Source organism: Pinus tabuliformis, chromosome X (genome assembly GCF_031772625.1).
Source record: "Pinus tabuliformis cultivar Carrire ecotype Pingquan chromosome X, CPIR1, whole genome shotgun sequence".
Taxonomy (NCBI): Eukaryota; Viridiplantae; Streptophyta; class Pinopsida; order Pinales; family Pinaceae; genus Pinus; species Pinus tabuliformis.
The window spans coordinates 1674633800-1674705888 of NC_142308.1; the positions used below are offsets into that span (position 1 = coordinate 1674633800).

The 72089-nt window shown below is 40.5% G+C and overlaps 1 protein-coding gene across 1 annotated transcript; it reads left to right on the forward strand.

Annotated features, from left to right (window-relative positions):
• Nucleotides 1–17766: 17766 nt before the first annotated feature.
• Nucleotides 17767–18213, forward strand: LOC149146441 (uncharacterized). The gene has a single exon (XM_089450129.1). The coding sequence runs from the start codon at nucleotides 17767–17769 to the stop codon at nucleotides 18211–18213; it is 447 nt and encodes a 148-aa protein (XP_089306255.1).
• The last annotated feature ends 53876 nt before the right edge of the window (nucleotides 18214–72089 follow it).

Here is a 72089-nt window from a genome sequence, read left to right on the forward strand (position 1 = left end):
TGTTTGACGTGTATTGAGTGCCTCTAGATGGTTCATGTATCCCTATGAAAGAGGAACTTATCCCATCAAGAGGGGAGCTATCCCATCCAAAGAGGGGCTTATCCCATTGATGGTGGACCTGATTAACTTCCTCTAGAGTACTATAAATACAGGCATTGGGCCAGAAGGAGGAGAGGTTGAAAGCTGAACATTCCTAAGGGTAGATGCTGCTAGAATTAGGACTCCCTTGTAAAGCTTGAGAGGAGAGATTCCCATCCTTTCCTAGCCTTATTTGAGAGTGGGTGAGCTGATCAAAGTAAAGGAAAACTCTTGCTGGACCCTAGGAGGGACTTGCACAACACCAAGGCTCAGGTTGTAATGGTTCCTTTTGTTTCCACTTAATGCAAATGAACTCATTTTTCTCAACAGATTGTTATTCATGATTTGTTTCATATACTCCTTGGTCTGTATGATGGATATGTATTGTTTTATGAGTTTATCAGGTGCTATTTAATCTTTTGGCTTGTTAGTGAATGCAGGTTTCGAAGAGAAGGAGGAGCTCATCCGGATCGGCGAAGCTGGACTACTACAAAGCGTTGGACTAAAGGTATGTTAAAATCACCTGATTACTTGTATTCTCAATGCATGTTTAGAGAAAGGTAGTGTTTATTTGTCTTGTTTGTCACTAGAAATCTTTTGCTTCTAGGGAGGTCGGTTGTGTCCGCACTATTGACTCTTTCCGCATGACACAAAGCATCCAAGGCTGAAAGCATATAGAGATGAGGTGTGGATGCTTAAGGACTCTTTTAATATTTTCAGCATTTCTTACATCCTGAGAATGAAGAACTAGCTTGTTGATTCCCTTGTTGTGTTTGTTAGCATGTTTATTCCTTCTTTGCCTCCTAAATTGACTTATGAAGTTCAGGTGAAATATAGGCCATCTATACCAGACAATGTCAAATACTAGAAAGTTTTTGAAGATGATGATGAAATTAATAGATTTTTACAATTCGTTGAGGAATTTTGTGAAACGCACATCGACAAAGAAAATGAAACCATGGAAGAAATCAACCAGTCCAAGCTAAAGGACAAGATTAATTAGGACAACATTGTCCAGCTGCCTAGTAACCATATACCAAAGTATTGGTGCCCTTAGAGAAGCTATTTGATCAAAACGATGTACCTTATAAGGCTGCCAAAAAATAAAATGAGTCTGATGTTCATAAACATAATATAGGGAGTCTAGCCCATCCAAAGTACATAAATATGTCCACTCACTTGTCTTCTGCCAAGAGTTCTGAGTATTTCACCTTGATGAAGCAATTCGCTGATATTTTTGCTTGGGAATACAGTGATATTAAAACCTATGACACAAACATCATGCAGCATAAGATTTCACTGGAAAACAACACCATCCCTTTTAAGTAGAAATTAAGACCTATCAGCCCTCTCTTATTGCCTTTGATTGAGAAAGGAATCAAGAAGTTGTTGGATGCCAAGATCATAGTTCCCCTAAGGTATTCAAAGTGGATAGCTAACCTTGTGGTAGTAAGAAATAAGAATGGAGAAATCAGACTTTGTGTTGACTTCAGGAATCTGAACAAATGCTCTAAAAAAGACAACTACCCCTTACCTAAGATGGAGCACTTACTGCAAAAAGTTTCAGGGGATAAAGTCATGTCTTTATTAAACGGATTTTCATGTTACAATTAGATTATTTTACATCCAGAAGATCAGGAAAATACTACCTTCACTACTCCTTGGGGCACTTTCATGTACTCCAAGATGCCTTTTGGACTGATGAATGTTGGGGCTACTTTTCAGAGGGCTATGGACATAGCCTTTGTGGGAGAGAAGGAAAAGTTTGTCCTTATCTAACTTGATGACATAACAGTATTTTCCAGCACTCACAAGGACCATTTGTAGCATTTGATTAAGGTGTTTCTAAAGTGCAAATAGTTAGGAATTTCTGTGAACCCAAAGAAGTCACAGTTTGCTCTAGAAGAAGGAAAACTTTTGGGACATATTGTTTCTGCTGAAGGTGTGAAGATTAATCCAGCAAGATGGTGAGCACCATTATTGCAACAATAATGTTGCAACTCCTGGGCTACCTACTTTTATCAACCCCATAGTTCATAACAAACTTGGAAGCATCAATGCTGTATGCACAAGTACTAGTTCTTACTGCAAGTTGTCACTTGGTCAGCCGGTGCAAGATCACTAGGAGCTCAAGATAACTTCTAGGGATTCTAGAAGAAGCTCTATATGTGATGAAAGGAGAGAAAGATTACTCTACAGATGCTACTCTGACTGCAAAAAGGAGAAAGACTGAAATGTAAGGAAAATCTAGTAAACACTACTTAACCAACTAATCCTACTTTTGTAGAAAGCACTATGAACCAAGAAAGGAATGCCATTACCTACTCAAGGAATTAAAAAACATCTAACTGAGCTCTTTCTGGAAGTAAATAATCAAAAAACATCTTTTTGGATTCTTATGTATTTTTATGTGAATTTGACATGCATGTAATTTATTGTGTGTGAATGTGGCAGCAAATAGGTGGCGTTGGAGGGTGGTTTTGGGACTCGAGAGGATGTAGGATGGTGTGTATGGGTCCTAGAAGGTCTCAGGTGGCCTTCTAGAGGCTTTTCCCAGACTCGGCCTTCAAAAGAAATCCTACAGGAAAATCTATAGGAGGACACAAGAAATCTACAGGAGAAAAACAGGGAACTACAGGAGGCCTACAGGAGGAGGTCGAGAGCAGTTTTCACTGTTTTGAGGGTGTGAGAGAGGGTGGAAAAGGTGGATTAAGGTTGGAATGAGGTGTTAGGGTACCTAGGGTCTACCAAGAATCACCAGGGGAGAGAAAGATTATTGGATTTGCTCAAGGAGAGAGGAAGAAGTTCTATGGAAAATGTAGGAAACTAAGGTAGAATTAAGGTGAGACTTGGGTGACCTGTAGGGCATGGATCAGGTGGAGGATGGTATGGCTAATAAGCTGGCCTACTGCAAGAAGAAATATGTTGCAAAGGAACTGACAATCAACTAACAAGATCAAGCAAGTAATGAAATAAGTGCATCTAGAAAAATAGAGTTTTGCATCAAAGTAGTCCAAACTATGATCTATGAAAGGAAATACTGGGAAGTGCTACAATAAAGGAAAGCATGAAAGAATACTACTACAAATAAAGAAGTGAGCATGATGAAGAAGATCTGCAAAATAGAACTAGACAATTAACCTACTAAAAAGCTGCAAACACTAGAAGTCCTATGAATGAGGAAAATCTGTGTTTTTGGGGCAGCAAGAGGGCCTTTGCCTCAAATCATGGTCCCAAAGGGAGGAAGAGAGGCTAAGGAATTGTTGCTAACTTTTGAATCTTCTTTTTATCACTTCTTAACCTGCTATAGAGAGCACAAATTGAAGCAAACTACTGAATGATCAAAAGCAACCTATTCTTAACCATAAAAGAAATACATCTAACAACAACCTAATCTACAAACTGAAATAAACATACAAATACAAGTAAAGAGGAGATTGGCTGCTTGGGTTGGGATTTAACCCAAGAGCTTCAACCCTCTGAGGTAACTCAATGATAACTCAAAAAGGATTCCATCTTTATTTCCAAAACAATAGCAAGATTACATGAAGCTATCACAAAATAATAAACACGAAGTTGATCAGAGTTTACCGACCCTAGTGAGGCCCTAGGCCTCTCTACTTATACAAATGAAGCTACCAATAGCTTCCTTAAAATCAGGGAGGCTTGGCTCCCAAAACTCAAGATAATCATCAATCATCCTCCACTTGCTAGGCTACCTTCTAGTGCATGATTTGGCTGCTTTTACTCTGAACTGAATGAAGGGCAATTCGAAGTGAGGAGTAATAAATGAGGGGGATTCCCTCCTATAAGTCCTCTCCTTTGTCCACTTCAAGTTATTGCTACCATTTGTGCATTGGATCCTTGAATTTGACCTCAAAATTCATCAATAATCTGCATTAAACACATGTTAGACCACATGGCATCATAACTAACTCAACTCACTCCATAAGCATAAATATAATAAAAAAATCATACAATAAGCTAAGAGAATGGCTGATTTGACTAGGTTAGGAGGTAAATGAGCCCATATAATTATCCATTTATGAGGCTCATCATCACACCCCTACTGAAGGTGTTTCTCATCCTCTGAGAAACTTAGTCCATCTCCTCATCTTTTATGGCCCTGGTGGCCTCCCTAGCATCCCAAGATTCTGATGTGGTCTCCTCTTCCTTTTCATAGAATCTTGCCTTCCTTTCTATCTCTTCCCACTACTCCTCCTCTTCTTCTTCTCTTCTACCTTCTAGGATTCCTAATAGTAGTGGGGGACTCAGTTTGAGGCCAATCCAGTTGACCTTCAGCCTTTGCATGGAGCATTGTACATTGGCACCCTTCTTAATACCTCATTCATCCTCATGGGGGAATGATATTCCCTAAACTGCAGACTGTGTGGTAAGGTGTTCCATCTCCTCATGCATGCATGGACACAGTCATCCCCAAGTAGCCTTTGCATATCCTCAAAGTGCGCAATGGCTTGTGCCTGATCACTCATATCTCTAGGGGCAATCTGAGGATTATTGGCAAGCAGGTTGTGTGTGCTGATGAGTGCCATGGGATCTGATGGCTCAACTCTTATCATTAATGGCTCATTCTGCTCTTTTATCATCAATCTTCTTATTTCTGCTACCCTCAACTCTTCATGGTTCATCCATGAGGCCATGGCCATTAGTTGCAGGTCCCCTAGCCTAGCATTGGGGTCCCACACATTCATGTCTATGAGGGCCATGTTATGTAGGTATAATTCTGCCATCTTTGCCTTATCCTCTAATGTGCTTTGGTCACATAGATATATAAAGTGCCTGTAATCTTGGAAAGGAATTGTGCCTCTTTGTGCCAAAGTCTTTATCTAAAATTATAACCATTGGTCCTTGAGGTATAGGCCATAGGATTTTACTGGTGTTCTACATCGCAATGCCTCCATGGATAAGCTAGTCATGCATGCCAGCTGGGAATCTTTCTCTTGCAGCTGCTTCCTTAGCAGTTCATTTTCAGTTTCAAGGTGGCTTCTTGTAATTTCTTCCCTGTGTCTGATAGCACTCAACTCTCTACTTGTTTCCCTGAGTTTGTTTTCCATATGGCCAACATCCTCAACTCCTTTGGATTTGGCTATTTACATCCACATAGGTGTTCTTATTCTCTCTTTATCTAATTGAAAGAATAGTGGAATTGTAAATTTTTGTGGAATTATCCTTCCTCCCTCAGGTAGATTGTAGTAGGAGGCAAGACTAGGCTGGGGATCAGGTTCTTGTAGCTCTGTTTCTTCCTCCTTTACTTGTGGCTGTCCTTCCATCCTTTCTTCAAGCTTTTAGGTCTCTTGTAGTTTTGACAGTGTCTCCTGTAGAACTATCTGAGCCTCCTGTAGGACTGGTTTTGGGTCCTGTAGTTCTATCTTTTCTTTCCATGTGGGAGATCTAGGAGTCCCCCTTTCATATGTGATAGGTGCCTTGGAAGGGAATTCTTTTCCTTGGGCAAAGGGTGAATCTTCAATTGTAATTGGCACTTTTGAAGAGGGCTGAGGTTTTCCTGTTTTGATTCTTGTGCTCTTCCTAGCCCTAAAATACACGGAGTCCTACCTTTTCCTCTTTTAATTTTGCTTGATTGGTGTACTGAGGGAAATGATGGCAGCTATTGCCTCCCTTTCTAGAGTCTCAGGGGACCCTTCTCCTTGTTTTGCCTTTTTTTCCTCTTTTTCTCCTCCTTCTGTCTCTTTTTCTGTCTCTGTTTGCTCTGTTTCTTCCTGCTCTGTTTCTTCAACTTTCTCCTCCTCTATCTTAGTTTCTTCCTCCTTCCTTCCTTGTTCTGCTAAGTCACCAGTGGCTTCACCTTCTCCCCCTTGCTTCTCTTCCTCCTCACTACTAGTAGGACTGATATCATAGGTTATGGCCTTTATGTCATCCTTAACTGTCTGTTTCGGAAGACTTCCCATGCTATAGGGAGTGTAAATGTATGGAGGGCTTCTTACCCTAGGATTTTGATTAACCCATGGTGAGATAGCTGCTCTGAATTCCCTACTTGAACTTTAGTGTTGGAGTCAATGAGGGATTGTAGGAGGAAGTAGGGGATGCTGAGCTTTTGAGGGGCTGGAGTGTCCATGCCATACCTTAATTCATGAAGGATTCTAAAGTGATAACCATAGACAATGTTGTACCTCCCCTCTCAAGAAATGTATTTGATTATTTGGTAGCTAACCTCATCCCAAGGATATGGTATGCTAGCCCTTCTAATGCCAATTTTATCCTCTACAGGGGTTTCATTGTTTTGGAAAATGTTTTTCTTGGTAGCCTAGAGATGGAGACAACAATTTTTGAGAAAAACAGAGAAACAGAGGAGACTGTGATTTTTTTTTTTTTTTAAAGTATAATTTTTTTTTATGTATTTCCTCCTCCTAAAGGCTTTATTTCCTCGTCAAATTGAAACCACTGCATGCATATATTAATATTCAATGGGGGCATGCATGGAACCTACCTCCTCAGACCGAAAATCATGCTAAAACCCATGTTTTCTCCCTTCAAAACGGCTCACTGCACCTCTTGTAGAACCTTGCCGTCCCTCCTGTGGAATTCCTGTAGGTGCTCTTGTAGAACCTGTAAGTGCTCCTCTAGAAAATGCTGAGAGTAGGAATATGTGAGAGATTGATGGAGGATGATGGTTACGAGGCTATGGGGGCACAAGGAGACTGTTGTAGCTGAGTTACGAGGAGAGAATGAAGGAAAAGGTGGTGAGAGTGCTCGTGGAGGAGTACTTATTACCCTTTATGGATATTTCTGGTGATGGAGGTGAGCTGGAAAAGTATACATTAACCATATTCGGATTGTTGGTCCCCACCTGACTTGTCATCATGGCCCATCCTCGTAATCATCCCTCATGATTGCATTGGAGTTCACACTTCCTCCACTACCTGTCCTTGACATCTTTCTTGAGTTGACTGTGCACACGTGTGGGTGACATCTCAGATGAGTGGAGTCAACTAGATGAAGGTGGCCAAGTTATCTGGCCACCTTTCACTCATTCAACCTCAACCATCTCATTTCTTTTGCATGACCTCTAATTACACAAATGCAAACAGAGGAGCGGGTTAGTTACTTACCTGTGATCCGAATGTATTTGCTGTGAGGTGTTGTGGCTCTCTCTCTGCTGCATGCCTTGATTTCTTTTGATGCATGTTGTCTGCTTGCTGATGTGTGGTTGTGTCTTGTGTAGGTTCTTCTCTGGCTGGGTCTGAGCTTCAGGTGCCTTCTCAACCTTCATGTGTGTATTCTCCTGCTGCTGGTGCTGGGTTTTGATGGGATCAACTGCTATAGGAATTCCTACAGGAGCTCTTGTAGCTATTTCTCCCCTTAAAACTTCAACTTCTTTCTGTGCTTGGAGCTTCGAGGAGGATGTCAGAGATGTGGATAGAGATGGAGAGGTAATGGGTAGGCTTCAGGTGAGGTGGATGGTGTTGCTTCCTCTCTTATTTTTTGTTTTCTTTCTTTTCCTAAAAAACTGTTTTTTCTGTGTTTTTCTTGGATAGGAAGAAAAATGATGCTTGGGGTGTGATGCAAGCTTGGAAATGATGGCAAGGAGGTTTGAAGACTGTAGGAGGGTTTGTAAGTTCTTTATGAAGTTTCCCTATCCCTCAAACTACCTTTTATATCCATTTCTAGCTCTCTGTAATTCCTACATGAGCCTCTTGTAGAAAACATAGAGCCTCCTGTAGAAAACACAGTTTTTTGAAAAAGAAGCATAGTGGGGTGAAAGAAATGCCAAAAATGATGGAGAAAAGTGTGGGAAGGTAGGATAGGTGCTAGTGTGGATGTCAAGGTTCCCTTGGCACCTTCTTCTGCTTCCTGTAGTCCTCCTGCAACCTGCAATGCAAATGAAAATTCACTTTTCTTTTTCTCTCTCTCTTTTTTTTTTGAAAACAACTAGGGCACCTCAGGGAGGTTTTCACCCTAATTTCCTACCCTGGGTGCCTCCAAGGGAGGTTTTCACCTAAGGATCTTATTTTTTTCCCTTATTATTTTTTTTTTTGACATCACTGGGCCACCTCAGAAGAGGTTTTCAACCCAATGATGGGACTCAAGCACCTCATGGAGGTTTTCACTTGAGTCCTTATTTTTTTCTATTTCTTTTTTCTTCAGTGAGTGGGTGAAGTGGAGGCTAAGACATGCTCAACTACCATCACTGTGTTATTCAAATATTCAATGAACTCTCACTTGGAGAGGGGTTTCTTGTAGAATTTCAACTGGTTTCCATTAACAAGCATGGGGATGGCTTCATCATCAATGGTTCTGATCAGAACTGAACCATTGTCATTGCATTTCTCCACAGTGTAGGGTCCCAGCCATCTTGTCCTTATCTTGCCCTTGAGATCTTTTTATCTTGAATCATAGATAGTGCCCAATCTCCCTCTTGGAATTGCTTCTCCTTGATATTTTTGTCATGTCATATCTTTCTCTGAAGCTGAACTAGCTCTGTATGGAGAAGGGCCTGCAATCTATGTTCATCCAATCCATTGAGCTAAAGTAATCTTTCTTTCTGTACGTGGCTAAGGTCTAGGTCCAGCTGAGTTGCCATCCTTAGGGTATTGAATTCAAATTCTATTGACAACAAAGCTTTCTTCCCATAGACCAGCTTAGAGGGTGTGAACCCTATGGTGGTCTTCCATGTTGTGTTGTAGGCCCAAGTGGCCTCAACTAATTTTTCCACCCAGTATTTTCTGTTGTTTCTTACTACCTTTGTTAGGATCCCTTCTAATGCTCCCATTGGCTTGTGGATGGTAAGGGGTCAAAGTCCTATGCTTGATTCTATGATGTGTGAGTAGGTTTTCAATCAAATTGGAAGTGAACTAGCTACCTTGATTTATGACCAACTCTCTTGGATACCCAAACTTGTAGAATATGTTCTCTCTCAAAAACGCAGCTACTTTTTCCTCTGTCGTTGCTTTGATTGCTTTTGTATCTACGCACTTTGTTAGGTAATCAGTGCACACAATGATATATTGTTTCTGCTTTGAAGGAGGGCTGATAAGACCCAGAAAGTCCATGCCTCACTTCTCAAATGGCTCAAAGGTCACTTGAGGTTGCATAGGCATCTCATCCTTTGGAGTAGGTTTCCCCATCCTCTGACACCGATCACACTGGCTAGTATATCTCCTCACATCCTAATGAAGAGTGGGCCAGTAGTAGCTTGCTTGCAATATCTTGAAGGTAGATATTTTTACTGCAAAATGACCTCCACAAGGCCCGCCATGACAGGTCAGGAGGATTTCAAAGACTTCCTCCTCCCTGAAACATCTTCTCAAGATTTGATCTGGGCCAATTTTGAAGAGATTGCCCCCAATCTAGGTGAAAGGGGCACTTTTTCTTACTATCTTGCTCTTATCTTTTGAGAACAGATGTGGTGGGAACTGTGCTGAAACCAAGTAATTTTCTATATTAGCAAACAATGGGGAGAGTAATGAGATAGAAAATAAGTGTTCATCTAGCATTAGGTCATCCACCATTCCTTCTTCACCTGCAGGCAAATTTACTCTAGATAAAAAGTTAGCAACAACATTTTCTTTACCAAGCTTATCAATAATGGTCAAATCAAACTACTGTAGTAAAGACAACCATCTAATAATGTGCGCATTTACATCTAGTTTGTTCATTAAATATCTAATTGGAGCATGGTCAGTGTGCAAAAAAGTTTGATAGCCTATGATATAATGTCTGGATTTGTTTAGGGAATGCACGACAGCTAGGAGTTCTTTCTCTATCATTGTATAGTTTAACTATGCCTTTGACAAGTTTTTTCTTATGAAGTATATGGCATAAGGTAAATTTTCATCAATTTGTCCTAAGGCTACTCATATTGCTTTGTTTAAGGCATCTTTGTGAATGTGGAAAGGTAGGGCCCAGTTTGAGCCTCTTAGAATTGGGGCAGTGACGAGTTTGCTCTTCAAGGTATCTAGGGTTTCTTGACATTTTTTTGACCATATGAACTCGACATATTTGCCTAAGAGGCCAAACAAAGGAGTGGCTAGCTTGCTGAAATATTTAATGAATCTCCTGTAATACCTAGCGACTAGGAAACTTCTGACATCTCTCACCTTTTGAAGAGGTGGGACCATTTGGATGATGGCAATTTTGTTGGGGTCCACCTGCAGTCCTTGTTGAGATATTGCATGACCTAGCACGGTCCCTTCAGTCATAAAGAATTCGCATTTTTCTGGACTGAGGGACAGGTTCATCTCAATACACTTATCCAGAACTTTTCCTAAGTTAGACAAAGCTTCATTAAAGTTAGAGCCATATAGAGCAAAATCATCCATGTATATTTCTATTGCATCATGAACCAGTTAAGAAAATATACTCAATACCGCTCTTTGGAAAGTGGTTGGAGCATTGCAAAAACCAAAAGGAAGGACCTGATATGCAAAGGTACCCCAAGGACAAGTGAAAGTGGTATTATCTTCGTCTTCTGGGTTGATTTGAATCTGATTGTACCCGCTAAACCCTTCTAGGAGAGATAAATTTTTTTTCCTTGCCAGACCATCTAACACTTGATCTATGAAAGGTAAAGGAAAATGGTTCTTTTTAGTGGCTTTGTTCAATTCTCGATAGTCGACACAGATTCTCCACTTACCATTTTTCTTTGGCACTAGCACCAAAGTACAGACCCATTCACTGTCAGAGATGGGAGAGATGAATCCCGCATCAAGCAATTTCTGTAGTTCTTCCTTAACAATATTTTTAAGTGCTGGATTCATCCTCCTTTGAGGCTACCTGACTAGCTTGCAATCCTTCTTGATGTATATATGATGAGTACATACTAAAGGGTGCACTCCCTTCATCTCCTTATAACTCCAAGTGAAGGCATCTAGGTGTTTTCTCAACAGGGTATACAGTTCCTTCACCTGGGAAGTGGATAGGGATGGATTGATTAACAAGGTTCTTTCTGGGCCGAACTCTATATTCTTAACACGGAGAGGAGTGGAGTCAGCCACACAGAGATTAGTTGAGGGTTTGTTTTGGGTTTCTCTTACTATTTCCTCTAATGGTGATACACTAGGAGGTGGATTCTAAATCAGATTTTCAATCATATAATACTCATCTTATAGTTTCCCCCCATGGCGATTTGTAACGCACAAAGTGGTGCAGAATAGACTTCATCCTCATCTTCCTCCTCCAACCAGAGAGGTAGATCATGTTCTAGCAAGGGTTGGGCAGGAGGATATAGGATTAACTGTTTGGATATGTGCTCGTTCTTTATGTTCATGTTCCCAGCTCGACAGGTAATGTAGGCGTTAGCGGTAGCCAACCAGGGTCTTCTTAGAATGAGAGGATACCCAGTGAGCTTTGCCTTTGGCTAGAGAACTAAGAAATCAACAGGGTACTCCCAAGAATCAATGGAGACCATCACATCTTCCACAATCCCATCAGGGGTCATGGTGGAGCGGTCTGCTAGCTATAGCACGGTCATGGTCTTCCTCAAGGAGCCCTGGAGGTTGAGTTTTAGCATTGTGTCCTTTGTCATCACATTAATGGCAGCTCACAGATCAATGAAGGTGTGTGGGATCATGGTGCCATTGATGTGGACATCAACTACTGGGCTTCCAAGGTCTAAATATTTTGGACAGATTACCTACCTTAACATTAGGTCGGACAGTTGCCCTATGACATTAATGGTTGGGGAATCTCTCTTGTGCCTTCCTCGATGCCTAAAACACTTCTCTTTGATCAACCTATTGTAGATAGGCACATATTTTATGGCTTGGAGAAGTGGTATCTTCACACGCAAATGTTTCAATTCTCCCAGGAGTTTAGTTTCTTCTGGGGTAGGTTGGACTGTCACGGATAGTCTCTCAGGAAAGGGTGGAATTGCTATAGGTCCACTTTCCCCTTTATCTTCCTCAACCTCCCTGGGTTGAGGCTGGCTATCTGGGAGAACTTTCCCAGATTGGAAGTTAATTTCCTGAATCTCCATAGCATAAGTTGGGCATGATGGTTCCCCACTATACACTTGTTGAGCCTGTCTGTTGTTCAGGTTTGGATTTTGCTGGGTAGTCATTTGGGGTTGCTTTGGTGGAATAGGAGATAACGGTTGTGGTTGGGTAGGTCATGGAGGCAAAAGAGTGGGAAGAGAGTTGTATTGGGGCCTCCACCCCTGATGAGGTGCATTCCACTAAGGTTGTGGCTGAGCATAGGATTGAAATGAATGGGTGGCTAGTTGGGCTTAATATTGAGATGTGAAGGACCAAGGAGGAGGCGTGGACCAGGAAGGATGAGAAAGGGGGCCACAAGAAGGTATGGTAGTGACTTGGTTGGGGTTATAGTATGCCTGAGATGTCCCTTGCATCCCCTACTGGTATGGTCTAGGTGCATGCGGCCTCCTTTGGTTTATGTAATAGAGCTGTTCAGTGACTTCCTTAGCCCCTTGATATACAACTTTAAGTTCAAGTAAGGAAGGGCACTTATCTGTAGAATGATTTTCTTCATAGACTGAACAAACCTCTATAGAGTTCAATGGGCATAAATTCCTAGGATGCCTCTTGGTGCATTTAGGGGAAAAAATGGCCAAAGCCCTCTCTACTTCCTCTTGTTTCCTTTTGATATGTAAGGTATCCATTTGCATGGCAAGAGTCTATAGCATCTCGCTCTTGAAGTCTTACATCATGTTTCCAATTTCTCCTTTAATGGATGAGTTAGAGGAAGAGGTACTAACTATGGGTTGACTCCCCCTACCTTTCTTTCTGGATGCTCTAGAATGGTTTCTAAAAACAATCTTTATTTCCTCATAGGACAGTTGGTAGATGTCTCCCCTGGCCAGTAGATGGAGGGTGTCTAAAAGATCTTTCTGAATTCCCCTGAGCAGGACCAGCTTTAGAGACTCAGGCTTAAGTGTGCACCTGACCCTTTTGTAACTGAGCTGGAACCTCTCTTCATAGTCTTCCAGGGACTCATCACTTCCTATAGTCATTCAGAAAATCTCTTATTTAGTATCTTTTGACCTACAATCGTCTCGATACTTGTTGTTAAAGGCTTGCTGCATCTGAGCCCAAGTTGTGATGCTATTGCCAGGTAATCGCATGAACTAGCATAGTGTTGCATCCTTGAGAGTAGAAGGGAACAGTTTCAATGTTTGCTCATCTTCTGCATAGTCATAGGTTCAATAGATAACAATAAACTCGAACAAAAAGGTGTCAGGATCTTCTATTATCAGACCATGGAAATGAGGTAGGGCGAAAGGGCTTATATTTTTCACTTTGGTGTCCCCATTGGTCTCCCGAATGGGAAAGGTACCCTCTATTCTCTCTCCATTCCCCCTAGCATTTCCGTGTTCAGCCATTAGCTCCAAAGGAATATTTTCTTCTCCTTCTTCCCCTATAGGTTCTTCAAATATGTCTTGCTATTCACCTAAGGGTTCTTCTTGATCATAGCTGCTGAAGAAGAGAGAAGGCTGGCTGTGTGAAGCAGTGGGGTTGTTGGGCAAAAATTTTCCTAACTTATCTCTATTCCTACAAGGCATGAAAGGAAATCTTTTTTGGTTGGTTTTTGTTTCTTTTCCCCACACTGATAGTACCTGTAGAAACTGAAATTGATTGAACGAAACAAATTGCAACTAGTTGAAATTAACTTTCTGAAATGAAATTTGTAGAATTGAAGAGGAAAGCAAGGAAATGCAGAACTTGAAAGAAGAGAAATGACTTGTCTACTTTTGCTGAAATAAACTATTAGCAGAATATTGCAATAGAAAATAGAAGAAAGCAGTAATCACCGAATACTTTGACGCTTCCTCGGCAATGGTGCCAAAAAGTGGTGAGCACCAGTATTGTAGCAATAATGTTGCAACTCCTGGGCTGCCTACTTTACTCTTATCAACTCGGTAGTTCGTAACAAATTTGGAAGCATCGGTGTTGTATGCACAAGTACTAGTTCTTACTCCAGGTTGTCACTTGGTCAGCCAGCGCAAGATCAATAGGAGCTTAAGCCAACTTCTATGGATTCCAGAAGAAGCTCTATATGTGATGAAAGGAGAGAAATATTACTCTACATATGCTACTCTAATTGCAAAAAGGAGAAAGACTGAAATGTAAAGAAAACCCAGTAAACCCTATGTTGGGCTCCAAAAATGGCACTCATTACCATACATTTTCCACCTATGCTTCCATTATTTCACTCACTATTCATCACCTTGTCACTCCATTTTTCCTACTATTCACCATTAATGGGTCTCATTCATATTTTCCAAATATTTTTTATTTTTAAGCATTTTTGAGAGAAATTCTTGATTAAATATTAGAAAATAATATATTTTACTTTATATATGGAAAGTGGGTTGTTTTGGTGACATGTGTAGGTTGCAAGGAAGCTTCCATGGCATCTTTATGTGGCCATGAATGATCAAATTCGAATTTGAAAAGATAAGCTTCATGGAGGAGATCATGGAGGATAGGGTTATGTGTCATCATTGGTTGAGAAATATGTGGGTCAAAGGAGAGAATAGTGGGTCTACATTTATGAGGTTGTTATCTTAGTTTTTGTATAAATAGGAGCACCTCCTCCATTCCAAAGGGGAGGACTCTTAGAGCATTGTATCCAATTGATGATGGAATAGAATAAAGCTTCATTTTACATATATGTTCATTATGTAGTTTTAGATATAAGTTTTACATATATTTCCATTATGTAGTTTTAGATTTAATTTTCCTTAATGTAGTATATGGAATAATTTGTCTTGTTCTTAAGAGAATTGAGCTCACTCTAAAAGGATGAGAGAAACATGTTATTTCATATTAGATCTTATTTCATTTATTTGTCTAGATGTTTGAGGATTTGTTTGTGATTGATGAATGAGTTTTAAATTAGAATGTAATCAGCATATGGGAGGACAACTAAGAGTCTAAGTTAGGCTCTCTCTCTCCATTTGATTTGCATGATAATTAAAATTCATTCTTTTGCTTTTATGTTTCAAGTATCATATGAGGAGATACCAAGAGTCTAAGTTAGGCTCTCTCTCCAATGATTTATATGGTAATTGAAATTCATTCTTTTGTGCTTTTATGTTTCAAGTCATTTGATTTCTTATGCTTGTGGATGAATCTTAGTTTAGTTTGGATTAGTACATGAGAGGACAATCAAGAGACTAAGTTAGTCTCTCTCTCTACTTGAATCTGAACAATGATTAAGTTCATTCTCATGTCTTCATTTCAAGTTTTTTTAGTTTTATGTAATCAATGATTTCTTTATGATACTGTAGGGAAGGACAACCAGGACCTCCTTAGTTAGGAGCCTCTTCCCTTACATATTGTATTGAATCCTAAATAATTTAGTTAGACATAGAGTTAGTTGCCTACTCCTGCATATATATTGCTGGCACCATCACAAGCTTACGAGTTTCCCTGGTTGATAATTTAATGCAGCAATTTAAGCCCAATAAATTGCTCAACATTTTGGCGCCGTTGCCAGGGACGGTGCTAAGGGATTAGGCATTAGAAATTTAATTTAGTACTAGTATTTTTCTTTAGACAAAATAACTTGTGAGACCTGGTGACAGCAGGATCTTCACAAAGAAGTTTAAGTTTGAGTTTTCTGATGGTTTAGTGTTTAGCTAGTTTTAAATTTCGTCTTTTCAAAAACCCCCCTGCATGAATAAAAACGAATCAATCGACTAGTATGCTCTCTTCCTGCGCTTCGTGCGATCAGGAAGATCAGAAAATCTATTGATTTCGAATAAAAATACTCTTGCTTGAGAAATAATGTGCAACATGACAATAAAGAATTTTGTGAATGAAAAAAACATCTTTTAATTTTTAGATAAAATTTAGTTTTTTATTTTAGATTTAAAAAAAAATATATTTTTTAATAATATATGTATCATATATCCATATTATTATTAAAAATAAAAATAAAAAATAACCATTTCTTTCATTTTTTTTAGATATTTAAAAAATGCAAAACATCAAATAAAAACAATATTAATTAAAAAAAAACTAACCATTTTATTTTTGTTTTTTTAGATATTTAGAAAAAACTAACTTCATTTTAGTTATTGTTTAATTTTAGAATATTTCTTCATTAGGTTTAAAAAAAAAAAATTGTTGATTTTACAATTTAAAAAAATCTCAACTTAAAATAACAAATTAATTTTTTTTTTGCTTTTTAATTTGTTGTTTAAAAAAAAAATCTAAAGCAATAAAGAAAATCAACCTAAAAAATAAAAAAAAATATGTTTTCATATTTTCTTTTTAGGATTTGTTGTTTAAAAAAAAAATTCATGTAATAATAATATGTATATTTCTTTTATATATATATTATTATTTAAGAAAAAACTAACCATTTTTCTTAGAAAATTAAAAAAATTATTAAAAAATAAAAAATAAAAATTCTGGGTTTTACTGTTGAATAAAAAGCTATCTTTTCAAAGGGTTGAAGCAGCACTGTTGGTTGCAGCCATGGTTTGTATTCGCTCAGCTACTATGGGAGACTGGTTGTATGATGAAGGAGAGGATGAAACAAAAGATGTTTATGTTGCAATTGAGGGATTATACGGCTTTCAGTACCATCCGAAGGTGACACATTCAGCGCTTGGAATGGAGACGCTACGCCATTTTCTTTTCAGTGTTTGTGGCATCAAAGTTGACTGGAAACTTGAGAATGTGCTAGAAGAGAAAATTCAAACAGTGAGAGGAATGGTTGGACCAGTGGATCATGCCATCTGTGCATTGTCAGGTGGTGTGGACTCCACAGTTGCAGCGACTCTTGTACACAGAGCACTTGGAGACGGGCTTCACTGTGTTTTTGTGGACAACGGACTTTTGAGGTACAAGGAGAGAGAGCGTGTAATGGCCACATTTAAAAGTGATCTACATTAGCCTGTGACTTGTATTGATGCAACAGAACGTTTTCTTAATAAACTCAAAGGAGTAACAGACCCTCAAAGAAAATGGAAAATTATGGGAGGAGAATTCATCCACATTTTTTATGAATTCTCTTTAGATTTGGAAAAGAAACTAGGAAGGAATCCAATGTTCTTGGTCCAGGGTACTCTGTATCCTGATGTAATTGAGTCGTGTCCACCACCTGGGAGTGGGAGAAATCACTCTCACACAATCAAGAGCCCCAACTTGAAAGTCTCCAACACGATCTGGGCGAGCCGAATTACAGAGCGGGGAGCGTTAGGGTGCGTGAACTTAAAGCGCATACCTTGATCGGCGGATCGCTGGAAAAATTTGCCAGCTGGTCAAGCCAAACGAATCCTCTGGTAATTCCCGGCTTCCACCATCCATACCAAGGTAAAAGGGACATGGTGTTGGAAGCTTGCTGTTGTTGGCGTGCCCGCTGTAATTCAGCTAATTTTGATGATATGTTTACCTGAGTTTCCCCGCTGGTTATACAAACAGAAAAAGGTGGATGAAGCAGTTGCAGAACTACAGGTGCCAAATTGGAGCATTCCTGTAATGAACGCTGTATCTCAGGCAGCACGGATTGCTGCACATAAATTTGGTATGTCTATTCGACTGCTAAAGAACATTGGTTTATGAAAAGGGATCTTGGCAATGCCAGTTTTGGAGCAGCTTGCCCTGGATGAACTTTTATGTGGGAAAGTGCTTCCCCATCTAAGGAACATTGTGCAGAATATTCATGATGCAATTACAAGGACTGAAAGTAGAATTGCACGGTTTACGGCGGCTTGGCTCAGGTTTCATCAGGAAGTAAACAATGGCAGACGATAAGAAACCAAATGACAAATCTGGCGGTAAGGATGATGGTAAGAAGGATGTTGTAGTTGCGACAAGTGCAGGCTTTGTTGTCTTCACTGGGATAGCTTTGAGCCTCTTCAAGGCCCTGTGGCCGAAAAGACCTGTAGAAGAATCGTTTATTTCCGAGGAGCGCGTCTCAGTCAGTTCTACCGAGAATACCTTTGAAGACCTGAAGGAGAAAGCCAGTGAAGTTCCAAAAGCAGCAAATGGTGTTGCCTATGATGTCGGTAAGAAGTTTCAGAAAGGGGGTGGAAAGAAGAAATCAAGCCAAACTATTGAGATATATAAAGGAGACACTCTGTGGGGACTATCTCGGAAGTATGGGGTTTCAATTGAAGCAATCAAAGCTGAAAATGGGTTTACAGATGATACCATCTATGCTGGAGAGAAACTTATACTACCCTGACAGGCAGCGCCTAAGAAATCCTTTCACTTGCCAATATTAATGTTTTGTTTGGATTTTTCTTTTTCATTTTTAGATTAAATTTGTTTTGTATTTATTGTTATATATTATATTTCTTTTTATTTTTTATTTGTTTTGATTTACATTTATAAATGTTGGATTTCTTTTCATTTGGATTTGTATATTTTTGTTTGTTTTGATTTATAAAGGTTGGATTTCTTTTGATTTATATTTGTATATTTTTAGTAATAGTTTTTATTTTTTTGATTTGTTTTGATTTACATTTATATGTTTTTAGATTTGTATTTGTATATATTTAGTTATAATTTCTTAATAATTGATTTGTTTTGATTTATATATTTAAGTAATGTTTGACTTGTATTAATATATATTATGATTGTATTAGTATATTAATTATATTAATATATTAATATGTTATAATTATATTAATATGGTTAAAAAAAAAAATCAAAACAACATTTTTATTTTACATTTATTTTTAATTAAAAAAAAATGGATTTTCTTTAAACAAAATAAATAAATAAATAATAAATAAAAAAATACTAACAATAGTGATAGTTTATTTTTAGGTTCTCCCAAATAAAATTGTGTTGATTTTTCAATTGTAAAAGAAAATTCAACTTAAATAATAAATTAAATTTTTTTATGTTTTTAATTTATTGTTAAAAGTAAAATCAACATAAAAAAATTCACAAAATTCACGCCAGTTTGAAAATAAAGAATGCAACATTTGGAAGCATAATTTGAAAGAACATTTGGTGGATTATTTAAATGCTGAAAAACTTGTTTAGTTGGCAAATCGATATTGTTGTATGCTTTTATAATGCACTAATCTGCAGGACACAACCTGCTTTATTGGAAAGATGTCAGGAATCCTCTTGAGATGTCTAGATAAAGGATAATCTGTGGAAGTCATGCACTAGTTCTATTGTAGCATCTGTGGAGGGCATCATTATTGGAAAATCACAACCCACAAAACCTTGAGAGCTGGGTATTATTGGCCTACTCTGTTCTCTGATGTGTTTTCTTTTGTGAAATCTTGTGACAAATGTTAGAGGTTTGCAGGAAGACAACAACTGAAACCTCTGCCCTTGAAGCTAGTACACGTCAATGGTCCCTTCTAGTAGTGGGGATTGGACTTCATAGGTGACATTAATCTGCATTCCAGTGGCCAACACAAATGGATCTTGGCAGCCACTGATTATTTCACCAAATGGATTGAGGCAATACCCACTAAAAATGCTAATCATCAGGTTATCATAAAGTTCTTGAATGAGAATATTTTCACTAGATTTGGTTGCGCAACCGAACTAGTCACTAATAATGCATCAGCTTTTAGGGCAGAATAATTGGTGGACATGTGTGAATCCATGGGCATTCAATTGGTGCATTCTACCTCATATTATCCTCAAGGCAATGGCCTGGCAGAATCATCTAACAAGAGTCTTGTAAGGATAATCAAAAAACTATTGGAGGACAACAAAATGAGCTGGGATTCCAAGTTGAAGTTTTCACTATGCGCTGATAGAGTTACCAACAAGAAGTCCATAGGAAATTCTCCATTTAAGCTGGTTTATGGTGCTGATGTTATTTTTCCTATCCAGCTGATTCTCCCTGTGGCCAAATTCTTTCAAGAAGAACAGGATGAAACGAATGACATGGTAAGGAGAATGAATAACCTGGTTGAATTATAGTAGATCAGAGAGTAGCTGGTTGTGAAGTCAAAAGTTCATCAAAAGAAAATCAAAGAAACCTTTGAGAGGAAGGAAAAAGTGGACAATTTCCAAGTTGGTGACTGAGTTCTCAAATGGGACGCATTGAAGGAAAATAAAGGGTGATCATGGTAAGTTTCACTCCTTATGGATAGGTCCATTTTTCATGCTCAAATTCAGCAGAACAATACCTTTATTCTACACAGTCTGGAAGGAGAAGATGTTTTTGGTGGCCCAGTCAATGGGCGGTTCCTGAAACTTTATTTCATTTAAGGCTTTAAAGCCTTGATATTGTAAATATGTTTTTCAGTTTTTATTTCTTATGCAAAATAACCTCCATGCCCAATGGAATACTAGGAGATAGATTTGATTTTGGTTTTACAGGAAAGGCATTGGTCTATGATTCTTGAAACCTCACAGGGAGGTTTTCATCCCCAGAAGGAGCCAGTATTAGCCTTGTTGGCATGTGGCCCAAAATGGATCCAAATATGCTCTCTAAGTCTTCAAAATTTAGTAAAATCAAGCTAAATATCAAAATAATTGCAAGAGAAAAACCTTCAGACAGGCAGAAACTTGCGATGGCAATCGACAATGCAACATGGACCGTCGATCAAGTGCGTAGATCGACAGCCCATGTCACATCATAGGATCACTATCAAAGAACACAACATACCACTCACCATTGGCTCGGGGCATGAGCGATATGTGATTGCGATCAATCACATTGGTGGATCGTAATCAAGGAAACATTATGGAGCGGGGCCTTTATACATGTATATGTGTTATGCGATTAACCGGACCCGACGGTTATATACATAGTATTGCATAAAATTTGAAATCCATTGAAAGGAATTTTCCTATGTATTTTGCGTATTTTCATTATTTAACGGAATACAAAGGGGCAGCATCGATGCGATAAAACCCAGACCCGAAGGGTTTCCGAAATGAAAATATATAATATTTCAGGTCCACTAAAGCCAAATTTTCATTATTTTAGTGTTTTTAACATATCTCAAAATACAAAGGGAAGCTTGGAAACAAGGCTGAAGTGACTTGCGATAGAAATTAAGGGCAGACTAGATAGAGGAATAGATAGTGTTTAAGAACTTTTCAAGTCAGAAATAAATAGAGCTTGGTGGGATTTCACAGTGTTGCAGTGTTCTTCTATGTAAAATAGAAAACAACCATTGTAGCATTTGAAATGATTTCTAAAGGCCCACAGACCCATTCCATCACATAACAAATGCCAGGAGATAGAAGGCCAGAAGGGGAAAGGCAATAGTGCAACACAGCCAAAACCAATAGAAGTGATCATGGAGCATCGCTGGCATGAGCGAGCTCCCTAACAACACATCAAACTACTAGAATGTAGTTACTCTATTATTAGAAGAATAAACCTCCAAGCCCATGTGTGCCTAGTAAGGGCATCAAGTCGTTAAATATAGAGGGGATAGATTAAGACCTCTCGAGCCTTAGAAGTTCGAGAGTATTGTAAAAGGCCTATAAATATTTGAAATTTCAGAGTAACAAGGGTTCAACTTTTGGAGTCTATGGAGACTCTGCTCCTCTAAGCTTCTCATCTTCATTCCAACAATATAAGCTTCTTTTGTTGCTACATGTTCAAATCCCATTTTTTCTTTTGTTATAAGCTTGCACTTGAATAGGTTATTCATGTTTTCTTCTATGTCTAATGCCAAATAACTGTCATCTTATCTCTGCATTGATAAATTAGATCAGTAAGCTTCATTTAATTCCTGTAGCTAGCCATTCATATGTGTTTATGTATGCATCTACTGGTATAGTCAGTATTCTCCATCTATTCACTGAATCTATAAACTATTGAGCATTAGTGGTCTAAAGCCTGGTAAAGATGAGGGTGTTCATGTATGTCTTGAGTGAAAATAGAGTTAGAACAATCATTTGACTTGATCCAAACCATAATCCATTCCGATAGTTCAAGAACGATATTGAAGATTTATATTATATGTTACCAGGCATCTCTGAGCTACAACCTAGGAGAGCTTCCTGGAGTGATAACAGGAAAAATCATGAACAGAAAGGTAACCCTCTAGCAGATTTAACCATTTATCGATGGCATCTGCGTCTATCTAACCCTTTAATATGGGGATTTCAAAATTAACTTGTACCTTAAATGGTGTGGCGTTTCTAGAGTAGCTGTTAGAAGTCGATGTGTCGCCCCTGGGTAGTTGCTGAAGGATTTGGGTAAAGTTGTCCATCATCACGTTCCTTTGTCGCTCGAGGGCTTCTTCGAGCAAGATTGTGATAGGACCTCCTGCCCCCTCATCTTTGTTTTCATCCACCATGGGAGGCCGTCGAGATTTGCGAGGCTGGTCTTGCAAAGGTTCGACCAATTCAAGCCCTAAATCATTATATCCCAACCTCCTTGGGGACATGCAAAAAAAATAGAGAAAAAAAGCAGACCACTCTGATGCCACTGATTTGGATTTAAACAGGAAAGCAACAAATTATAGAGATAACCATAAACATAGAGATGCAGTGGAAATAATACTTCATTTCATTAATGTAAAATACTAAAATATTCTTGCAAATAGGAATGGAAATAAACCTGCTAGGGCGATGGTAGCTTATCTCTGAGAAGAGATGTGGCAGCTACATGCCTCTGAACTACCTTAAAATGAGGCTCAAGGGCCTTTTTATTATTGAATAATAAGAGCAAATCCTAAACAACCAAAACCCTAACCCGAGGATATGTAACACCAAGAGTTTATGGGCCCAGCTGGGGTGAGTTGGACAACCAACTTCCCAGGGTTGCGACTTGGTCATATTATTTCCGTTTAACGTGCATGATACCCCATTAGAAAGATCTCTCCAAGGAATATGACGGAAGAAAAAATTTTAGATAGAAAATTGCTGGTGGTAGATTTCCAAAAAACATCATAAAAAAATGTCGTTTAGGGCCTCAAAATGGCTCCAGAAGTTTAGGACCCAAAAAACTGCTAAAAATAGTAAACTGTGCTACAATTAAGGAAACTGGAAAACTGAAAGAAGAAATGGTGGGGGTTCAAGTGGAATTGGCGGGCAGCCACCAATATCCACCTGGATCAGGTCCTCACCTTCTCTTTGTTCTCATAAAGCTCCACCAGCTGATTTATTCTTCTGGTCAATGTGCTTTGTTCTTCCTTGGCTTCTTGTAGCAACTTGGCTACTTGCATTTCTAATTGGAAAAGGAAGACAAAAGCCTTGCCATATACTAGCTCAATGGGTGATTTCCCTATGGATATTTTGGGTGTGACACGGTTAGCCCACAAAGAAAACTTTAGTTGGGAGTCCCATTTACTTTGACTTTTAGAGATGGTCTTCTTTAGAACTCTCACCACATTTTATTACAAGACTCAGACAAGCCATTCCCTTGAGGATAGTATGTAGTGGAGTGTTCAATAATGATGTTGAATTTGTGGGAGAAGTTGGTGAACTTGGTATATTTGAAAACCTGTGCATTATCAGTGATGATTTTAAAAGGACACCTGAAATGGGACATTTTGTTCTCCTCCATGAATTTTATCACCACTGAATTAGTATAATTCCTAGTTGGGATAACCTCTACCCACTTAGTGAAATAGTTAGTGGTTGTTATAATCCATTTGTTTTGGCTACTATAAGGTGGGTGTATTTCTTCAATGAAGTCCAATCCCCACTGTCTAAAAGGCTCCTCTACATTCACATGAATCAGGGGGAGAGGAGCGAACTTCTATCTTTCAGCAAAAAATTGGCATTTTTGGCATGGCCTGACCTGAGAATACACATCTCCAAACAGTGTGGGCCAGTAAAATCCTGCCTTGAGGATTTTGTGTGTTGTTGCCTTTCAACTGTAGTCTCCTCCACAGACTGCCCTAGGGAAGTCCTTCATCACTTCATGGGCTTCTCCTTCAACCAAACACAACAATAATACCCCCACCGGGTCCTTCCAATAGAGCAGTCCATTGGAGATAATATATTTTTGTGCTTGCAATCTCAGACTCCGGTATTTAGATCTATCCAGTCCCAACAGGCATATTAGGAGTAAGAGGTAATGAACAATGTTCTTATACCTGGGCGATCCCTCATATTTGGAATAGACCTTCTACTCAACTATTTTGTTTCTACTATGTTCATCCTCTGGGATGCCATCCTCTGTGATCAAGCTTATTCCTAGAGCCTGGCAGTTGGATTCAGACAAAATCTTGGCCTACCCCTGGCCTTGGATGAGCTTGGTAGACTTGATTTCCAACTCATATTCCTATATTTTTTCTATCCATCTGCCCCTCTTTCCCTCGTTGTCTCCCCGCACCAGAATGTCTTTGACTACAACCATTGGGACAAAATTTATGATTTTAGATTGTAGTACATACATACAAAATGATTATAGTGCCTTTGTTGGCTACATGGGGCCTGACCCAGGTTCAATAGTGAGTTTAGCCAAGAAAATCCTGGTACTACTAGCCCTTTTAGAAATAGTCCGTGAAGCGTGGGTTGAGTTATCACCCGAAGTAGTATGGGATGGTGCTGGAACCAGGTTTCCGCACCCTAGGGATGTCTTGAGAAGGGTTCTGGAGGTTCGCTATCCTAATTTGCGCGCTGCATTGCTCCGTGTAGCTTTCTATTCTTCACAACCCATGCACCCTTGGTAAATACCGTGTTATTCTGATCCATCCTTAATGTGCTATTATATTAGTGCTTAGTTTGTGCAAGCCCAATATTCTTATTACTTGTTCAAATTTCAGATTAGCGCACGTACTCACAAACAATATAAATGCATAAAGATAACTAGAACATTGAAATACAGATCTATAAAAAGACGCACAATATTTTGAATCAATCTTATCTTTATTAAGACTCAAGTTCAGTTACAGACCCGACTCGACCCTACGCACTAAACTGTAGGGGTCCGCGCACTCAGCTGCGGACTCTACTAGGCCTCTGCGCACTTAGCTGCAAAGCCTCTACCTATCACTACAACCCAATACCTTCAGATCCACTTGTAACTTCTAACCATGCCTTCGCATCTATATATTACTTGTCAAAAACTAAGACTCCCTTTACACTTAGAGCCTCACTATATTTATACAATCCCATGGTCCACGAACCATGGGTAGGCCGACACACTTTACATTAAATTACATTATCTTAGGGCACACAACCATAGACTCTTGTGCTCTGTGCCCGCATTTCTAAGGGTATTTACATTACACTTGACCAAAATTCGGGCTTCAAGCCCCAAAAACATGCTATGGGGGGATCCGTTGCCCAAGAGGCCCCCAACTGATCCGAATTGGATCCATGAAGAATAATCAAAGCACCATGACTATATCAAATTAGGGAAAAAATTTGAATTCAAGAGCATAGAGCAATCAGGAAAACCTCTGAATAGTGGCAGTTGGTACCTAGCGAGAAACGATGAGGACCTCGGTCAAAACGCGCTGACTAAGGCCCATGGAGACCGCGCAGAAGGTGAAACTAGCACCTGGGAAGCTCGAATTGGGAAAAGGAGGAAATTTCTGATGCACAATTAGCACTAATCATGCGTCATTAGGCAAAACCCCTCGAGAAGGAGAGGCCCCGAGCACTTGGTCAAATGGAAGCCGGGAAAAACGTGGGGAAAAGAGCTAAAGGCTAAAGGCGGGACTCGTGCTCCAAAACTGGCGGTATTCATAGGGGGCACCCTTGGGCGGTAAGCGGATTTGGAGAAAAACGAGCGATTTCACTCAGTGCCCGACACATGGTAGGCGAAGGAGAGAGAAAACCTCCACTCATCGTGCACTAACGGTCGAGCAAGTTAACCATGCAAAATGAGGGAATGGTGTCAGATCTGGGGGCTCCAGATCTAACAGCCGAGAACGCGCCCAATGAAAGAACTTGATTCGATAGGGGATTAAGCTGAGATGTATAAGGATTTGAGGTTCGATTTGATTGCTGAGATGGTGGATGAATCATTCCACACTGTACTTGGAAAACCAAACTAACGAGGAAGAGCTGGCGCAGTTCACAAGAGGACAAGTGGCCACTCCCTGTGAGCCATTGATGATGACGCAGAAGACAGGGAATTCCAAGTGAACAGCAGTAGGTGATCTAATGGAGGAAGGAAGTGGAATCGAGCAGTCATGAGATGTATTGTTTTTCTAGCCATGAACAGAACAGAGAATGGAGAAGACGAAGAGAACGAAGATAGATAACAAAGAGACAGTGAAGCAAAGAGTAGAAAGATAGAGAGTCGAGCTGACCTGCAGCATAAGGTAGCATCGAGCCATCCTTGAGAGGATCTGTTGGGGAACTGAGCAACACATTGGGCTCCTTCCATTGAAGACCAGAGAGGTCAAGTACTGGTAAGGAAAAGAGTGTGTGCACTCTAGTGGCTTGGGGAATCCAAGAACCACCCTGCCAAGCCATTCTGTTTTAGGAGACTCGGGTTTAGCTCCTCATTGTAATTATATGCTTTAAATACACAATAAAAGAAAGCCACCACTGAAAGCTGGACTAGAGATGTAGCCCTGGAGGATAGGGTGAACTCCTTATTAATTGTTGTGTTCTTGTATTTGCTTACTGTGTTTCTCTGCTGTTTTCTATTTCGGGTGTCTGTGTATTTTGCACTCTGATCAATCTGTTGCCTAAAATAACATAGACACACGCCACCACATGAGTCTGTAATACCTTCATTTAATAAATCTTTAATTGAGATCACTCAAGGGTGATTTTCAGATCAAGTGGTATCAGAGCTCTAGGCTATAAAGGTTAGACAAGCTTGTCTTGGTTTAGCTATTGAATGCTAACTAGATCAAAGCTCAAGTTAGGAAAAGGAGAGTTGGTTGAAACTAATCTTGAAATTGGGAGAGTCTATCCTCAGAAGTCAATTTCAGAAGAAGGTTCTATAGGACCAGACCCCCAATTCATAGATAGTTTCCTAGCCATAAAGTCCATGGTAGAAGAAATGTATAGGGACTTTAGAAAGCATAAGGAGGAAGATTCATCAGGCTTCAAGCAAGACAAAGGAGAAGATGAGTCTCACTTCCATGACCACTCCAAAGGAAAAGGGAAAGAGGAAAGCTTCCTCACACCTCCTAACAGCCCTGAACACAAAAAGAAAGCATCTTTGATCAAACTAGATGTTAAATTTGATCTACCTATATATGACGGAGAGTTAAATGCAAAAAAGTTGGACAATTGGATTAGACAAATTGATGTTTATTGCAGAGTACAAAACATCGACTCAGACAAGAGCAAGATGTAGTTGGCAAGCCTACACCTAGAAGGCACTACCTTGGTTTGGTGGGAAGTCAGAACCGAAGCTGATATGAAAAGACATGGTAAGACTATCTCTGTGTGGAGTGAATTTGTTTCTGCAATAAAAAATCAGTTCTATCCATTGGCCTACATGCAACAAGCCATGTTGAGTTGGAAAACTCTTTGGTAGTTGAAAGGGAAAAGTGTGCAAGGGTACACTCAAGAATTCAGAAACAGAGCACTGATTCTAGGAATATCATTAGACTCACCTGAAAGTGTTTTGAAGTACATTGGTGGTCTACACAGCTACATGAGGCACACCATCCTCATGTTTAATCCCACTAGTATAGGTGAGGTATCTGTACAAGCTACTCATCTAGAAGCTAGAGGAAAGAATGGAAATCTAGAAGTTTGGGGACCATCCCAACCCATTGCAAGAAAGAATAAGGAGAAAAGAAAGCAGAAATGGAAAGCAAGGAAGGCTAATAATGCATAGAAAAGCAAAGCTTCATGCACTCATTGTAAAAAGGATGGGCATGATGATGAGCATTGTTGGATTCTGCATCCAGAGCTGAGACCTAAGAAGTTCGAGGGCAAGAAGAATAAGACTGTTGCAACTATTCAGAAGGATTTGGAGTCAGACTCAGGAGATGAAACAACTATTGCAGCCACAGGTATAAAAGGTAAGAATTCTGAAGCATCTACTAGTAATTCTACACAATCTATTATTGATGAAGAAAATGAGAGAAAAATACATGAGCTTTTCCATATTTGAGTTATTTCCAAACATCAAAAGATTGATACTTAGCTTGATAGTGGCTCAAAAGTAAATTTAATTTCTGAAGCAATTGTAAAGAAATTGGGATTAGCAACTACACCTCACAAGAAACCATACCCATTAGGATGGTAGAATGATAAATCACAACTACAAGTGACTAGACAGTGAAAACTCAAGTTTTCTTTTGGGTCAGCATTTGTAGATGAGGTTGAGTTAGACATAATTCCTTTGGATATATGTGGAATTGTTTTAGGAAGTCCTTACTTGTATGACAAAAAAGCTATTTTCTATAGATTTGAGAACAAGTATCTACTTGTTAAATATGGACTCGAATACTTTGTAAGAGCTCATAAGCTCAAGAATAATTATACTCTCATAAACTCAGGGCATATGAAAAGAATGATAAATTCATGCAAACAATTCTTACTGATGGTTGTAAAGGAAAAGAAACCTGATAAAACCAATGTATTTGAGGGCTGTAATGCTAAACAGAAAGCTGATTTAGAAAAGGTTGTTTTAGAGTATGATATATTTTTCAAGAACCTAAAGGTCTGCCACCCGAAAAGGAAGTAGTACATGATATTATTTTGCAGCAAGATGCTCCATTACCTAACATTGGAATGTACAGGTTGTCTGCTTTAGAGAATGTTGAAATCAAGAAGCAGGTGCAGGAGTTGCTCGAGAAAGGGTTCATCAGACCTAGCACATCACCATGTGGGTCGCCAATCATTTTGGTGAGAAAGAAAGATGGCTTGTGGAGAATGTGCGTTGACTATCGAGCACTGAATAAGATAACAATAAAAAATTGTTATCCCCTTCCTCGCATAGATGATCTTTTAGATCAATTGAAAGAAGTTGTTTATTTCACCAAGCTAGACTTGCACAGTGGATACCATCAAGTCAGGGTTGCAGAACAAGATGCATGGAAGACTGCTTTCAAGACAAAGCCGGGATTGTATGAGTGGTTGGTTATGCCTTTTGGCTTAACTAATGCTCCTGCTACTTTCATGAGATTAATGAATGATGTACTCAGACCTTTTCTTGATGATTTGTTATTGTGTATCTGGATGACATTTTGATTTTTAGTAAAACGTGGGAAGAACACTTAAAGCATGTTAAGCAGACATTAGATGTTTTGGAAAGAGAAAAAATTCATGTTAAACTCTCAAAATGTGAATTTGGCAAAACATCTCTAATTATTTGGGTCATATAGTAGGGGGTGGTGAATTGAAAATAGATCCCTCTAAAGTGGCAGTCATTGTAAACTGGCCTAAACCCAAGTCTTCTACAGAAGTGAGAAGCTTCTTAGGGGCAACACAGTATTGGAGGAAGTTCATTTCTAACTTTTCCTCAATTGCAGCTCCCTTACATGCTATAACAGGATTGAACAAGGTGTTTTAGTGGGGAGGCAAACATCAGAAAGCCTTAGACACGTTGAAAGAAAAGATTAGTATAGCACATGTACTAGCACTGCTTGATCTGCAAAGACCATTTGAGATCCAAACAGATGCCAGTGACTATGCCATGGGAGAAATGTTGACATAGCATGGTAAACCCATATGTTATCATTCTGAGACTTTTAATCCTGCAGTAGTTAACTATCCTACATATGATAAAGAATTGTATTCATTAGTTCAGAGTGTGAAAAAGTGGAAACATTACTTAATGGGCAAAGAGACAGTAATACATACTAATCATAAACCACTTCAATATCTACACTCCCAAACTAAGTTGTAGCAATCAAGGCACTATAGATGGATGGGTTTTCTACAACAGTTTCATTTAGTCAACAGATATAAAAAGGGCATACATAATAAAGTTGCATACATGTTATCTAGACCCATTATAAATGCATCTACTATACTTAAGCATAATTCTATGCTACATGAAAGCTACATTGAACAATATGCTCAAGATATAGACTTTAAAGATGTATATGCAACTTTCATTCAAGGAAAACGAGTAGAAGAATTGGATTATCATGTAAAGGACTGACTCCTATACCATTGCGGGAAACTCTGCATTCCACAAACTGAGAGAGTAAAGATAATTAGAGAAGCACACACTTCTCTGATATCAGGTCACTTTGGGGTAAGTAAAACAGTTGCACAGCTGCAAAGATTTTGTTATTGGAAAAAAATTAATGAGACAATTTCTAGATATGTAAGAGGGTGTACTATGTGTGCTAAAAGCAAGCCCAACAATAGTAAACTAGGCTTGTACACTCCATTACCAATTCCTTCTCACCCTTGGGAAAGTGTTTCCATGGATTTTGTTGGAGGACTCCCTAAATCTAGGAAAGGTCATGATTATCTATATGTTGTTGTGGATAGGTTCAAAAAAATGTGTATTTTGATACCTTGTAATAAAAAGATTACAGTTGAACAAACTGCAAAATTGTTCTTTGAACATGTATGGGTTCATTTTGGATTACCCACTTCCATTGTATCTAATCGAGACACCCGATTTGTCGGAAAGTTTTGGTCAAGTCTGGGGGAACTGTTGGACACCAAACTGAAGAAAATCATAGCTCTTCATCCACAAACTAATGGCCATACAGAAGTACTTAACAGGACAGTGATCCAGTTACTCAGAGGATATTGCAACAAACATCCTAAGCTTTGGGATGAACATTTGTGTTATGTGTAGCATGCTTACAATAGAGAAAAACATTTTTCTACCCATAGATCTCCTTCTAAGACCTTTTTTGGTTTTACACCAAGGTCTCCTTTGGATTTTGTCTTTGGTAAAGATACCACAGTTGATGGACACAGTGATGTGGACAAGGAAACTAGGTTCATTGAACAAATCCAGGAGATCCACTAGGCAGTACAGGAATAGCCGGAAAAGAGCCAAGCCAAATACAAGGCTAGGCATGACAAGCATTAGATGGAGAATAGTTTTCAGGTTGGTGAACAAATCTGGTTGTATATCAGCAAAGTCAGAATGCAAGGTGAAGGTAAGAAGCTAAAGCCTATCAGGTATGGACCCTTTTAGGATACTTGAGAATATTGGTAAGAATGCTTTTCGCCTTGATCTACTAGCTTACATGCACATCTACTCAGTCATAAATGCAAATTGCTTGAGATTGTTTGAACCCTCTCTAATTGAGGATCCTTAAGAGTAGAGTCAATTGCCTTCTATTGTTGACCTGCTACATGAATATCTTAATGAATTACAGGAAGAAATAGTTTTAGACAAGAAGGTGAGGATGACATACAGAGGAGATGTTGAGTACCTTAGAATTGGGCTCAAAGGTTCAAAGCCGAGCAGTGCAAAGTGGATAGAGATTGGACAAGTGAGACAATTGTATCCTCACTTAGTTGATGCTTGAAAACCAACTTTTGGTGGTCCAAAAGATTTTTCAGTGGGAAGGCCATGAACCAAATTAGATCCATGAAGAATAATCAAAGCACCATGACTGTATCAAATCAGGGCAAAACTTCGAATTCAAGAGCACAAAGCGATCAGGAAAACCTTTAAACAGTGGCAGTTGGCAGCCAACAAGGAACGATGAGGACCCTGGTCAAAGCACATTGACCGAGGCCCGTGGAGACCGCACAGGAGGCGAAACTAGCACCTGGGAAGCCTAGATCGGGAAAAGGAGGCAGTTTCTAATGCACGATTAGTGCTAATCACACATTGTTGGGAAAAACCCCTCGAGAAGGAGAGGCCTCGAGCGGTCGGTCACATGGAAGCTGAGAAAACTATGGGGAAAAGCGCTAAAGGCTAAAGGCGAGTCCCGCGCTCAAAAAATGGCGGTATTCATCGGGGGCACCATTGGGCAGTAAGCAGATTTAGAGAAAAACGAGCGATTCCACTCAGCGCCTAACGCATGGTTGGCGGAGGAGAGAGAAAACCGCTGCTCATCACAGGCTAATGGTCGAGCAAGTCAACCATGAAAAATGAGCGAATGACGTCGAATCTAGGGGCTCCAGATCTAATGGCTGAGAACGTGCCCAATGAAAGAACCAGATTTGAAAGGGGATTAAGCCAAGATATATAAGGATTTGAGGTCTGATTTGACCGCTGAGATGGTGGATGACTCATTCCACAGTTTACCTGGAAAACTGAACCGATGAGGAAGAGCTGGCATAGTTCGCAAGAGGACAAGTGGCCACTCCCTTGAGCCATTGATGATGATGCAGAAGATGGGGAATTCCAAGTGAACAATAGTAGGCGATCTGACGGAGGAAGGAAGAAAAATCGAGTAATCATGAGATCGATTGGTTTTTTAGCCATGAACAGAATAGAGAATGGATAAGTCGAAGAGAACGAAGACAGAGAACGAAGAGACAGTGAAGCAAAGAGCAGAAAGATAGAGAGCCGAGCTGCCCTGTAGCATAAGGCAGCATCGAGCCATCCCTGAGAGGATCTGTCGGGGAACTAAGCACCACATTGGGCTCCTTCCATTTAAGACCAGAGAGGTCAAGAGCTGGTAAGGAAAAGAGTCTGTGCACTCTAGTGTCTTGGGGAATCCAAGAACCACCCTGCCAAGCCATTTTGTTTCAGGAGACTCAGGTTGAGCTCCTCATTGTAATTCTCTCCTTTAAAGACACAATAAAAGAAGGCCACCACTGAAAGCTGGACCAGAGACATGGCCCTAGAGGATAGGGTGAACTCCTTATTAATTCTTGTGTTCTTGTATTTGCTTACTGTGTTTCTCTGCTGTTTTCTATTTTCGGTGTCTGTGTATTTTTCAATTTGATCGATCCATTGCCTAAAATAACATAGGCACACACCAGCACACGAGTCTGTAATACCTTCATTTAATAAATATTTAACTGAGATCACTCAAGGGTGATTTTTAGATCACCAACACAATCATCGTGACTCGTCTCGAGTCATTCTTCTGGTGCGGAAATCTTTGTGTGAAGTTATTCCAACTGTGTCTAGGCTGCGCGAAGGTCTGAAGCACATTGCTTTGTCATCCGCTGGATCTTCTCTATTTCTACTTCTGAATCATCTGCATTTGACTTGATTCTCTACTTTGATGTTGGCTTCTAGTACCTATGTCTATAGTCCCGCACCTTTGTCTGGCTTTTCAGGTCATGAAGACTGTGCTTTGGTCGGTTAGTTAGACAGTTGACCCACTCATGTAAGGCTTCAGGTAACTTCCATTTATTCTTCCTGGGAAGGATTCTCCATTAAGTTTGACTAGTTGGACTGCACCTTCATCTGTGACCTCTTTTACCACATATGGTCCCAACCAATGCATTCTAAATTTTCCAGGAAATGTTTTGAACTTGCTATCCTATAGCAACACTAAATTGTTTACCTTGAATGTGCGCAACTTGATATAGTGATCATGCCAAGTTTTCTCGCACTGTTTCTGCACTTGTTGATGGAATCCTGCCAGAAATCGTTCTTCCTCGATTTCATCCAATTGTGCAAGCCTCTCTTCCAAGGCTTCGTGTTCTGGCATGCCTGTAAGTGTTGTTATCCACAAACTGGGTACGATGTATTCCACTGGCATGACTGCTTCCATGCCATAGACTAACTCGAAAGGTGTCTGACTCGTCAACTTTTTGCACATGGTTCTGTATGCCCATAATATAGCAGGTATGTGTAGGTCCTAGTCGTTTTGTTGCACGTTAAATACTTTGGTTAGCGCAGTATCTAGAATTTTTTTGAATGCTTCTACTGTCCCATTAGGTTGTGGATGGTACGATGTACTTTTCTGATGATACACTTGGAATTCCTCGGTGAGTGTGCTGATGGTTTCATTCAAGAAGTGCATTCCACGGTCACTCATTAAAATATTCGGGCAACAAAACCATGCCAACACATTGTCGAACAAAATTTTTGCAGTTGTAGCGGCCGTGTAGTCCTTAACCGGCTGTGCTTCCTCCCATCGAGTTAGGTACTCTGTCGCAGTGATGATGTAGTGCTCACCCATATTTCTCTGAGGTTTGATTAGTCCCACAAAGTTGATTGCCCATTTTTTGAATGGCTGCAACGTCATCTATGGATTGAGTGGCATCTCATCCCTTCGTGATGGTTTCCTAGTCCTTTGACATATGTCGCAGGCCTGACAGTGTGCTTTCGAATCTTAATGTAGGGTTGGCCACCATAGCCTTGCGTGAAGAATCTTTTGTGCTATCACGCATCCTACATAGTGTCCTCCTATAGCCGCCCCATGTAGCTGCCCCATGTGCTTCTACGAGGATCTGTCCTCGTTCAAATTCAGGTACATATCTTCACAATATCTCATCATTTCCCATTTTGTAGAGGTGCCCCGTGATGATAGAAAAGTCCGCTGTGTGCACCACCAATTCCTTCTTCTACTGGACTGAATATTCCTTCGGCACAGTCCCTGTGGTTAAAAAATGGATTATATCTTCAAAGTGGTCGTCCATGACGCGTACTGCAAAGAGCTGTGCTTCAGGTAGTCCTTCTTCCAAACTTGTTGGCTCCTCGCCAGTCTTAATTCGTGATAAGTTATTTGGTCCTGCATTTAGGTGTCCTGGCTTTACGATGACCTCAAAGTAATATTCTTGAAATAGTAACAGCCATCGGTATATGCACCCCCCCAACACAGGATTTTTCACTAGGTATTCCAATGTGGAATGATCGGTATACATCTTGAAGTGCACACCAAGTAAATAGTGTCGGTATTTTTGGAGCGCGTATACCATTGCCAACCCTTCGTGCTGTGTAGTAGAGCAGTTCTTTTCGGTTTTGGATAGCTGCCAACTCGCGAATACGATCAGGTGATCCATGCTTTCTGCACCTTCCTGCATAAGTAAAACTCCCTGCGCAATACACAATGCATCAACATGTACATGACATTTTACGTCCCATTTTGGGAAGACCAGGATGGGAGCGGATGCCATTTTCTCCTTAAGAACATCCAAAATTTTCCCACAATCATCATTCCAACAATATGTAGCATCCTTTTTCAATAATTTTTCCATTGGCGCTGTTATTTGTGCATAGCTCTTGATAAATTTGCGATAGTAACCAGTGTGCCCCAAAGTAGCGCGTAGTTGTTTGACACTTCGTGGCGCTTACAGATTGAGAATAACAACAATCTTCACAGGGTCCACCATCAGGCCTTGTTTACAGACCACATGGCCAAGCATATTTCCAAAGGGGATGAGGAAGGTGCACTTCTTGAGATTCAGTGCGATCTGGTGTCATCGGCAAGTATCCAACATCAAATGTAAGCTTGCTATATGGTGTTTAACTAACCCAAATACAGTCCAATCATCTAGATAGACCTCCAAGAAATTGTGGATGTATTCCTTAAACGCGGCCACCACTATGCACGAAAATATCGTTGGCGCATTCTTCAGTCCAAAGGGCATAATGATGTATTAAAAACATCCCCATTTGGTTGCGAAGGTTGTCTTAGTCCTATCTTCCAGCGCAATCTTGATCTGATGGTACCCTGAGAAGTCATCTGTGAATGAGTAAGCTTCTTAGCTGCCAACATTCTCCAATACTTCTTCTGTGAATGGTGTCGGGAATGGATCATGAACACAGGTGTCGTTAAGCTTCCTAAGGTCCACACATATTATAATTTCGCCCTTTTGTTTTTTTTTCTTGTACTACCATAGGACTCACCCAGTCGGATTCTTCCACTGGTTCAATAATTCCGGCTATGAGCATTTTGTCTAATTCGTCGCAGACCTTTTCTTTATAATTTGGATTCAAATAGGAAGGTCACTACTTAATTGGCTTCGCGTCTGGTTTCAAGGTGATCTTCATCATCCCTAGGTCACCAATGATCCCCTTTAATTCTGTGACTTTGGTCGGGAACAAATATTAACATTCGCGGAGTAACTCAGCGACCTTATCTACCATAGCATCAGCCCAATAGTCCCCAAGCATCGCGTACTTCGACTCCACGTCTATGCCAATGTTTACCTGCTTTGCTTTTAACGGTGTAGTGATGTTGGGATCCTCAATTGATGGTCCTCGAACTTTTCGATAACCTTCAGTTTCTAAAATATTAATATTTCAGGGGTCTTCATCATTCTCCTCTACTTGCATATTATAACATTCTAAGGCATTGCTTAACTGGGTTTCCCATGCTGGTTGAAGTACTTGCAGTGGTTCTTGTGGTATTTTGAAGATGGTGGCTTTTACTGCTTGCAGCGCAGCGTCAACAGTATCTGACCATCGGTCTTCAAATGTGAATGTTAACAAAAATCCCCCGCACAAGACATCCCATTCGCCCGTACCATGTCGGAGTTCCATCTCATTATACCAATTCATGGGTATGATATCCAGGGTATGGTAGAATAAATGTACCCATTCAGGCTGTGGTTCTTCCCATAGGCCTTGGTCCATTTCGCAAGGTGTGTGCATGGGTCATCTTGTCCATCGTATTTATCTTCTATCCGTAGTTGCGGTTTCCCAAATCATAGGTGCATCATCCTTTTACATCCGTGCCAGTTCTCAAAATTTCCTTGATGTGCTCCCCACCATCACGCAGGTGTTCTGTGCAGTTCCCACTTCATTGCATCGAACCGCTATTGTTCCAGTACTATGCTTTCAAACTTGCTCAAGAATTCATCCACCGCTATCAATCCATCCAGCTCTCAGACTTGGGTTGTTACGCAACGCAGTGATCTAATCATCATGTTGCAATTCAGTGTTGTCACTTAGTTCAATCGATTGTGCCAGTGTTCATCTTCTTCATCTGAATCCGTGGTGCAAGAAATCACACACTCCCACGACATCCTTCCGACTGCAGTCAGATTCACCCAATCCTGGTCTCATGTCGTTATCTGGTAAATACAATCCAGCTCATCGTCGCTTTCATCTTCACACACTGGTTCAGTGTAGCGCACTCCTTTGGCTGGGTCTAGTGGGGCTACTATGCGTAAGGACTTTTTCTCGAATATCATATTCTACTACTTTAGGTTGATGACTCCATTCATATCAGTGCCCAGTCTATTCCTAACAATGCGAGATAGGGATTGTTGTCATCGAAAATCTCTATTACTTCAAAGTCCGTCTGTGTGCTTGCGCCTTCGATATCAATTGTTACCCCTTGCAACCTCCCCATGGGAAAAATCTTCTGTTGGCTCACCATTCGTAATTGAATAGGGTACCACTGTAGCGCGAGCCTGCCCATACGTTCCCACGTCTACTTCAGTAATACATTCGCATCCGAACCCAGGTCTAGGATTACTTGATCCATTTCATACTTGCCAATCTACACCGTCAATCTCATTTCCCTCCTGGTGCACAAAGCATGCTTTCCTAGTTTCCGGACTATGCGCGATTCCCTTGACCCTACGCACCTGGTGATCAACTCCTGTAGGCACTTAACTACCTTATTATCATGCAAAAGTTTCATGCATGCCTCCAAAAAGGTAGTAAGCATAGAAGGATCCATCGCTGGCTCTGGTTGATCCTTACTACCTGAAGTAGAGGCCTCCGCGAAGCTCTTCTTAGCTTCCATGAACGTCTCCTTTGCGCATTCTAAGTCAAACTTAGATTCCTTTGTAGGAGCCTTGCGAACCCATGTATCTTCCTCGGGCTTCTTCCCCTTATCCTCCCCTGTGGTCGTGCCGCTTCTGAGCATCATGTTCACATTTGAGTCTTCTTCACGTGGTTCAGACCTCATCATTTGGATATTTTGAGTCAGAGGAGGCTGGAGTACCCCTTTCTCATGCATCTGTGCGATCAACATAGGATAATCTATCATTTCATGATCAAACTGAGCATAGTATGAACATGATGTTCTTGTTGGGTTGGTACAATCATGGACGTAGTGCCCTGGTCCTTCACAATTGTAACAAATTAACTGTCCATGGCCCCTTCCTAGTCCCATTCCCCCTCATCCTCAACCTCACCCCTGAAAGCTAGAGCACACCATCCCCACCATTGGGTCTAGGACTCGCGTTTCTATCTACATTCTATAGGTTGGGGTCTGATCCATCATTAACTCGTAGCTATGACAAGTATGCTCGTCATGGCCTACTGACCTGTAGAAATTACAAAACAACTGCTAGGGAGTCTGTGTATACTTCTGCAACAACTAACAATTATCCGTCTTGTGTTTTCCTCCTATCTGACAGATTGCGCACCATAACATGGGTGTCGCACTTGGCCCTGCCTGTGCCTCTAGTCTCAATGGCATTGGTCCCCCTCCTACCAAGTATTCGTGAATACTGGACAGTGGTCTTTGTCATGGCCCTAGCATTTTCATTTTACGCACCATACTTTCTCGCGCGCCTGCGACCACGATGCCCTATCCTGCTTCAAGCTCTGCATTACCAGGCAGAGATTCTCTAGTTGCACATGGATTTGTTGAACTCCCAGCCTCAAATCTTGTATCGGTGTCTCATGCAACCTCATTGCCATTTCCAACACTTCGGCATGGGTAGAAAGTTTCTTTTGTGATAGCGATGTCCCAGGTGCGGTGTCAGAGATGCCACAAACCATGCACGATGTTGTGCATCTGTGAGTGTCATATTAGCCTCACAGATCATACTCTTCAGTCACTGATCCAGATCCCAAGGGGTATCACCTGGAAGCATCGTGATCTATTTAAACCCAATGATTGACTGTGTCTTTGATTTCGGCCGACTAAATTCTCTGTTCAACTTATTCTGGCTCTGCTATCCCTGCATTTGGGTGGTCATTAGAGTGCTTTATTTACCATGTCAACGAGCGATCCTGCAACGCGCTCACCAATGTATCCTTCTTAATGTTGTCGTTCATGACCCCTTGCACTTCCCACACTTCTCTTACCACAAACCAGAACTGGTCTGGATCCTCATTCCCTACTCCTCTGAATACGAGTAGCTTGATCGCCCTTGCCATGCTAAACTGCGGGGTTGGTGGAGGTGGAGTGGGTGGAGATGGAGGTGAAGGAGGTGAAGTGGGTGGTGGCATGGGTGGAGGTGGTAACTATGGAATGTGCTATCTTATCAAACTGACTACAATTCTTGGAGAGACCCGAGCGAGCTCCTCCTCGCTCTCTCGCGAAGGTGAAATTAAGGGACTGTTTTCTAATTCCCCACTACCCTTGTATATTTTCTGCTCCGCGTCATTTCAAACATTAATGTATTCGCATAACTCGATTTTCACATAATAGCATCTTAATCTAGGTATTCATAGCTTTAATGTACTTACCTCGCGGTCCCTTGATAAAACTTCTTTCTACTTTACTGTAGCTCACGGTCGTGTCTACCGCAAACTCAGTGATAAATCCCCCTATTATCCGTTCAAGCCAATGGTCCACAGCTCGCACGATTTTATCTTCTGATGCCTCTAGTATGTGCACTAATTCTGGAGTCCACACTATCGGTTGGTCGAGTTTGCATCTCCCCTGGCTATTGGCTAACCTTGCAATCCACTCATACAGTTCAGAAGGAAAGGATGCGAATAAGATCCCGTGGATTTTTGTATACACGTAGTGATCCAGCCACCTTTTCTCGGATACCTGCGGAGTTCTATTTTCCTGTGTCACAAACTCATGAATCTTCTTGTCCAACCACTCTTCAATTTCCTTCTTTGTTGGGTTCCAGTGGCACGACATCAGACATCCCTTAGGGAGATCGCAATCTCGGCAACGGAACCATTTGTTGGCTACGTGGGGCCTAACCCAGGTTCAACAGTGAGTTTAGCTAAGCAAATCCTAGTACTCCTGGCCCTTTCGGTAACAGTCTGCGAAGCGTGGGCAGAGGTCTCACACGAAGTAGTATGGGAGAGTGCTGGAACCAAGTTTTCACACCCTAGGGATGTCTTGAGAAGGGTTCTAGAGGTTCGCGATCCTAATCTACGCGCTGCATTGCTCCATGCATCTTTCTATTCTTCGCAACCTATGCACCCTTGGTGAATACCGTGTTATTCCAATCTGATCCTTATTGTGCTATTATATTAATGCTTAGTTTGTGTGGGCCCAATATTCTTATTACTTGTTCAACTTTCAGATTATTGCACGTACTCACAAACAATATAATGCATAAAGATAACCAGAACATGGAAATATAGATCTACAAAAAGACGCACAATATTCTGAATCAATCTTATCTTTATTAATACTCAAGCTCAATTACAGACCCGACTCTGCCCTGCACACTCAGTTGCAGGGGTCTGCACACTCAGCTGCGGACTCTACTAGGCCTCTGCACACTCAGCTGTAGAGCCTCTACCTATCACTACGACCCAATACCTTCAGATCCACTTCTAACTTCTAACCATGCCTTTGCATCTGTCTATTACTTGTCAAAAACTAAGACTCCCTTTACACTTAGAGCCTCGCTCTATTTATAAAATCCCATGGTCCGTGGACCATGGGTAGGCCGACACACTTTACATTAAATTACATTATCTTAGGGTGGACAACCCTAGACTCTTACGCTCCGCGCCTGTAGTTCACGGGGTCTTTACCTTACACTTGAACAAAATTCAGGCTTCAAGCCCCAAAAACATGCTATGGGGGGATCCGCTGCCCAACAACCTTGACTAGTGCATAAGCCTTTTTCTCAAAGATAACATACTTAATCTCAACGTCCCTTAGGGCTTGGTTGAAAAAGGAAATGGGCTATTCGTAACCATCTTTATTTTTTTGTAATAGTACAATAGTAATGGTATGTGGAGAGGGAAAAGAAAAGATGTAGAAGGGCACTGAATAATCGGGGCTGACTAGCACTGGGGCCTCAGCCAAAGCTTCTTTGATCCTAGTGAAAGAATCATGAGGGGCGGAGCTCCACTTAACTTTGTTCTCCTTCTTGAGCATATCTGTGATACCTTTAACTATCTCAACATAGTTGGGCACGAATCGCCTTAAGAAATTTATCCTCCCCAAAAAGGCTTGGACTTATTTCTTTTTTTCTGGGCAAGGGAATGAGTTTTATGGCTTTGACTCATTCATGATCAATCTTTACTCCTTCCTGTGCTACTATGTGCTTAAGCATCTTCCCCTCACTCAGGGTGAACTAATACTTCTTTGGATTCAGAGAGAGGCCATACCTTCTGCACTTCTTGAAAACAAGATTTAAATGGAGGATATGCTCTTAATCAATCTTAGAAAAGACTGTGATGTCTTCTAAGTATACTACCACAAATTTATCTTGCTCACCCACAAAAGCTATGTCCATAGCTCCCTGGAATGTGGCTCTTGAATTTATCAACCCAAAAGGAATGTAGGCATACATGAAGGTCCCCCACAGGGTGGTGAAAGCAGTCTTTTTTTGGTCCTGTGGGTGGACCACCACTTGGTTAAATCCTAAGAATCCATCCATCATGGACATTCTGGCCACACCCACTACCTTCTGCAATATATTATCCATCTTGGGCATAGGGTAGTTTTCCTTTAGGGATGCCCTGTTTAAATTTCAGAAGTCCACGCACAACCTTATGTCTCCATTCTTCTTTTGGATAGGGACCAAATTAGCGACCCACTCAGAGTATCTTAAAGGAACTATGATTTTGGCCTGCAACAACTTCCTTACCTTCTTTTTAATGGATGGGAGTAAGAGTGGATTTATTTGTCTGAGTTTATGTTTACATGGCTTTATCCCACTCTTTAGAGGAATCTTATGTTGAATAATATTTGTATCAAATGATTTCAAATCATCATAAGACCAAGCAAAGACATCTTTGTAAGTTTTGAACATATCTAACTACCTATTTCTATATTGCAAGGGAACTCCTTTGGACAACCTGATCATCTGGGGTTCCTCCTCTGATCCGATGTTGCAGTCTTTAACTTGCTCATCCTTCTCTGGGGCCATTTGTTTGGACGCTATGTCATCTTTATTGAAAAGTCTTTCTAATGGAACAAGTCCACAAGGGATGGTGTTCCCTTTCAGTTGCAAAATTTATTGCCCAACCATTGTGTCTTTCCACGGAGTGGCTTCTTGTTTCGCTTCTTATTCTTCTTGATCGATGGTAGATTGGGAAAAATCCCCAAAAAATTATATGAATATTTTTACTTTCTTGTCATCTTCGAATACTTGCCAACGTTTAACATTATCAGGTATTGAAGGCCTGTGTCTGACTTCTATTTCATATCTAAGGAGTGGATTTTGTGGGGGCCTAAAAGTGCTTGCAGCTACCACAAGAGAGTTAGCCATCCTATTTTCATCCCTGGGCGGAAACTGGATGTTAAAGGACAGGAAGAAATTTTCAATTAAGTCCCACACTTCATTTCGGTACGTCCTCAGCCTAGGGTGTTTGGCTTGGCATTGGTCTCAGATTTTCTTCACGAGCTTAGAATCTCCATAAACCAATAGGCATTCAATGTTCATATTTCTTGTCATTTGTAACCCCAGGGGCAATGCTTCATACTTCACTACATTGCTGGTCACCTCAAATTCAAGCTTGAAAGAGAGGGGTATCATGCTACTTTTTGGAGATACCAACAATATTCCAGCTCCGTTTCCATCTTATGAGTTTTCTCCATAGAAGTATATAACTTCCATACTTCAGTTTCATTTAAATGCTGGTATTTTAAATTCCTTGTCAATTGTACTGATGCTTCTTCTAAGAGGTTCTCATCCTCTTCTAAGAATAAGCAGGATATGTCACGGTCTTTCCCATGCACTCCGGAGTTCTCTGAGCCTTTAGTTGGGGTCACGGTTTTGACAAACCGAGATTCTCTGTACAACCTTATTTACTCACCTCCAAAAGTTGGAATGGTGGCATAAGTAAGATCTATCTTGATAGAGGCACCCACCTTGGAACCCCAAGATCTGGATAAGAGAATTCCAAAGTGAGGAGGTATGTCTACCACCACTATATCCATGACCACATTCTTCACCGGGATATGAGCCAAGTTTACCACTAGATCCTTTATCATGCCTAAGAACTTGACTCTCTTGGAGTCAAAGGAGTACAAGTCTTTGTATGGTATGTTGATCTCCAAACCTAGCTACTCCATTAATGATAATGGCATGAGGTTGTGTGAAGTTCCTGAATTCAACATGCAGTTATGTAGAAAAAGGTTGTGGATTGCCAAGGTCACATAAAATGGTGCGGTAGAGGGATCCAACTCTTCCACATACGACCCTGGACTCTCCTCTTGGAGGTTCAAACTATCATGGGATGGAGTTGAGCCAGTTGGGTGCATGAATTTAGAGACTTGAGCTTTGTAATGAGGCTACTTTAAAAGCTCAGTCAGAGGAACAATAATTTTTACCTTTTCTAACTGATTCTGGAGATTAAACATATGTTGGGACTTTTATGCATATCCATGCTCTGTTCCTTCTCCCTTCTCAATGGCAATTGTCAACAGACCAAGTGCCTCTTTTTCTTTATGTCCCTTAGGACCATTGTGCTCTTTATTCACAGAGACTTCTATGTTGGGTGGGCCAGGATGTAGCTTACCCTTCCCTTTTTCTGGGGTTGGAGGAACCACTTGGGGAGTATCTTCCCCTTGCTATTTTGTTTCTCTCATCGTCTTCTTCGAATATCTTAGATTATACTTATGTTGTGGCTGTGTTTTCATGAACTGCAAACTGTCTGCATTAATAATACATATCTTTTTCCTTTTCTATTGTTTCTGTGTGATGACTGGCCTCCTAGTGAGCCATAGTCTCATGTTCCTCTTCAGCAAAACCAACATATATATATTTCCCTGCATCTCTTGAGTGTCAGACGTTTGTTCGTCGAGACTATTTCCAAGTATAAGGGATGAATAATCTTATCCAACTGCTCCTTTCTTTCTCTTGGAAGTAGTTGCAGTGGAGGCCTTCTATATTGCTGGTTATAGCCCTGATTGTTGACTTGAGCATTCTACCTGGAGAGGTTATTTTTCTCGATTTTGAGATTCCCAAACTTTTTTGATAAAATCTTGATGAGTTTATCTAGATCATCCCACTTTGGGTTTGATGATTCACAAAATCGACCAGAGGAGAATGCCTCTTCTTTTCCTCTTTTTGGTTCAAGAGGTTCTTTCTTTGCCCTCAACTTCCCTACTGAGGCTAGATTTTGAAGTTGGTCCAAAGTGGTAGATTTCCTTTCTCTTAGGGTAAATCCGACATCAGAGTTAAAGGCTCCCAAGAAAACCACATGATCTACAACTGGGGGAGGCTTTATGTTGGATGGTAGGCTATTGAACTGCTTATTGAATCCTTTGATAAATTATCTAGTATCCTCTTTTAGCTTTTCCTTATTGCATTGAACTCAGTGAGGAGGTACTCATGGTTCCTCTTTTCTCCCCATTTCTGGGTGAAATAGTTTTCAATTTGCTCCCATGTAGGGATGGAGGCATTAGGCATGGATTTGAACCATTGTCTAGCCTCTCCATCGAGGGATTGCAAAAATAGTCTCATAACCACATCCAACTGTTCCATATTTATGTTCTCAGAAAAATAACTGAAGATTTCAATGTGACTTTGTGCCGTGTTATCATATTCCCCATTAAACCTAGGTAGATGCTTTAGGTAGTATTGGAGCATTGCACTCAGAGGCTGGGGTAGATCAAGAGGTGCATATTTATTGAGCAAAAATCTTGGGAGAGCCATCTGGATTAGTGGAGGAGGATTCAAATTTTCTTGGGGGATTGGGATCAAGACCATAAGGGTTGTAGGGGAAAGAGGGTATGTCAGTGCCTTAGGAGTAAGTTCAGAACACTGAGCAGTAGTAGGCTGAGAACTGGAAGAGGGAATTCCAAAGGCTGGTGAGATGGAAGCACAGTCTGGGGGAGTTTTTTCTTTCCATACTTTCTTGGAGAATAATTTTTCAAGGTCAGATATAAATGGGGCTCTCTATTGGGATGTATCTGGGCGATTATGAGGCCTTTTAAAATCCAGGGTTATGAATGATAATGAGAGGGGTATGGAGTATCCAAAGTGATATGGATGCAATCATAATAGACTTTTATCACATATTCAAATAGTTTTTAATCTTGTCGTATGCCAGGGGAAAGAATCCTTCAATAAGCTCCTCGGTAATGGCACCAAAATATGTTGTATCTCCCAAAGACAAGCTTGGATTTCTTTAAGACCAGTGCCTAGGCACATCTAAAATGGTGTGTCTCGAATGATTTACAAGAAACTGGAGACAACACTTATGATCTATACATACATATGTGTTGACGGTGCTGGATTTGCCAACATGTCAGGGGATCTCCTTGGTAAGAAGGCCCAATTAGACCTCAGACCGTTTGGTGTAGGAGTCCCAGTAGTGGGTCGTACGGTAATGCCTTAACTGTGATTTCACGCAGAGGCAAGTAAGATAACTTTGTTGCTAGCAAGGGCATGATAGTTGCGGCAAGCCAAGGAAGGTGCATGAAAGGTTCTAACACATGGGGAGTGAGGTGAGTACGCCCCTTGGAAACCTATAATAGTACTTAGCTTAGAAGGGAACACATGAAAAAAGATGCATCACTGACTGGAAAGAAAGATAGTGAGAAATCCAAGGTGAAGTTGAAACCAACAACACATCTCCAATAATATTAATACAATTGCAAACAAAATAGTTCATACACAAATACATAAGTTAAACAACATACATTGTTACAACAACCAGAATAGTCCAACTACAATAACAACATATGCATGAAAACGTGATGGCTCTGTTTTATTATGAAGTGTAAGTTCCAGTCATAAAATACATCCATGTACACCTGCTAGTTCCAATAGTGTAACGTTACAACCACATCTGCCTACTCCTCCAAATAGTTGTACTAGCTCTATGTAGTGGAGAAGTCAAGGCGCATTACAATACTATCCAAGCTCTCCCCAAGATAGTCTTATCGGAAGCTTGGCTGACCAAAAGCCTATAAAATGAGTTATGAGGTTTTATTTATAGCAAAGGGTGGGGTGACCCTTGACATTCCCCTTTATGATAGTTCATATACCCTCATGACTCTTCATCTACTCTATGATTATTACATCCAACTATTGACACTTGAACTTCCACTTGATACGACATTACATTACAATGCACATGTGCTCATATAAAACGAAATTGTTTGAGCAAGCCATGCAAGACATCACTAACACTCGGTCCATTGTGGTGAGACAAACTCTTTGACATGCTTGTGATGGTGAAGGTGGTGAGATGATGCCAAGCTTGGTCGTCCATGATGGTGTGCATGCACCCCATGATGACATCTTACTGAAGCGAACTCTTGCCTCCATTGCATCTGGGGGAATTTGCGTGGCTTCTTCATCCAAATCTTTGACATGCTTGTGATGGTGAAGGTGGTGAGATGATGCCAAGCTTGGTTGTCTGTGATGGTGTGCATGCACCCCATGGTGACATCTTGCTAAAGCGAACTCTTGCCTCCATTACATCTGGATGAATTAGCGTGGCTCCTTCATCCAACTCATTTGCTAACATGCACATGGTATTCCTGGGTGCGGCTGAACCAGAAACACACTGATGCATAGTGTCCATGCTGATATTCAAGTGTGTGCTAGTGGTCATGCTTATCAACTTGCCGAAGTACATATTCAGCTCTAGTTGGACTTACTTCTTGTATTCACCTTGGTGAGTGTTCTGAATGGATTGGATCACATGTGTGCACACAATGACATGCATGCTGCTAATTCCCTTACATGTGATCAACAACACTTCTCACTATGTCTGCTTTGTGCCAGCTAATGGGATAGATATATAACTTGTATGGGCGCAATTTCATCTGTGAGTGCAGGTTACACCCCCTCTTGTTCCTGTTCCTGCTACAACTCATTTACTTGTTTGTGTAGCTCATGTTCTTCCTTGAGTTGCCGCTTCAGCACTTGTAACTCCTTCTTTGTTCTATTCTCTGTCTTCACGCAATATTCTTGTCGCGCCGTCACCTCATAGCTTGAGTCCCCAAAGTTGCCTTCATCATTAGTGGATCTGCTTGAGCTTGCAACTTTGTTTTGCCTCTGTGTTGTCAACAACCTTCCTCTTGCATTCGTTGCATCTGGCATGCTACCTTCAGCTATTGTTCATGATGCTGCTGCTATCATATCTTGGTGTCCTTGCTTATGAACAACTCGATGTCTTCGTGAGTAGGCAATATCATAGACACTTGATCGATTGCATCCCGAAGTGTGCTCTAAATGGTGTCTTCAACTCTGCTCTCCTGGAAACCACTGCACCTGTGTTGCTGATAGGCAAATGAACACTTGCAATACCTAGAGACATAGAAAGACTTGTGGCAAGAAATATGTCAAAGGAAAACAAAAATGAACTGGAGAACTCACTCGCAACATACCTGTGTGACTGATCATGAAGGTCGCACAATTTCGGCTAGGAGGTTAAGAGACTGAGTGCAAACACTACGCAAGGCACAGTCTGGGCTGTTGGGACACTGAATGACTACTGGAACTGCGCAATGCATAGTCAAACACTGCTGATCGCTAGAATTGCACAATGCGCAATCTCAGCTGGCAATGGCTACAAGACCAGTGACTATATTGTGCAATTTTCTGGGCCAGCAGTCACTATCCCTTAGATGCACAAAAATATCCTTGAGGATAGTTCCTGGGTAGAAATGTGCATTTTTGGAGAGGAATACAAAGCCTTCCTTCCTCGGATTGCACAATGTTGTCCCAGTGAAGGCAGAGTCCGGGCCAAGGTTGGCTAGACTCGCCGACGGGCAACTAAAAGCAAAAGTGGAAATTCATGGTGACACTAAGTCAAAGAAGAAGTCATTGATCATGCATGTAAACATTGAATGAAAGATTCAAAAAACATATCAACATGCATGTGGGTGAAGTGTGTCGCCAAGTTGGAAACCATTCGTACAAAACAGTTTCATGCATGCGACAACAGTGAGATAACAACGAAAGCTGAAACAATGCTAGTACAATCTAGTATGTATCAAAACGATAGAAAGTGCTCAATGAAATCAAGAATACAACATTCATATGAAGTGAAACGTTGGGTTGTGTTATATTCTTTCCACGTAGTTAATAGGGGGTTTGGAGGGCACCCATAACCCCAATTTATGGGGTCCGGGGCAACACCCCAGAAAATTTTGGTTTTGGACCCTATGTTAGGTTGGGCGGACCCATCTATGGTTTTGTGCATGATTTTCACACATGTTTTTGGACGCGATGGTTTTTTGTCCATGGTATTTGATGCGATGGTTTTCAGTCCATGGTATTGGATGCTTCAGCATGTATAAATATGTATTGTAACAATGAAAGGAACATAATGAAAAATCAAGCTGGTAGTCCCGGTTTTCAGATCCAAGGGAAAATCTCTATGTATATGTGTTATGCTCTCACATTGTTTATTTTCTCTGTTTTAGAATGCGTATGCAAGTAATTTCTGTACAGGGTTAAAACCTACATTTGGCATCAGAGCTATTTTGGCTTCGAGGGGATGCCTTTTTCGCTGAGGGGTTTTTCTCGGGCCTGTGGTAGACCTTGTTTAGTGGGAGATCTGCAAGATCGATTCTGGTGGTGAAAGAAGATGGTGAGAAGTGGAAAGATACAGATCGAGAAATTTAATGGTCAGAGTTTTGAGTTGTGGAAACTTAAGATGGAGGATTTGTTGGTGGATAAAGACCAGTGGATCACGGTAGATCTAGGTACTAAACCAACGGGAGTGTTAAATGAAGAATGGAAGAAGTTGGATCGGAAGGCAAAGAGCACAATACGATTGTGTCTCAGTTTCAGTATTGCTGAATGTATCAGGGGAAGCTATGGAAAAGGCTTTGTGGGACAAGTTAGGGATGTTGTACCAATCTAAGTCTCTGGTGAATAAACTGTTCCTATGGAAAAAGCTGTATAACTTGAGGATGAAAGATGGAGACTCGGTGACAGAGCATTTGAATGCATTTAATAATGTGGTAAGTTAGTTAGCATCTGTTGATATCAAAATTTTAGATGAAGATAAGTGCATCAATTTGTTGTGTTCTCTACCAGATTCATGGGATAGTATGGTTATTGCAATAGGTAGTAATGCAACTGCCTTGCGGTTTGATGAAATAGTCTCAGCCTTGCTGACGGAGGAGATGAGACGGAAAAATATGGAGAGCCAGAAGGTGATGCCTTTTCTGTACGAGGATGGTCCCATAACAGAGACAAAAATAATTCATCGAGTGGGAGGTAAAAATCTAGAGGGAGATCTAAATCTCCAGGAAAACCTGTAAAGGTTGTGTGCTGGAAATGTGGAAAGGAAGGCCAATTTAAAAGGGATTGTAAATCTAAAGCTCCTAACAAAGGAAAGGGATCTGATGAGGCTCCTTCTGCAGAGGCAAAAACCACCTCAGATGAAGGCGGGGATGTGTACTTGGCTTCTTCAAGTACACATGTAGATCATGAGGCATGGTTGATTGACTCAGGTGCATCCTTTCACTTCACTCCCCATAGAGAGTGGTTTTATGAGTATGAGAAATATGATGGTGGTGATGTCTTCTTGGGGGATGATAGGAAGGTTAGAATCATTGGTCATGGAAAAGTAAAGTTGAAGTTGCAATGTGGAAGGGTTAGAACACTTCCAGGTGTTCTACATATTCCTGCATTAGCTAGAAATTTGGTTTCTGTTAGCAAGCTGGATGATGCAGGTGTAAAAACAATGTTCGAGAAGGATACTTGCAAGATGGTTTGAGGAGCACTGGTATTGCTGTGGGGAGTTCATATTGGAACTTTGTACAAGCTGCAAGGTAGTACTATTATTGATGGGTGCAATAGTTCTATGGTTCCTAAAAGTGGAGCAGAAAATCTAGTGGTCTTTGAAGAGAAAACCATGTTGTGGCATCAATGGCTTGGACATATTGGAGAAAAGGGCCTTTGGATACTTCATGGTAAAGGTATGGCAGAAGGTATGAGTAATAGCTCTCTGGATTTTGATTTCTGTGAAAATTGTGTATATGGGAAGCAGAATCGGATGAGTTTCCCCTCTGGTAGTAAGAGGGCGAAACAAATATTAGAACTTGTGCACAGTGATGTGTCTGGACCTATGAAGGTTCCATCACTGGGTAAGTCTGTGTACTATGTATCATTTATAGATGACTTCTCAAGGAATACATGGATATATTCCTTAAGAAGAAATCTGAAGTCTTTGATAGGTTTAAAGAATTTAAGGCTCTCGTGGAAAATCAAACATAAAAGAAGATAAAGGTGCTGAGGACAAATAATGGTGGAGAGTTTTGCAGCAAGGAATTTGAAGAATTCCGTAAGAAGTGTGGTATATCATGATAGAAGACTACTTCATATACACGTCAGCAAAATGGAGTTGCAGAAAGAATTAACAAGACCTTGATGGAAAGGGCAAGAAGCATGCTCAGTGGTGCTGGGTTAGGACAAGAATTCTGGGCAGAGGCAGTGGATACTGCATGTTACCTGGTCAATAGGTCACCTTCATTAGCGTTGGAGGATAAGACTCCACAAGAGGTATGGAATAGTAAGAAACGCTCTCTTTCATATCTGAGGGTATTTGGATGTGATGCATATGTACATGTTCCAAAGGAAAAAACGAACAAAGTTGGATAGTAAATCTGAAAAGTGCATCTTTATTGGGTATAAGGATGGTTTAAAGGGTTATAAGATTTGGAACCCAGACACACGAAAGGTTGTGTATAGCCAAGATGTGGTGTTCATAGAGGTAAAAGATTCTATTAAACATGAAATCCAACCAAGCGAACCTGAGAAGATAGAGTTTGAGCTAAAGGAGGAAGAATCAGACTCTACAGTAGAGGAGGAATCAAAAGATGAAGAGCCACAAACTCCAGTTGCGAGAAGATTAGTTCGAGAAAGAAGGCAGCCAGAAAGGTATAGTCGGTCTGCTTTCTATTCAAATTTTACTTTGTCTGTTACTAATGATGATCCCAGAACTGTGAAGGAAGCAGTGGATTCAAAGGATGGAAAACTATGGAAATAGGCCATGGTTGATGAAATGGCATCTTTGCACAAAAATGAGGCTTGGGATCTAGTGGAGTTGCCGGCTGGAAGGAAACCCAATGGCAGCAAATGGGTGTTCAAAAAGAAGACAAATGTAGAAGGAAAAGTGGAGAAGTACAAAGCTTGGTTGGTAGCAAAAGGTTATTCCCAGGTGTCGAGAATTGATTTTGGTGATATTTTTTCTCCTGTTGCCAAGGTAACTTCTATTAGATTACTTTTATCTGTTGCTGCTGCTTTTGATTTTGAGGTAGAACAGATGGATGTGAAGACAACATTTCTTCATGGGGATCTGGAAGAGGAAATCTACATGAAGAAACCTGAAGGCTTTGCAGCGAAGGGTAAGAAAGAATTGGTATGCAGATTAAAGATGTCTCTATATGGGTTAAAACAGTCACCAAGGATGTGGTATCAAAAATTTGATACATTTATATGGGGACTTACCTTCAACAAAAGCAAAGCAGATCACTGTGTGTATTTTAAATTAATTGGTGACCGTGTTATTTATCTGGTCTTGTATGTGGATGATATGTTGCTGGTTGGAAATGACAAAGATATTATCTAGGATTTGAAGACCCAATTGTCCTCCAAATTCAACATGAAAGATCTTGGTGTTGCAAACTATATTTTGGGCATGGAAATTAAAAGAGATCGAGCAAAGATGAAGCTCTGTTTAAACCAAAGGAAGTATGTCGAGACAATACTGCAGAGGTTTAATATATAGGATAGTAAACTGGTGAAGGTTCCTATTCCTGTAGGTGTGAGGTTTTCTACTAAACAATGTCCCAAGACATAAGAAGAGGAAGAGCACATGTCCCGTGTTCCATATGCAAGTGCAGTCGGTAGCCTGATGTATGGAATGGTATGTACTAGACTAGACATTGTACATGCAGTGGGAGTATTGAGCAGGTTTATGTCAAAACCGAGAAAGGAGCATTGGACAACAGTGAAGCGGGTTTTTAGGTATTTGTGTGGCACTAGTGATTATGGTCTGTGCTACCAAGGAAGACCAGGATTGGATAGAGTGTTGGATATCTGTGGCTTTGTTGATGTAGACTGGGCTAGAGATTTGGATCAGAGAAGATCTACAAGTGGGTATGTGTTTAACCTATTTGGAGGTGCAGTCAGTTGGATGAGTAAGAAACAATCTGTAGTGGCACTATCAACTATAGAGGTAGAATACATGGTAGCCACTCATCCAAGCAAGGAAGTAGTTTTGTTGCAGAGATTGTGTTCAAGTATGGAGTTAGTACAAGAAGCTATAAGGATAGACTGTGACAAAAAAAGTGCAATTTTCTTGGCAAAGAACCGTACATATCATTCAAAGACAAAGCACATAGATGTTCAGTATCACTTTGTGAGGGATATGATAGAAGACAAAAAGGTGTTCCTGGTAAAGGTGGACACTTTGAAGAATACTGCATATGCATTGACAAAATCTTTGAGCTCTGAGAAGTTCTCTTGGTGTAGAGAGACAATGGGCATTTCAGGGCTGGGAAAATGACTAAGCTCTCTTGTGGCCCCTTGTGGAAAGAAAACAACAAGTGGGAGAATGTTAGGTTGTGTTATATTCTTTTTGTGTAGTTAATAGGGGGTTTGAAGGGCACCCATAACCCCACTTTACGGGGTCTAGGGTAGCGCCCCGGAAAATTTTGGTTTTGGACCCTATGTTAGGTTGGGCAGACCCACCTATGGTTTTGTGCATGATTGTTGGGGGGAAAAGTATCTAATGCAGAATGCCTCTATCCCACTCTGAAGGTGATAGTACTTCAACAACAACTGAATGCAAAGTTATTCAAAGTTTCTTCTTTATGAGATGAGAGAGGGAAGAAAAGGATGATCTACTAACCGTTATCTTGCGCTAATAGTCGATCCAGTCTTCACTCCTTGCTGCTTGCAGACCTTGTTCCTCTAAGGGTAAGAACAACATGTTTAGGGACTTTGGATCCCTCAGATTATTGACATTTCATGCTCCATGCTGTTAGGCACAAAAATGTCTATAACAATGATTTTCGCACATGTTTTTTGGACGCGATGGTTTTCTGTCCATGGTATTGGACACGATGGTTTTCGGTCCATAGTATTGGATGCGATGGTTTTTGGTCCATGGTATTGGATGCTTCGGCATGTATAAATATGCATTGTAACATTGAAAGGAACATGATGAAAAATCAAGCTGGTAGTCCCGATTTTGGGATCCAGGGGAAAATCTCTGTGTATATGTGTTTTATGTGTTATACTCTTGCATTGTTTATTTTCTGTGTTTTAGAATTTGTATGCAGGATTGCACAATGTTGTGTCAGTGAAGGCAGAGTCCGCGCCAAGGTTGGCTAGACTCACTGAGGGGAAACTGAAAGCAAATGTGGAAATTCATGGTGACACTAAGTCAAAGCAAAAGTCATTGATCATGCATGCAAAAATTGAATGAAAGATTCAATAAACATATCAACATGCATGTGGGTGAAGCGAGTCATCGAGTTGGCAACCGTTCATACAAAACAGTTTCATGCATGCGACAACAGTGAGATAGCAATGAAAACTGAAACAATGCTAGTAAAATCTAGTATGTATCAAAACAATAGTAAGTGCTCACTGAAATTAAGAAGACAACATTCATATGAAGTGAAACACAAAAAGCGCCAGAAATGCAACACAAGACATGGAAAGCAAGCTTACTCCAAAACAACTAAGTTGAATGTGCCGACAAATCCTAGATGTGATGTGGAATGTCAGTGTTGCAAGGTTAATGTGAGGAATGATCTCTTTAGCGTCTGGTTGATGAGTTTTGATAACATGGAGGTTGTGACACGCATGCCACAAATCTAGGGAAAGTGATACTTGGTGGGAGGTTTTTGAAATGATCCTTGCATGTAACCCCCAACTACGAAAAATAGATCCCTAAAACAAGGGATGCCTTTGCATGCTGCCTTCGGAGAAGCAACCCATGCATGCAAGTTTGTTTTGCTCGGCCTCGGATGGAACCGAGCAACTCAGCTGCACATGCAAGAGGCTATACGACAGTTGGGAGAAAATGCAAATTTCTGGTTGGGAGTTGGGCTAGCTTCCTAAGAGATTTACACAATTTCTGGGTAGAGGAGATGGCTGCTACCCAAATTTACGCAAATTCTAGGCTGAGCAGCCCTGCTAGGGAAAATTGCGCAATTTCCACTGTGAGTGTTGACTTCCAGAATTGTGCAATTCTGGAGTCCAGTAGGATGCCAGTTAGGATTGCACAATTTCTGCAGGGAAGGTTGGTTTCCCTCCAAAATTACGCAATTTCTTGGGGGATTTGCTTAGCCTATAGCTGGACCAAGTCCAGGTGATCAACCTGTGAGGGGAATGCATTGATCTGTGATCGACAGGCTGCCTTTGTGCAAGGAAAACACAGAATCTTGTGTACTTGACAAAGCAAGACAAGGTGTTGTGAAAAGTTGGTAGGGAGGATCGAAAACGAAGCAAAGGAAAAATTTTGGAGGGTGGTTATAGACGCTACAACACTTGGCGACACACTGGTAGAATTCCAACTCTCTAAATGGACCTTGTTCGTGAAAAGAAAGTATAACACTTGTAGAAGTATTGTTCAATTCTGAGCTCATCTTGGTTTCACACTAGCTTGATTGTAAGATGTAGAATCTGCCAAGATCTTTGTCGATTGACACACATTCCAGGCCACGACAACACAATTGTTTCGATTGGAGTTGAGGGGTATATTGGTGCACAAGTATTATAGTCGTCAGAGTCTTAGTTTCATCTCTGGTGTTGCTCCATTGCTAGCATGCCTGGACAGTACCTTGGCGGAGTCACATATGAACACAAGCATGGCTCCGCTGCCAGCGATCTTGGTCAATACCCTGGTGGAGTTACTTGCATTGCCTCCCTGCGTAGGAAGCCGTAATCTTCTTTCGCCTTATTCATTTTTCATTTGAATATTTTGACTCTTAATTTTTTTTTTCAACTGTGGATAACACTTATTCATTTCAGAGGCAAAAGAGGGATCCCGAATTATTAAGAGCAGAAGAGGTTGTTCCAGCAGAGAAGTAGTTTATTATATCTTTGACGTGCCTGTTAAGGTTTTCCCCCTCACCTTACTCTACTTGACTGAGCTGACAAGGGTTAACCCAAAAACAATTGACTAGAGTAAGTGATACTAGTTAGCGTGCAAGCGTTGTGTTTTCACCAAGGTTCACTTCGAACAGTACATATTTTCCTTCGATGTATCATGGACTAAAATTAACAAGCTCTTCATATAGAGGCAAGATGAAAGATAACCAAGTAGTGATAGTTGTACAAGCCCTCTTGTACTTCACCCAACTTGTTTCAAGAGTCATACATGGTTTTATGTAAAACTAAGCTACGAATTAAACAAGTGAACTAACAAACAACAAAGAAAAATAAGAAAAGAAGCAAAAGTGAAAGAAAAGAAAGTAAGAAAACAAGAAGGCAAACAAACAAACAAACAAAGCATGCAAGCAAACCGACTGAAAGCAAACACGACTCCTACTCCTACACTAACAGTGCATGAGTCTGATCACGTGAAGTGATATTTCCAATGCAGCCATCGACACATTGGTTGACCCATGTTGGTGGAGGCTTGGTCGGTGAGTAGCCTAGTTGCAAACCAGCAAGCGAGAAATATATAACAATGAAGACAACCACACTTCGTGTTTCAAAGTACCCACAAGACATAAGTGAGTACAAGTGCATGACGAGTAGTCCGTAGACTTACCATGGTGTTGTGCGAGACTGCGTGCAAATTTGAAGCATAAGCACACTCTTGACTGTGATGCACAGGCAAACGAAAGAAGCAAAGATAACTTGCATCATGCACAAGTGCTTGCAATTTAAGATTCCTCCAATGCATGAGCGACGATATCATGCAGTTCGAGTGGAGGAAGTATGCTCTTTGTGTGAGATGGATCTTCAATGCATATAGATGAGTGATGAGGAGCCTTGGTGATTGAACCGTTTCTTGATCGAAAGTGAGACTAACCAAAGAGAGCGAGGACATGACATAGCCATCAGTCTAGGTTGAAGTGCCTCGACAGTCTTGGGTTTTTGAACTTCCTTGTCAGATAGATCATCATAGACCAATGGCCTCGAAAGATCAACTGTGATAGGGTCATGATTGTGATCAAATATGGGAGTAAATGGATCACAACTACCGTGATCAGAAAAATCAATGAATTCATCATCATCCTCTTGATCAAATGAATCAAACATAGGGGTAGATGAAAAGCGAAAAAATTGATCCTATGTGTTTCCAAAAAAGGTAGATGAAAGATCAAGTGGATTTTCAATGAATAACTTAACCTCTCCATTGTCAAATGATGGACCAACATCCGGTGAGTCCTACGAGTGATCAACAATGGGTGCATCCATGGATGAAGACACACATGCAAAATCATGGATGGCAGGTTTACCAAATGTGTTAGGAAAGAACGGAGGGGGCTTGGACAGAATGGAGTCATCCTTCACCAAGTGTTGATGCTCAAGCTCCCACTCATACTCTTCATGAATGACAACGCATGTTGGTTGTGCAACACAAACTCTGTCAATGGCATGTTCCTCGTTCACAACAAGTGAAGAGTCCAAAATGGAATAACACAAGACAACATCATTCGGAGGAACAACTGAGTGTGAAGACGAAGGTTGTGGAACACAATGCATATGAAAACTCAATGGACTCACAACCAACATTGTGTGAAAATTAAGTGAAGTGATGTTGGGAGGAAGTGAAGGCTGAATAGGTGTGTGAGCATGATCCTCAACATCACTTGGAAGTGGTGGAGTTGTTGAATGAGGGGATGGTGGACTATAAGTTGAGATAGTGACCACATCCACATGAGATTGCACAGCTCCATCAGTGAAAAATGTTGAGCGAGGCTTGATTTCAAGCTTCTTATTGGGACGAGCAGATTTCTTAAGGAAATACTCGAATCAGTCCCAAAGATAGGGAAATTTCATCTAGCTCCTCGGAGCTCAAAACTACAAGTCACAAAAGCGTTGCCAAAAATCCATAATCAATTCATCTGGAGCCTTCTGTTGCTTTAACAGTTTTCAGTCAAGATGGTTTGGATCAAAATGATAGAAAGTGTCTTCAATGAGATTACAGAAGTGCTCAAGTGAGTGCACACTGTCAGCCAGTAGGCTGCATAGCCATCGAGGTGGAGATTTGTGAAGTGTGTATGCAAGCAGAAAGTTGGCTTATTCGTCAGAACAACCATCTTCCTCATGAAGCATGGAAAGAAAGTCATATAAGTACTTAGGCCAGGCCACTTCACCTTCACCATCATACGTGTAAGTGGACAAGTGATCGAAAAAATCCCTTAGGATGGTGACATCTTCATGATTCAAAAAACATTGAGGAGGGAGGAGAGTGCAAGAATCCATGAAAGATATGTAAGAATCCATGGAAGATATGAAAAGGTTCAAAACTAGATGAGAGGACATAGCTTGTCATCTCGACCTCCTTCTAGTGCCAGAAATGTTGACGGTGCTGGACCCACCAACATGTCAGGGGATCTCCCTGGTAAGAAGTCCCAATTAGACCTTAGATCGTTTGGTGCAGGAGTCCCAGTAGTGGGTCGTAAATTAATGCCTTGATTGTGATTTCACATAGAGGCAAGTAAGATAACTCTGTTGGTAGCAAGGGTGTGACAATTGCAGCGAGCAAGGAAGGTGCATGAAAGGTTCTAACACATGGGGAGTGAGGTGAGTGTGCCCCTTGGAAACCTGTAATAGTAATTGTCTTAGAAGGGAACACACGAGAAAAGATGCATCAACGGCTGGAAAGTAAGATAGCGAGCAATCCAAGGTGATTTTCAAACCAACATCACATCTCCAATAAGATTCATGCAATTGTATACAAAATAGCTCATACAAAAATACGTATGTTAAACAACATACATTGCTACAACATCTAGAATAGTCCAACTACAATAACAACATATTCATGAAAATGTGTTGGCTCTGTTTTATTAAGAAGTGTAAGTTCCAGTCATATAATACATTCATGTACACCTGCTAGTTCCAATAGTGGAATGTTACAACCACATCTGCCTGCTCCTCCAAAGAGATGTACTAGCTTTGCATAGTGGAGAAGCCAAGGCGTGTTACAATACTGTCCAAGCTCTCCCCAAGATAGTCTTATCGGAAGCTTGGCTAACCAAAAGCCGATACAATGATTTATGAGGTTCTATTTATAGCAAAGGATGGGGTGATCCTTGATATTCCCCTTTGTGACAGTTCATCTACCCTCATGACTCTTCATCGACTTTATGATTGTTACATCCAACTATTGACACTTGAACTTCCACTTGACACGACATTACATTACAATGCACATGTGCTCATGTGAGATGAAATGGCTTGAGAAAGCCATGAAAGACCACTGAAACTCGGTCCATTATGGTGAGACCAACTCTTTGACATGCTTGTGATGGTGAAGGTGGTGAGTTGATGCCAAGCCTGGTCATCCATGATGGTGTGCATGCACCCCATGGTGAAATCTTCCTAAAGAAAACTCTTGCCTCCATTGCATCTAGGTGCATTATTGTGGCTCCTTCATCCAATTCATCTGGTAACATGCACATGGTATTCTTGAGTGTGGCTGAACTGACAACACACTAATGTATAGTGTCCATGCTGATATTCAAGTGTGTGTTGGTGGTCATGCGCATCAACTTGCCAAGGTACATGTTCAGCTCCAGTTGGACTTGCTTCTTGTCTTCGCCTTGGTGAGTGTGCTGAATGGGTTTGATCACATATGTGCACACAATGACATGCATGCTGCTGAATCTCTTGCATGCAATCAACAAAACTACTCACCATGGCTGCTTCGTGCCAGCTACTGGGATAGATCTATAACTTGTAGGGGCACAGTTTCATCCGTGAGTGCATGTTGCACCCCCTGTTGTTCCTATTCCTTCTACAACTCATTCGCTTGTCTGTGCAACTCATTTTCTTCCTTGAGTTGCTGCTTCAGCACATGAAACTCCTTCTTTGTTCCATTCTTTGTCTTTGCGTGATCTTCATGTCGCGTCGTCACCTCATAGCTTGAGTACCCAAAGTTTCCTTAATCATCAATGGATTTGCTTGTGCTTGCAACTTTGTTCCACCTCTGTGTTGTCAACAACCTTCCTCTTGCATTCGTTGCATCCGGTATGTTGTCTTTAGCTGCTATTCATGATGCTGCTTGCTGTGATTCTTCTACTATCATATCTTGATGTCCTTGCCTATGAAAAACTTGATGTCTTCATGAGTAGGCAAGCTCATAGACACCGGATTGAATGCATCCCCAAGTGTGCTCTAAATGGTGTCTTCGACTCTACTCTCCTGGAAACCATTGAACCTGTGTTGCTGAGAGGCATATGAACACCTGTGATACCTTGGGATATGGAAACACTCATGGCAAGAAATCTATCAGTCGAAAACCAAAATGAACTGGAGAACTGACTTGCAACATACCTGTGTGATTGATCATGAAGGTCACGTAATTTCAGATGGAATGTCGAGAGACTGAGTGCCAAGACTGCACAAGGCATAGCCTGGGCTGCTGGAAGACTGACTGACTACTGGAATTGCACAATGCATAGTCCAATCTAGCTACTGATTGCTGGAATTAGGCAATGCACAATCTCAACTGGAAATAGCTGCAGGCTCAGTGATTGCATTGCGCAATTTTCTAGGCCAGTAGTCACTATCCTCATAAATGCGCAAAACAGTCCTAGAGGATAGTGCCTAGGAAAAAATGCACATTTCTAGAGGGGAAGACAGAACCTTCCTTCCCCAAATTACACAATGTTGTCTCAGTGAAGGTAGAGTCCAGGGCAAGGTTGGCCAGACTCGCCGATGAGAAACTAAAAGCAAATGTGGAAGTGAATGCATGGCAACACTAAGTGAAAGAAGAAGTGATTGATCGTGCATGCAAACATTAAACGAAAGATTCAACATACAGATCAACATGCATGTGGGTGAAGCGAGTCGCTAAGTTGGTGACCGTTTGTGAAAAACAGTTTCATGCATGTGACAACAATGAGATAGCAACGAAGACTGAAACAGTGCTAGTACAAGCTAGTATGTATCAAAACAATAGCAAGCACTCACTAAAATTAAGTAGACAACATTCATACGAAGCAAAACACAAAAAGAACCAGAAATGCAACACAAGACATGGAAAGCAGGCTTACCCCAAAACAATTGAGTTGAAGGTGCCAACAACTCCTAGATGTGATGTGGGATGTTAGAGTTGCATGGTTAATGTGAGAAATGAACTTTGCAATGTTTGGTTGATGAGTTTTGATAACATGGAGGTTGTGACACGCATGCCACAAATCTAGGGAAAGCGACACTTGGTGGGAGGATTCTGAAATGATCCTTGCATGTAACCTCCAACTACAAAAAATAGATCCCTGAAACAAGGTATGCCTTTACGTGTTGCCTTGGGAGAAGCAGCCCTTGCATGCAAGTCTATTTTTCTTGGTCCCAGAGGGAACCAGTCAACTCAGTTGCACATGCAAAAGGTTGTTCGACTGCTGGGAGAAAATGCACATTTTTGGCTGGGAGTTGAGTTGGCTGCCCAGGAGATTTGCACAATTTCTTGGCAAAGCAGCTGAATTCTGTCCTTATTTGCGCAAATTATGGGCTAAGAGGCCCTGTTGGGGAAAATTATGCAATTTTCAATGTGAGTGTTGACTACCAGAATTGCGCAATTCTAGACCCCAACAGGCTTTCAGTCAGGATAGCACAATTTATGGAGGGAAGGCTAGTTGCCCTCCATAATTGTGCAATTTCTTAGGGGAGCTGCTCAGCCTGTAGCTGGCCAAGTCCAGGTGATAAGCCTATGAGGGGAATGCATCGAGCTATGACCAGCAGGCTGCCTTTATGTGAGGAAAACACTAAAGCTTGTGTACTTGACGAAGCAAGACAAGGTGTTGTGAAAAGTTGGTAGGGAGGCTCCAAAACCAAGCTAAGGAAAAATTTTGGAGGGTGGTTGTAGCCGCTACAACAATATGTACATAGGAAATAGGTTGGTTCATTAATCCGAAGAAATGAAACATGGATTTATGATACTTCTTCACTAGTTCAGATCTCAGAAATAAGCATAAAAATAGTGGAGGCCAAGAGCTTCAAGGTCTTACAACTTAATAATATTTTGCAGAGTGGGTGAGTGAGGATAAGAGAGAAGAGTAACTCATCACATAGAGCATAAGGCTTCAAGACTTCTATATTCAACACACAGATCTTGGGGTATTAAGGATTTCTATGCTTATTTGGGTTACAAATAGAAGTAATTAGTGAAGGGAGAATTGAAAGCTATGATTGATGTGCTGCAGGTTTAAAGATCTAATCTCAATAGTCCTCACAAGAATATACATGAACAATGTTTAGACAAATGAATTTGTGAAACAACTACATGCATTTGCATTAACATATAGATACTAATGAATCTGCGAGGGAGCTTGAAACACATCTAGCAACAATAATTACATGAATTTGGGGAAGAAGCGTGAACATAAAATGAGTTAGACAAAGGGGAACACATACTGTAATCCTTTGAAGAGGGAATCACCATTGTTTCCTTAATATTTCGAAAAGATTTATATTGCAAAGGAAATACAGTCTAAAATTACAATATGAAGTGTTTTCTCTAGAATTTCTGAACCCGAACTAACTCTTTCTTTCCCCTATTTGTCTTGAGCAGGGAGCATGAAGCTACCTTACAACAAAAATATCTATCTCTAGACCCAACTATCAGGTAGACTAGCTATATTAGTCATGAATGGCTTTGTGGCCCAAAAAGATATTACATAAATAAATGCCCCATTTGAAGGAAGGCATGTTAGAGGACAAAACTAAGTAAATAATCAGACAAAATAGTTCATGAAAGTCCCTGTGCCCATCCTATGATCGCATCGGCCTCAGGTTGTAATTTATTCACATTATGGTCCCTTGTGCTGCTCTGCTGACTCCCATCACTTCTGCTTTTACTGCGAGGGTGCCTTATTCTGTGAAATAGGGGGTTGGGTCACATGTAAGTTCTTGTTGTTGTAGTCCTGTGCCGTGTAGAGGGACGAGGCTCCATATTAAAAATTAACCTTCCTGAGTCCCGGGTACATCTCTATTTCTTTGCCATGCTCCATTAAAGTTCTTAGCTACCGGCTCATCTGCCCATTTAAACTTTGTACTATGCTATTAGTGCATTGATGTGGTATGTGAGAGGCATTCCTTGGAAACAACACAATCATGTAGGCAGGAGCTTTTTTCTTTAAAACAGGTGAAACCAAGCATTTTTTGGATTTCCCCTTTAGCCCCCCTTATCGTAACCTTTGGTGTGCTTTTGCTCATATGACCGGGAGCTGGGACCAAGGGCCAAGCCATCAGGCGCTAAGGCCCTCAGACCTGTGTGTGGAGGCCTTTTCCTTTCTTGTCAATTTCTCATGCATATCGGCGTTGAATGCACCTTTCATTAAAATTTCCCCTTGGACAACTACGATTGCTGATACGTGGGATTGGGCCCACCAAAAGATATCGTAATTGCAACTGCAACCGCAGAGAGGAGGGGACTCTTTGCCTTTTTCTTTGGAGTAGGCCGATAGTCTAGACACGAGACCTTTATCGACCTTGCCGTGATAATTTTTCGAACCCAGGGGTACCAACATATCACAGTCACTGGCTCCATTGTCTTTAGCTTTTAACATAGTTACCGATGAAATGAGAAAGTGAACTGGTACCTGATTTTTTGAGGTAGCAAAAAATCACCCGATTTTGAAATGTGTGATGCGAGAATACACTATTTTTTTTAGCATATTTTTGGCACTTTAAATTTTCTTATGTATCAAGTATGAACGTTTTTTTCGATGCTAGTGATTTTCACGCTGATTTTGAAAAGAGTTGATGCAACATCAACACATTTTTTTAACTGTTAATGATTTTCATGCTAATTTTGGAAAGTGTTGATGCAGCATCAACACATTTTTTTAGAGGGCTTATTTTTTAGACTTTAATTTTTTTTATGTAACAAGTGTGAACATTTTTTTTTTGTTAGTGATTTTCATCTTGATCTTGAAAAGTGCTGATGAGCACCAACCCTTTTTGTTGAGAGGGCTTATTTTTTACACTTTAAATTTTCTAATGAATTAAGTGTGGATAATTTTTTAAATTTTAGTGATTTTTATGTTAGTAATAAAACATAAAAAAAATAATAATAAAAACATGACAAAAAAATTTCAAATACAAAAAAATATATAAAAAAAAAATAAGACTTAAAACATAAAAATAAAACATAAAGGATGACAAAAATAAAAATAATAAAAACATGTTAGTAAGAAAAAACACACACACACACACACACATATATATATATATATATATATATATATATATATACAAAAAAAAAAAAAAGATAAAAAATAAAATTAAAGAAAAAACATGACAAAAAAAAACATAAAACATAAAATATGTTGGTAATAAAACATAAAAATAAAAATAAAAAAACATCACAAAAAAAATCAAATAAAAAAATATATATAAAAAACAAAAAACCTATAACACACACACACACACATTGATTAAAAACGATTGAATAAAAAATTAATGAAAAAAAAAAAAATAACATTGATTTCTATTTTTACATATATATATATTTTAAAGAAAAACAAACTAATCCACACAAAAAACCTAAAAACGTTGTTGTTTTTGTTTTTTTTTTTGGCCTATCTTAAAAAAAAAAAACTAATTACAAAAAAAAACCTTAAAATAATTACCAAAAAAATTAAAATAAAAAAATTAAGAAAAAAGAAATTCAAATTAAAAAAATAAAATTAATTAAAATAAAAAATAAAATTTATTTAAATTAAATAATTTAAATAAGAAAAATAAAAAAATAAATAAAAGAAAAATTATAAAACTAAAGAAATAACATAAGAAAAAAATAGAAAAAAATAGAAAAAAAAAAGCATTCAACAAAAATTAAAAATATTTAAATTAAAAAGGTTTTAATTCTTTTTAAAATTATGTTTTATAATTTAAATTAAAAAAAATAAAGATAATTTGAAATATATATATATATATACACACACACAAAAAAAAAATTAAAAAAAATTCAAAACAAACAACAAAAACGTAAAATTTAAAATTAAAAAAAATAAAACAATTTAAAAAAAAAATTAAAAAATAAATAAAAAAACAATTAAAAAAATAAAAATTTAGAAAAAACAATCACAAATTTCATAATCTTCCCCCCTCCCCTCTCGCCTCCCTCACCCACCTCCACTGTCCCCTCACCTATTGCCTCACTCCCCCACCTTAGCTCCCCTCTGCCCTCCCTCCTCTCCCCTCCCTCCCCCACCTCTGCTCCTCTCTCCGATCCCTCCCTTCCCCTCCCTCCCTTCCCCTCCCTCCCTCACCTCCGCTCCTCTCCCCTACCCTATCTGTCACGCCCCTACACCTGCGGTAGTCTTTCAACCGCTTATAGCGAGGTGCAGCACCACCAAACACTTTCTTTTCACCAATACTTATGTTCGTGGACTACGCCTAACATTCCACTTATCCTACCTAGTTTGTGTTTCGCAACCAAGTATTATTAATGTGTGTTCCTTTTTATAAGTGAAAGCCCATAACATTCACATAAACAACATTATACAAGAGAAATGCACAATAGTATAAAGGGAGGGGCAACTCCCTGCAATATGAGTCTGCCCAAAACAATACATTATACAATCTTCACTTTTACAAAGTACATACTAAGTCCTTGGGAAACCCCAGATTTATACTTAGCCAAATTTTCACAACTTTGGCGAACTCGGTTGCCCAGCTTGTCGGCGCCTTCGCACGGTCACCGCACGACTCTCCAACCCTTCGTTCACCTTGTCGCATGATCGTGTTGTTTTCCCAACTCGGGCGTGCCTCCAAGTCGCCACACACGGGCGGCTCTACCCAAGACACACCTCCGTTCACAATCTCAACACTTCACCAAGTCACCGTGCACACTTGCACGCCGGGCAGGCGCTCACTTGAGTCGCCAAGACACCCGCGCCAAGTCGTCGCACAAACTGAGCGCCACACACTTGTGCATGCCTCAACCGTTCGTTGGGCGCCACACACCCGTGCACGCCCTCAATTGTCTGTCGGGTGCCACACACCCGTGCACACCCTCACCCAACCACCGGGTGCTCCTGCCCGCGCATTCACCCAAAACCGAGCTCAACCAAGTCTTCCTCATGTGGCCCCGCCCAAGAATGGGCGCATCACTAATTCTGCACCTCCTCCTTAGTGCTGCGCACTTTAGACCTGCGCCTACTCCTTTACATGAGTGAAGAGCGAATGATCGAATGATGGTGGAATCACTCCACACATCCACCAATATATACACAAGCGTAGGGCGTAGTCTGGCTGCCCAGCCGACCCGCCCAATGCGCCAAACGCCATCGCAAAGTTATCAAACGCACCGTCGGCTCCACATAATGTTGGTTAGCATCCATAACGTTTGTCACCACGCTCTCATGTGTATAAACAACAGCTCACCCTTCATTCATGCGTATAAGTCCATCGCACCTGAAGCCAAGCTCGCACATCGCACCGAACCGCAGTTCGTTCAGCCTACCCGTGTGCTCATTCAACCTTCACCCGCTTGCGCGTGTCAACTGAACTGCAGGTCGTACATCCTCCTCCACTTGAAGTTGTTTTCGTCCTCGACAACATACCATCCTGGTAGCCATCCAGCAAGATCAACAATATCCATGATGTCAACTCCTCCACATACTACAAACATCACTGCAACATATGTAGAACCACCGTCTCCACCATGTCTCGTCCCGGCAACCATCTGTCACCAAGATCACCATACCAAGGTATGTCATACATCGGAAATCATCTCAATCCATGACCATCGATCACCCTGTCACAATCTCCACATGCTGCTCTCCATCGTGGAAGGCTGATCCCTCCATCTCAAGCTACATGCTTCCTGCAACATATCGTGTTGACCTCATCATGTGTCATCCTCGTGTGAACTGCTGCCATGATACTCCAACACAATGCTAACACATCTCTGTACACTATGCGTCCCCATGCTCAAACTAGTTGGGTAGCTAATCCAACTGTCATGCTCAAACCATGAGAGTGAACATCCTCATGCCATCATCAGTCGTTTCTCAGAACATCCTGTCACATCATCAACTCGATCAAGAATCCATCTCCTATACAAGTAAGCCATGCTCAGGTCCATGAAGTAGTCCTCATCTCATCTGCAACATGATGTCCATGATGTTTGGTACCAATGTGCTGCATGAAATCAGCCACATCTATCCCAACATCATCCATATGTGTATCTCCTCAATATGAAGAGACCATCTCATCAAGCTACAACTCTCGATGTGCCACATCCAGATCCATGAAGCAACCTCCATCATATCTGTAATGTGCCATTCCTAAAGTCTGCCATAGAAACAAGTATACACCTGTCTCATCTATCCATGTGCTTCCCATGATCATAGATCAATCAGCTCCCATGTGTCAAAAGTAGTTGAGTCTCGACTCAACCCATGCCCAAGTGTTGCCACCAAGGCATCATCATCCCAAAGTGTCTCCTATCAAGTCATAACAATCTCATGTCATCATGAGCTCCATAAATCATCCCCAACCAACATCTCAGCAAGCATACAAGTCTCGGCCCAAAGGTCTCTGCAAGATGCCTCAGCTCTCCATGTAGTAGGAATGCTCCATAGTTTGCTCACAAATCCATCCAAGTCCATGGCCTTGTTGTACAAGAGTGCACAACCTCTCCATCGGCTCATAAGTAAAACATCTCCATGTCACACCAGTAAATCCACCTACACAACATCCCTGCCTTGGCACTCCTCATTGGATGCCCATAAGTGACACCTCTACAAGTTTTCCTGCACAATGTTCCTGCATAAGACTGCCATGCTCCATGTCTCCAACCTGATGTCCATGACCAAGTTTCCCATGTATTCCAACCAAGTAGACCCATCACAACAATCGGTCATCCCTATCCAAGTCTGCAATCTTTGGTTTAGTGAACTCAGTCACCTAACCATTTCATCATCATGTGAGTCTCTCCATCATAGCTCCTCCACTGAAGGTTCCACCAAGACTATCTCTTGGTCTTGGCCATGAGAAGTCCACCCAAGCAACTCAAGTGTGTGCCCTTCAACCTGTTCATGTGTCATGCCGGGCACTTAGCCAATGTGACTAAAGCATGACCCAATCATCCATAACGATCATCATGTTCCTCCCTTGTCACAGGCCTTTGTACTTCTACCATAAGGTTACAAACAACCCCAACAAGTCCTGCAACAGTCAACAATCCTTGCTTCTCCATACAAGGTCTCATCATAGACATCCATGGTAAGATGCTCCCTAGCATCGCCAAATTGTCTTTTCCCTTCCCTGCATACGATCCACCTACCAAATGATCAAGTGAAACACAAGTATCAATACTACTTACATCATCATCATGAGGCTCCTCCATGTGAGTCTCCTCATCCATCCATGTCTGCAAACTGCATGATCCTGGTTCAACTTGATCAATCTCAAGTTCTTCCTCCATCATTGTCACATATGCAACATCTTCAATCATCACGGCTTCCTCTTCCTAGTCAGCACAATTTGCAACTTCATCCTGCTCCATTGTCCAACCAAGTTGAAGAAGTTCATCTTCAACATTCTTTTCCAAGACTTCAAGATTATCTCGAATCCGGGGATTCTCTTCTTTCATCCGCTTCAACCTGTATAAGGTAAGCAAGAGCTTCCCTTTGCATTCTTCCAAACCTGCCATGCCTTGTCGTTCAGCTTGGCCCAAGCACAAAGCTTCACCTCTGCTAAACCTGTTCCACCATTCACCAACTTCACCAAGTTCCCCGTAACCATGAACCACCCCTTGTTCCACTTGTATGTGAAACTAGCTTCCTTCACCTGCAAGTACCTGCTTCCATTGTCACTTCGTCATGAGAAACCTTGCTCTGATACCACCTGTCATGCCCCTACACCTGCGGTAGTCTTTCAACCGCTTATAGCGAGGTGCAGCACCACCGAACACTTTCTTTTCACCAATACTTATGTTCATGGACTACGCCTAACATTCCACTTATCCTACTTAGTTTGTGTTTCGCAACCAAGTATTATTAATGTGTGTTCCTTTATACAAGTGAAAGCCCATAACATTCACATAAACAACATTATGCAAGAGAAATGCACAACAGTATAAAGGGAGGGGCAACTCCCTGTAATATGAGTCTGCCCGAATCAATATATTATACAATCTTCACTTTTACAAAGTACAGACTAAGTCCTTGGGAAGCCCCAAATTTATACTTAGCCAAATTTTCACAACTTCGGCAAACTCTGTTGCCCAGCTCGTCGGCGCCTCCGCACGGTCGCCGCACGACTCTCCAACCCTTCGTTCACCTCGTCGCACAATCGTGTTGTTTTCCCAACTCGGGCGTGCCTCCAAGTCACCACACACGGGCGCCTCTGCCCGAGACACACCTCCATTCACAATCTCAACACTTCACCAAGTCACCGTGCACACTTGCATGCCAGGCGGGTGCTCACCCGAGTCGCCAAGACACCCACGCCAAGTCATCGCACAAACCGGGTGCCACACACCTGTGCACGCCTCAACTGTCCGTCGGGCGCCACACACCCGTGCATGCCCTCAATCGTCTATCGGGCACCACACACCCGTGCACGTCCTCACCCAACCACCAGGCGCTCCTGCCCGCGCCTTCACCCAAAACCGAGCTCAACCAAGTCTTCCTTGTGCGGCCCCACCCAAGAATGGGCGCATCACTAATTCTGCACCTCCTCCTTAGTACTGCGCACTTTAGACCTGCGCCTACTCCTTTACATGAGTGAAGAGCGAAGGATCGAATGATGGTGGAATGACTCCACGCATCCACCAATATATACACAAGCATAGGGCGTAGTCTGGCTGCCCAGCCGACTTGCCCAACGCCCCAAACGCCATCGCAAAGTTATCAAACGCACCGTTGGCTCCACATAATGTTGGTCGACCTCCATAACGTTTGTCACCATGCTCTCATGTGTATAAACAACAGCTCGCCCTTCATTCATGCGTATAAGTCCATCGCACCTGAAGCCAAGCTCACACATCGCATCGAACCACAGTTCATTCAGCCTTCACCCGCGAGTGCGTGTCAACCAAACTGCAGGTCGTTACACTATCCCCCTCCCTCCCTCGCCTTACCCCTCTCGTCCCCCCCTTACCCCCCTCCCCTCCCCGCCCGGTCCCCTAGCTAGCAACCTCTTGGTCACTCGCTGGGGGCCCGGCCGGGGAGGGGAGTGGGGTAAGGGGGTGACGGGGGGTGCGGGGAGGGAGGGGGTAGGGTGGTGGCCGGGTGGGGGAGGGGAGGGAGGGGGGTAGGGTGGTGGCCAGGTGGGGGAGGGGAGGGAGGGGGAGCAGAGGTGATGGAGGGAGGAGAAGGGAGGGAGGGGGAAGGCAGCAGAGGTGCGGGAGGTTGGGGAGAGGGCAGCCGGGGGGAGAGGAGGGAGGACAAAGGGGAGTGGAGGTGGGGGAAGGGAGGAAGGGGGAGCGAGGCGATGGGGGAGGGGGGCGTGGATATGCGAATTGTAATTGTTTTTGTTTTTTTAATTTTTTTTGTAATTGTTTATTTTTGTAATTGTTTTTATTTATTTATTTGTTTTTTATTTTTATTTTTTTTAATTGTTTTATTTTTTTTATTTTTGAAGTTTTTTTATTTGTTTGTTTTGATTTTTTTTTTTTTTTGTATTTTAATTTTTGTAAATTTTTTAATTTATTTTTTAGTTTAATTATTTTTTGTTTTAAGTTTTAAATTTAAATATTTTAAAATTTAAATTTTAAAATATAATCTTTTAAAACAAAGATTTAAAACTTTTTTAATTTTATTTTATTTTTTGATAATTATTTAACATTCTTTTAAATGATGTTTTTATTTTTTATTTTTATTTTTTTAACTTAAAAATTTGTCCTTTTTTAAATTTAAATTTATATTTGTTTATTTTTTATATTTATTTATTTATTTTTTGCTATATTTATTTATTTAAATTTTTCATTTTTACAAGTTATTTTTTTTTAATGAAATTTAATTTATTTTTTGTCATGAATAGTCTCCTTGCCACCCTTGGCCAGTTGGGCCTTGGGATCACTGGGGATTTCTTTTTTGTTTTTTTAGTTTTTTTTTTTTTTAATGTTGTATTTTATTTTTTATTTTTTAATTTTGTTTTTATTTTATTTTACTTTTTTTTTTTAAAATTTTAAATGGTATGTTTTTTTTTTTTTTTACATTTTATAATTTTTTTTTATTTATGCCATTACTATATATATATATATATTTTGTCATTATTTATTTATTTATGTTATGTTTTATTACTTGTTATTATTTTTACATTTTTTTTTTCAATATTTGAATTTTTGAATTTCTATATATTTTTTTATATTTGATTACTTTTATTTTTTATTTATTTTTTCAATATTTGAATTTTTGCATTTTTATGTATCTTTCACACACGCACACACACACACACACACACACACACATATTTGTAGGGTATGTGTCGATGCTTGTCTAGCAACCCGATCCCATTATGTGCAATTTGATAGTTGATTATAAATTTTTCATTATAATGAATCAAGTCTGCCCTACAATGTGTTAATTTCATGGTTGGTCTTTAAGTTTTCATTACAATGGGTTGAGTTCACCAACACTGCATGTCAATTTGATAGTTGATTTTTAATTTTTTTTCGCAATGTATCAAGTTGTGTTAGGGTAAGATTTCAAAATTGCTATACATTTAGCATTTTAAAAAAATTACTCTTGGTATAATTACTTTCATTTAGGTGTTTATTTTTAAAGTTTTCTTAGTCATAAATTTTTTCCATAATGTCATGCTTAAAATATTTTGAAAATTTAAGATTGTTTTGTAGCCATAATCTTTGGTTTTGATTCCATGGTTGAAAAATTGTCAAGATTTTTAATGTTTTTCTAAGTCGTGATATTCTATCTTTAATGTTATGGCTGAAAAAAATTAAAAATATTTTTCTTAGCACCATGCTTGAAAATTGTTGGAATTTTAAGGTTTTTCAAAGAAGTGATATTTTAAATTTATTGTCATGCTTAAATTTTTTTGGAATTTTAAGGGTTTTCAAAGACCTGATATTTTATCGTTAATGTCATGCCTGAAAATCATTGGAAATTTAAAGTTTTTCAAAGTCACGATATTTTGTTTTTAACTTCATTACTAAACAAAATAGCTTTTATTGTTTTTTACTGTTATTTTTAAAAAATATTGAAAAAAAAAAAAAAAAAAACTTTATTCCAGCATCAACACTTTTCGATTTCAAGGTGTTTTTTTATGTTTTTTTGGGATTTTTGGGCTCAAGTACCTATTTTGAGGTAATAGTTCCTGTTTGATCGGTAACTATGTTTTTTCCCCTCAACTTCTGTGATCGTCGATCTGTGGGGTGACATCATTGTTGCCACATGTCACCCTATGAGTGGTAACGCGTGGTACCCGTAAATGGTTCCATGTCACCCCAAAAAGCACTGACACTGGGGGACACATGTCCTCTGTCTCGTCATCAACCGTAATGCCATGTCACTATTGACATCAGATACCCTGTCAGCTCTGAAGACCAATCGCATGCTGCCACGTGGCGCCTTGGAGGAGAGAGAAAAAGGCCTGCCTAGTTCTGTTTTGCAAGCCATTCCTTTATTAATGAATTTTGGCCTTCCCTGACGATGCACCACTTTATTGCACTATCGACGGTTTGCAGGTCTTTTTAAATTGAAACCCTGTCGACCCACCAATTGCCAATGCCATGTGGAGAAGAGAGAAGGAGGATGATCCACCTTGGTTTTGCAGGAATTTCCTTTGTTAAAGTGTTTTAGCCCCCCTAGTGATACACTGTTATATCGCAGATCAGCCCCCACAAAAACTTGTGAACCATGGATAATCCTTAAGCTTGTGCCCTAGGACCCTGCGGATAGCCAATCACCGATATGTTGTGCCCTGGCTTGCGGACTACTATATGCGATATCGACAATCGTTAGATCATTGTTTCACACTCCGGTGGTGCTCCATACCTGTTTGTACGCCAATATATGATATGCGATGAGCCTCCTAGGTCCTGATTGCGATTTTTCTCCATACTTAGCCATTTTCCTTGATTTCTAAGTTTTTCAAAGGAATTCTTCAATAGGGTCTAACTTTTGATCTAGGAACCCTTTTTTGGACTTTTATATACCACTAAAATTCTTATTCCAAGCAACACAAAGGAGAGGGTACCCTCAAGATCTGATAGCTTATATGGCTCATAATTTGGTATCAAGCATCACTGCTATTTGGCTCTTG

Bases quoted from the DNA above. Each gene is read 5' to 3' on its own strand.
- LOC149146441 (XM_089450129.1), top strand. From the start codon at position 17,767: ATGGCAGACGATAAGAAACCAAATGACAAATCTGGCGGTAAGGATGAT.